Source organism: Centruroides sculpturatus, unplaced genomic scaffold (assembly GCF_000671375.1).
Source record: "Centruroides sculpturatus isolate CEXI.00-Female unplaced genomic scaffold, Cexi_2.0 scaffold575, whole genome shotgun sequence".
Taxonomy (NCBI): Eukaryota; Metazoa; Arthropoda; class Arachnida; order Scorpiones; family Buthidae; genus Centruroides; species Centruroides sculpturatus.
In genome coordinates, this window is record NW_019384861.1 from 226,963 (window position 1) to 291,623 (window position 64,661).

Below are 64,661 nucleotides of genomic sequence, written 5' to 3' on the forward strand. Positions count from 1 at the left end.
TATTAATAATAATGTGATCAGTTGCAAGAAATAATAATAGATCCTTTATTTTAATCATACATATTCATTTTGCGACATAATCACCATTTAGAATGACATGTTTTCTGAGATTTTTAATCCATTTATGCATTAAAAAAACATTCTAGACTTTCCTTGATCCATTCCCAGATAGCAGTTTGGACTTAAGCATCCAATGACAAGCATTGACTTTATAATGCTTTTTCTTTAAATTTTTGGAACAATCAGAAGTTCAGTGATGTCAGATCTCAACTGTGAGGAGGATGTGGAATAACCCATAGCTAGGATTTTGAGTATCTTTGTTGTTTGCTGTTTTTGCATTAACACAGTGGTTCTGAACCTTTTTTGTTGATGTATCCCATTAGCCCATTAGTTGTTTCTCAAGTATACCTTATATTTTTGTATGTAAATTTTATAATTACTGCGTTAGATGTATACAGCTTTTATAACTGAGCACCGTAAAAAAGCTCTAATTAACTAACTATAACTAAAAGTGAATTACTTATTTTATGTAAATAGTAGTAAATTTAATCAGGTACAGTACATACCTTTATTATTATTTGATAAGTATATTATATAAAATCACAGAAGTCATTTCAATACATGCATAAATTACACTTCCTAAAAATAAATAATTATAATTAACAATAAAGAAAATTTAAATTATTCTACAATAATTTCTAACAAAATTTAATGGGATATTTGTTGTGATAAATCTTCAGCAATTTTTTAAAAATTTGGTTCCCACGTTGTTAAATAGAGATTATAATTGTGTACTGACCTTGAAAGTAATGGCTGCAAATTTATAATGTGCAATGAATCTTTCAATTTTTGTAACAAATGTAACGTCTAAATTTGCTAAATATCAAGTAATGCGCACATGCAGTGACACGCATTGCATGGTGGGGGTACAATCCAGGCCTCGTTATTCCTAATACCAGTAGTTCGGTAAAAACACAAAAAGCCCCAAATTGAGCAATAATTATAGAATAGAGAAAAAAATTTTTTTCTATTCTAAAATTAATGCTTGGTTAAACCGTAATTTTACTAGAGTACAGGTTCACTCGGCACTAATGGCACAAATAGACAGGCAAATCAAGTGGATAAACAAATTGTTTAGACTGTTAAAAGGGAAATCAGTGTTCACACTGGGATATTTTAAAGCAAGTTTTTGTCATTTCTTGTTTCTTGTGTTAATAATTTACAGCAAATTGATTAATGTGTGCCATTTTATAATGAAAGTTAGATGTACCCCTTCGATTTACGTTCGTACCCCTAGGGGTAAATGTACCCCCAGTTGAGAACCACTGCATTAACATAATGCAAGAAAAAGATGTTCTTTTTTTCTGATCTTTATCTCCAAATAAACCTTTTAAGTTCTCATAACGTTTCATAATACTTTACCAGATTGATTATTTCTTCTTTTGCCAAGCAAAGAATTAAATCACTAGTTGCTGCTTTGTATGAAATATAGTAGGGCAACAAAACAAATTAATGTTGTGCACATAGATTAGACATTCATTGCTACTAAATGTTTGGTGGTTATGTATTTCTACCTATATACTTTATGGAACAATACAATAGTTCTAACATATCATTAAACTCTCAAATTTCACTAATTTTGTAACTTTTTTGTCTATGACTGTGGAATGTTGGGCTTCTAGATGTATCAGCAACTTACAAATAGTAGCTTCAATACGAAACTAGAACTTGGTTGGAAGAGGATTAAATAATTCCTGAAAGAAAGCTTCGCTGCAATTTTCTAACCATTTAATTGCATTTTTTTTTAACTCTCTCTCTCTTCTCTGTGGGCACTACAGGATTTTTTAACAAGCCCATTATAGGTTTGGTTAGGCCCGCAACAGGGTAGCCAGGTGGTGAGAGCTATAGTCCGATATAGCCAGATAAACCCCTCAAAATTCCTAGGGATCTATCCTCAAAATCTATCTGGATTTGATTCCAGGTTCCCAGAGATGCCACCCTAACTGCTCAGCCTATCATTTAGATATATTAACACACAACATATCTAAACTTTTTTAAGAATCTTTATATATTTTCACCTGTCAAATTATTCACACATTCACAGCTATCCACATATTATTATTATTCAATGGTTAGTAACTTAATTATGACATTCTAATTTATCTATCAATTTTTATCATAGGTTGTTTAACATAATAAAAAAATATTATTATTATAATAACCAGGATAAGAATCCTGGTTATTATAATAATAATATGTTTTTTAAAATCTTTATGCTACTTTTAAAATAAAAGATAATACCAGAAGTTTTTTAAAAGTTAAGAGACATTTTATTGATGTTTAATTTCAATTAACTGTTTTAAATTTAGTTAAGAAATTTTATTTGGTACATAAAATATCTTTTCTATATAATAGATGATAATTAAGATTCAAATATGAAATAAATTGTGTCTTATACATAAAAATCACTAGTTTTTAATGAATAAGTTGCTTCGTTAATGGCTTATGGACACATTATTCATATGTGCAAACAAGCTATTTAGAAGTTACAGAATTAAAACAGAACATAAATACATAAATTAACATAAGAATCATACAATTTGTAGTTTTGTTTGGCCCATTTTGAATGTTTAATACATCTAGCATTGTTACTTCAAAGATATTTTATACAATGTTAAACAAGATTATATTTGAATATTGAAAAGGATTATATTTAATATGGTTTGTTATTTTTAGTTTTTAAACTATAAGCAGTTAATAGTTTATACACAAATGTGATAAATATAAAATCTGCCTGCATTATTTGGATATTAAATGTTATGTTTGTGTATTAAACCTTTATTTTAAATACATATTTTTTAACTCTGCTCTTTGGATACCAAGAGGACTTTTTTCAGGCCCATATTGAGTGAGGCAAAGCACATAATGGGGCAACCAGGTGACGAAGGACAGGGCCCAAAAAAATCCTGGGATTTTTCAACTGCCTAGATTTGAACCTTCAAATTTTGATTAAATGTTGTAGAAAATAACATAAAAGTAAATATTGGATTTAGTAGGGGAGGAAATTGAAAAGTGAAATTCTATTAACTGAAGAGCAGGAATTCTGTTTTAGAGAGCAATTGTCAATTTATATAGAATGGCAGCTATTTATTTTTAATGTTTTTATTTTGTTTAAATGCTAACCTGGTTTCATTTTTTGCCTAAAATCTCATCATTAATATTGGAAAATTTGGAGAAGAGGAAAATTAAAATGTATTTTCTAAAGTCTCTGATGTTTGAAATGAAATTTAGTTGTTAAAAAAATGCAATAATAAATTGATGACTGGAAATAATTAGTGTAAGATTTCACACTATATTAAATTCTTTATTAGCAGTAATTAAGTTTTAAAAATTAATAATTGTTAAATCTTCTGTTCTTAAATAATAGATTTTAATTATCAGTTTTAAAGTAATTAATTCTAATTAAGATAATTACATGTTAAATGCTATATGTATAAGGTCTTATACTTATAAAATGAATGCTACCTATTTAAATTATTGTGATTATGTTGTTATCTGAGAAGTACGTGATGTACAGTATGCCAATCAATAGAGTAACCGTTTGAGTTTCATCTCCCATCTGTGCTCAAATATCTTGTAGTCTACTGTCTCTAGAAAGCATGATAAACAAAAATGTGACTCCACAACAAGAAGGTGGTTTGTACAGAGTATTCTGCAGTTTGGAAAGCCAGAATCACTCATCATTGTGCAATATGACTAATCTGTAGGAGCTATGGGAGGAGTGACAATGGATATGCTATAACAAATACAGTAATACCCCGAACTTACGCGATAGGTGGGACCGAGCGATAACCGCGTAAGTCGGGGTATAATTTTGAAATTTACTTAAAATTCAAGTCAGTTGTATATAAGCTAATAAATGTTCTCGTTAATCTTATCTTGTCTTTAGATTCGTTCACGGTTACAAGAAATTACCACATAGAGTCTCTTGAGTCTCCGTAGATATAACAAACACAGAAATAAATAACACAAAATAAATTGTAGCTATGTGTCAATTCCACATGGCACGTCCGAACATGTAAGCTGAATAATAGTGTGGGGGGAGTGAGTAATCAAGAGTTGCGTGGCGCTCAAACAAAAGACGAATCAACGAGATTTGAAAATCGCATAACTCCGGGTTCGCATAAGTTGGGGTAGTGTAAGTCGAGGTATTACTGTATAGGAAGAATTTCAGTATTTGTTGGATGTGTTCCATGTAATGTGAGGTTCACCCATTGTGAAATTGTAATGGGCAATTGTGAAACTTGGGACAGTTTTCCAATATTTTAATGTATATTGTGATGTTCTTAGATAATAATTTAAAATGGTAATATTCTCTTTGGAAGACCCAATATGTAATGATGATGATAATAGAATGAAGTGGGACAATTTTTTTGATTTGAAAAATTTATAAAGAATGGATGAAAGTATCATATTAATTTTATTTAATTTTTTTTTAATTGCAGTGATTTTCAAGAAGTAGCAATTATACAAGAAATATATGAAGGAGAAAATTCTCATGAAGCTTTTGAGAATGAATTAGAGAGAGCATTAGAAGCCGGTTGTGCCACCATCATTATCGAGCCTTCACGATTGGGAGAAGAGACAGCACGGTGGATATCCATAGGCAACTGTCTCCACAAAACTGCTGTTTTGATGGGATTCGGATCCATTGCTTCTACGTATCTGTGGCCTGATAAACTTTACATCTGCTGTCCAATGGGTTGTGTTAGTTTCTTCTGTTCAGGATTATATGGTGTATCCTGGCAATTTGATCCCTGTTGCAAATATCAAGTGGAATATAACTCTAAAAAATTAGCAAGACTACCTTTACATACGCTAAATTCTACATCTCCCGTAGTATTGGTGAGACGCGACGACTCAAGACGGAAATTACTGCACACGACGATTAGTTTAATAGCAGTCGCACACTGCGCATGGTTGATATACAAATTGTATAAATAGTAAAAGCTTGTTGTTATATATGACTGTCAAATTATTAAAACAAGGATGTGTTTTTAAATGAGGTCATTGCAACAAATTTGTTATTGTACACTATTTCAAGTATCCAAATAATTTTTGTTTTTTTTTTTTTGTTTGTTTTTTAAATTTTCTTTTGAACTTGATATTACTTTAGAAACATGTCCTCTTATTTGTAATTTAAAGCTTTTAAATCTTTTAATTTCTTGACAGACAAGTAAATCAGTTCTGACTCATTACTTTTCTCTTCCGGAAATGATTTTGTCGACTCATATTTGAACTCTAGAACCTATTAAAATGAAACTATTTTTGTAACTCTGAAAAAAAATTTAGAAATTTGTGATCAAAATGCTTTATTCGGTAATGTTCAGATAGGCTGGAATATCTGCTAGATTCATTCTAGTTAATTAAAAAAGCGTCGTTGGTTCCAAATTCAAAACACAGCCTATATATTAAAAAAAATAATAATAATAAAATATTGTACAGTAAAAGTTTTGATGACTAACTATAATATATGGTTGCAGTGCAGAAATTTCTATTTTTTAAATTATTTTCTTGTTTCCTTTTGGAGAATTTAACTTCATCATTTTTCACTTGATCCAGCAATACGGGAATGGTATAGATATTGCATTAATATATATATACAATTAGAGTTTTTATTAAGATTAAATTCAATAAAATTTTAAAAGATTTTATATGAAAACATGTTTTGTAACAGTTAAAATAAAATGAAAATTGATCAGATAAATTTTCCAAACTAGCAAATATTGTTTTAACGTCTTTCAAATGTTCAAAAAGTTTTCTTAGTGATGAAATAAAATGATTTCAGCTAATTAAATGGTTGGTTTATTTTAACTAGTTTGGAGAATTTAAAAAAAGTAATTTTTAGTTTATTTATAAATTTGAAACAAACTCGCTTTGTTTTTACAGAAGTATCAGTATTATTCACACACAACAACATTGTTTTGGTCTTAATTAAATAATTTCCAAACAGAATCAAACAATAAAAGATCAATGTACTGAAGAATTAGTTCATTTACAGGAAATTAAATACCTAATCTGAACTAATACTAGAAATTATCTTTATTCAGGAATATGCCCAAACATCATTTATGCTAAATTAATTTGCAGGAAATGATAAATATGTAAGCAATGTTAATAAAATGATTATTTTAATGAAAGCATTTCGGAACTTCAATAAAATATGCATGCTGTTAAATATAACAACAAATTTAAGTTTGGAGTTTACCCTAATAAGTGTTTACCTTAAGCACTTTTAGTACCAAACCCAAAATGGGCTTTGAGCCCAAAAGTGCTCGAGATAAACAGTTTGTAAGGCTCTTGTGTGTATGTCTTTATTTGCATAAGAGATTTGCACAGATAAATGGTGTACAGGTACAAGTCTCGTATGTGCCCTTTGGGCTTTGATGCCTGAAACTACTTATATTTAAAAAAAAAAACTTGCAAGTTGATTTTCGTTACACATCTTGTCTTCATCTTTTGTTATTAAACTAAACTGTGTCAGCTGTATTTACAACTGGCACAGTTTAGTTTAAAGGCTCTTCTTCCAAAAAATGATAAACTATAATACACATTTAAGGATTAAGACTAATTTTTGTGAAATTTATTATTGACGACAAATTTTTTATTAATTAACACTAATTAACGATCTATCCTTTGCTTATTTAGTAAGGCTTGTTGATTAATAAAGTAAAATACGATGATAGAGGAAGGTAATTTAGGTTTTTAAAACGACTAAAAAGTTTCCATTTTGTAGTTGTATTTATATATAGAACTGTTATGACGTTTCTATGACAACTCGAATACTCCGAACTATTTACAGTCCTTGAAATTGTAACCTTGGTTACTTAAGTAGTAAAACGTAAAATCCTGTGTAAATTCGATAAATGGAGTATCCCGATTGTTACTTATGCCTACTCCAGGAAACATTTAGGTTTTTGCAATACGTTGGATTATCTGGGATAATCCCTAATAGAAGTTGCAGGCACGCCAAATCGAAAAGTTTCCACGAGAGGAGAATTTGGCAGTTTTTTATTACCGTCTTCCACATAATAATAACTGTTCACATGTTAACATTGATTATCTTGTATTATGGATTTAAAATTAACGTACCCCATATGCAATTCATTAAAAAAGCGCACGGTCAACCCGGTGAAATCTTTTCTTTAACATTATCCGCGTGTTGCTGCTACAATGCTTCTCTCCTCACCATGTTCAACTTCTGGAAGGATCGAAAAAAGGCCACCGAAACCATCTCGGAAATGTGGAATGAAAATTCGACACGATCGAATAAAGAATTCAAGAAAATCTTCCTCGTCCAGAAGATTATCTATCGAGTAATTACTCCATCTTTGCAGATTTTTTGCATATTTTGCATGATATTTCTCATTTATCGATGCTATCACATAGCTATCGGCTATCTTGGTTTGTACGTCACAGGATTCTACATAATAATAATTTTTTTGGCTTGCACACAAGGGTTAAATCTCTTTATCGGTCAAGTTACTTATTTCTTCGTTACCACTGAAATTATCAGGAAGAAATTCTCAAGAATCGTACACGAGCTGCGGGATCTTCTGAATAGAAAATATGATTACGAAGATTTCAAGAGTATTCAAGCCGAGCACAATGTAATATGCAAAATGGTCATAGTTTTAGATGGTTTCTTCAACAAATATATCTTTCTGGCTTATTGTCTCTTTCTTCCCGCCATTTGCTTCAATACTCATTTTCTTATCTTCTCCAATAGTCTTGGAGAATTAGCATTGTCCATGGGCTATTCAAATTGCTTGTTGGTTACAACTGTACTCATCATCACTCTTACTTGCGAAGCTCTTACTAACGAGGTAACCACGTTTGAAATGTTACTTTAACTCTGACGTAATGAGAAATTTTTAATGTAAATCTAATTTTTGCAATGTTATTCTTAGAGTATACGACCTCGAGATGTTTTACACGAGTTGGCTTTGTTCGAACTGCATTCAAAGATTCGACTTCAGGTAAAAATTTAGGAATTTTTATGTAAATTGCTTAGGTGATAATCATGTGTCGCAAGTTTATATACTATAAACAATTGGCATGTTTGTTAACAATTGAAACAGGTCGTAAACACTAAGATTTTAGGGATCATCTGTTAGGTGTGCACACTACTGGGAATCTCAGAGTTCTGTACATTGTACACGAGTATTAGTGGCTTACAAAATTGTTCTTGTTTGTATATGCTTAGCTTATTCAAATAATTAATAATTATCAGAAAATATTTACATAACTTTTTCAAGTCATTTCTTCATCCACCAATGGCCAAGTGGATAAAACCATCGAACATTGTCGTAAGTTCGCGCCAATCCAAAGACTGGCCGCGTGCAGTTTTCCAGATATTTTTCACTTTTTAACACCTAAATTGGGGCCAGTTTCCTACAGAAAGTCGTCCTAGGAGACATTTTTCCTTGGCAGGTCGCTCGCTAGATGCGTTGCCATATAGGCTACAAACAAGAAGTAATTTATTCAATATCAAGGGGTCCTTGAGTTATTTGTACACGTAATTAATAGGAAGAAGGTTTTCCGAAAGTATATCACTACATATCAGAGAGGGGGTCAAATATAGATGAGAAACTAATTAATCTAAGTTTTATACATATTTAATGGCGTCGAAAATACGTAAAACAAATTTTCAAATAATTTTTTATTTAATAACTCGTATATTTTAAATAATATTAATTACTTTTTAAATATTTTTAATAATACAATTCTATTTTATTGTTTCTATATTTTATGTAGTTAAATTTATTTATGGAAAGAATCAATGGATTTAAAGTTGGATTTACATGCTTGGAATATTTCGTCGTCACTGGAAACACATTGAGCAACGTAAGTGAATAATTGCAATCAAGTACTCAGGTTCTACTAAATAATACATTTTTACATTCTTTTTTTCAGATTATTAGCTTTTTGGCAACGTATCTGTTAATGTATGTACAGTTTATGAAAGATTAAGGGATGATTACATACAGAACTTGCACAGAAATAAAACGGATTTTTTACAAAATAGACTTTTCAAATCGCTCGGGTAATCTGAAAAACTGATAAAATGAATAACAATGAAAGAGCTTTAAAAAATACTCAAAGTCATTGAAGTCATACGGGAAACTTATTTCGTTTTGAAGTGTGATGAAGAGCTAGTAATGGGGCAGAAAGTTTCTTAATATCCCTCCATACGTGAATTAAGATTCCTCATTCGTTTCCAAAATCAAGTTATGTATAGTGTTCTTTTGTAGAAGCAGCGCCATATATTCACCATCTTCAGTTTGACAGACTGACAACTTAGTCTGCTGGAGTCTTTCTTTCTTTTCATACACCTTCACTTACAGAGTAGTGTCCTCACTGAAGTACAGTACATCAAAATCAATACAGAAACATACAAACAGGTTTATCCAGCTATTTCAAAGATAGGTCTTTTCCAAATTTTAACTTCCATTTTTGCTGTTTCTGTTCATCCCACGAATTCAAAATCATTTTCTTACCAAAAAAAAAACAAAAAAAGAGATCAATGATTATAAAAAAAATGTGTGAGGTAAGCCTCCCATTACTTCTGGATACGAAAACTAGTATTACTGAAAATGTTTAAGACTAGTTTTCTGATGAGATCAGAATTATACATAGGTGTCCTATTCTCGATATTTTGGCTATTTCTAATCATTTAACCACCCCTTACTTTCATTGAGAACCAGACAGAACCTATGAAGGGTTTGAAAAAATAGCTGTTGTAGCTTCCCCGTGGAAGAAAGGGTAAAATATATGTGTATAACAAACCAAGTACACAACAAGTATAATTACACTACCATACTTAAGAAATTAGAACGTACAAATTGAAATTTTTCTAGTTTTCAATTGCCGTTAATTTTTCTCCGTGTAACTTTATTGCGCCAAGTCCACAAAGACCAGGCAGGAAATAAAGCATAATGCAACATAAGCTTGCCACAAGTACAACTTACTAGTGAAACCACTTACAATCACTAGGATCCAGGATATGGCAACAGGGTGATTGCCCTATTGAGATTTTTTTCGTTGTTAACACCAAATTTACTATTTCTATAAAATAATAAAATACATTGTTACTACTATTCAATTTTGTAGAAAGTTTATGTAGTATATTTTAATATTAAAGCAATAAAACTTTTGTATGTTATTTATTTTATTACACGAATTAACACGAATAATCTCCTCCCCAAGATTAGCTTCTTGATCCATCCGCTCCGCTGCCCTGGGATTCCTGTTAAATGTATTATGTACACTTATTAAAATAAATTACTAATACATTCCTGCTCAGTGGTGCGTTATGCTATGGGCAAAGAGGGCAATTGCCTTGGGCCCTCACCAACATGGTGCCCCAACCAGGCTTACTATAGGGCACGGGTCCTCAAGAAAGGCCGGACGGCCCTAGTGGTCAAGGTGGCAGCTTACCACTCTGGGGGGCCCTGGTTCAAATCCGGATGGGTCGATAAATCTGAAAAAATTTTCTGGGGTGGTCCGTCCGGATATGTCGGGCCCCGTCCCTCACCACCTGGGAATATTTCGAACCCGGGCCCCCAGAGCAGTAGGCTGCCACCTTGATCGCTCGGCCATCCGGCCTCCTTTCCGAGTAAGTATCAATTAGAACTGACTTTATAGGATTATCAATTTACTCCTGGAAATGACAAGTAATTTTCAATAACGTATTATTTTTATCATAAATATAATTATTTAAAATTAATGTACTTACATTACATAATAGTTTATATTGTTTTTCTTGCTATTGTTTAGTTTTAGTTAAGGAAACTTTTCTCGCCAGATGGAGACTCGATCTATGTAAAGGCAACGTCATATGTCCGCCATATTTCTTCCATTTCGGATTTCTGTGAACAACATTCAAATGGAAAGTTTTCGATTTTAAAAGTCAAAAATCGAATTCTTATATTTATTAAGGATTCGATTTTTAAAAGCTAATGAATATTTACAATGTGAGAAACTAGAGCATTCAGATATTTTTCATTTAAGCTATGAATTTCTTAAATTTAATTAAATTATAAAATTTGATACGAGATGGCGCCTAACGCCTCTCCTAGGACAAATTAATTAGTAATTAAAATTATAATCGCCAGAAAATAGCCCGATCTTATACGGCAGTTGATTTAGTTTTGATTATAAAACAAAGATTTTTAAAGTGTGACGTCATTACTGTTTAGCGAAAACGAAATCCCTGTGCATTTAACTCTTGTATGTAGTTTTAAGAAAAATTTATATAAATTATTGAAGATAGAATTAATCTGAACTGACATTAACATTGAAAGGAAAATTTTGCCTACCAGCGGTTTGGTGAGGTCGCGGATTCGTTTCACACCAAGGTGCTGGCCGCGTGCACTTGTCCGGATTTTCTCACGTGTCGACACCTAAATAACGGCCAGTTTCTCAGTAGAAAGTCCTCTCGAGAGGCATATGCTTCTTGGCAACGCAACTATGAGTATATGGCAACGCAGCACATGAGCGATCGCTCATGTGCTGCGTTGCCATATACCATCAAACCAACCCTCAGAAATTTTTCGGGATTATCTGTACCGGATGCGTTGAGGTCCGTTTCTCATCACCTGATTGGCCAGTTGTGGGCCTAGCCGAACCCACGATCAGCATGGAAAAATTAGTTCTCTTGATAAACACAAAGCGAATAGAGCCAAAAAATGAAAAATAAGTATTACAGTATTAAAAATTTCACTTTTCAGTGATAATATTGATAAAAATAAGGCAATCAACACTTGTGCGTATGACCAAACGGTTCCTCCTTACAGGAAACAGACCTCTATTTATGTGTTGGACATATGAAGAAAACCTCAAAAAATTACACGCGGCCAGCCTGTTAGTATGGATCGCACCCGCAACCTCACCCACTACTTGTAAACAAAATTTCCTTATGAGTGATTGTTAAATTTAATTCTATCTTTAATAATTTATAGACGTTTTCTTAAAATCGTTTTAGTTCTATAATTTATTATTCTTTAACAGTTTTTTAAATATTTTAAAAGTACGTTTTGCAGGCACTAAGCATTAAAAAGTGTACTGTATTTTGTATATTTATTATGAGTACAGCCAGATCCATAATGAGATGAGGTAGATGACGAGTGAAGGAACCAATATATTTGGGTATGAAATTTCTGAAAATCCACTTTGGATTTGTGGTCGAAGGGATATAACCATTTAACACTGGTAGTTGTTTGCGGGGTTGCTTCTGACCAATGGGCAGGCAGCGTGCAGTTTTCTTAATTTTCTTTACCTATATAAAACTAAATAGGGATCATTTGCTATTGAAAGTCCAAGCAGAAAACACTCCTACTTCGTATTATACGAAGTAGGAGTGTTTTCTGCTTGCCTCATCCCATTACTCCAATCCAATTTTATCCACTGTAAGTTAGTCATTCAATAGTATTCGTATTTAAAGAATAATAACTTTTATTGTTACAATAAAAGTTATTATTTATTTAGTTTGTTTAAAATTGTTAATGATTTCTTAATTACTTCAGAGAATTGTGGGAAATTAGCATATACCATGAGTTAAAATTTTGGGCTCAGTATCGGGATGCTTTTACGTAGAGTCTCCATCTGGTGAGAAAATTTTCCTTAACACCTAAATAGGGGCCAGTTTTCCCCCTCAAATCGGAACTTTAAATTTTAAAATTATCATTAGAATATGCTTGTTTAAATACAACTTATATTGGCTTGAATCTAGAACACTTAAATTTGAATTTACAGTAGTTAATTTTCAAATTTTTTACACATACATCTGAAAATCCTGAGAAATTAAAAATTCGGAAGGATTCCGGGTCGAATTAGTCTGAATTTTGATTATTTAATGTACTAAATAATTTGTTATTTTTTAAAATAAGTTAATATAAAAGCAAGGCCATCCAGCGATTGTATGGGGAACCTATTCCATTTTATTTTCTTTCATTGAAGAAATGAAATGGAGTCAGTCAAGTCCGTGAAAACTTTAAAAATTCATAAACACACGAAAAAAAATCATCGCGAGACTACTTATAATGAAACATAGCTTGCATTATAAGTATTCTCAGGATGGGGATATTTTCTGACAAGAACAAGTTATAGTTTGTAAAGTTGCCGATAGATGGCGCTGACACTAAAACATCTGGCGGAAACGGAAACGATATTATGTTGAGGCCAGTTTTTTTTATTGAAAGTCTTTCCGAGAGGCAGCGATCTTTGGCAAATGACCCACATGTTGCCTTGCTTTTCTCCATGAAACCAAACTAAACACTCATTCACTATCTTCAATCTTTATCCAGACAAATTGCAATCACTGTACCCGCTTTTATTCACAGAGGAAGACATTTACTACGTGAGGTTTATTAAACATCGCACAGGAACTACAATGGTGTGTACTGTGTTTTGGACGGATGAGGCCATGTTTTCATTGCATGGACGAGTGAACGTGATCAACAGTTACATATGGACAACTGTTATTCCACATGTGTTTACAGTGCACTCACTTCACCACGAGTGACAATTTGATGTGGCTCACTGCCTGCTACATCGTGGGACATTTTTTTCTCTGAAGATCTTCAAAGAAAAAAATGTTCTCTTGAGTACTATAGCAGTTTTGCAGCTAGCTCTTTGATCTTCACAGAAGATCTCTGAATATCCAAGAGCTAGCTGAAATACTATTACAGTAAATGTGTGTAGCATTATTTGACATTTTGCACTAGCAATTCGTGTCCTTTTTGCGAGAAAGAAAAGCGCTGCTTACATTTATGTGGTATAAGGAATCATCTAACATTACTTTAGAAATTTTTGATCAAAACATAAAACATTTAGTGAATAAACTTATCAATAAGCATTATAAGATCTCATTACTTCTTTGATCTCCATATTTAATACCAGTTTATCTACGTTTGCGAGGGTATTTAAAGTCTAGACTCTAGAGTGTATCTATTAGATCCTTCCACATTTTCCTGAAACAATGCCATACGGCTTGAAGTTCTGCACTTTACAGTCACTAGCCCCAATAGTGTCATATCTTATAGTAAAGGGTATATGAAACATTTTCCGTCAGTTTCTGTTGCAATAAACAATTCGAACGGACAGTAGTCATTTTCATTGCTATTTTTAATAGCCATTTTTAATAGATTTTTAAAGGTTTCATTCATAGACACTTGGCTAAACCTGTAACCTTTGTAACCCTGTAAATAATCTTAAAGAATCTTTATTCTTCAGTGATAAATACTGTATATGTTATTAAGGTGGTAATATTCAGTTAGAAATTATTTTACGTTCTTTTTAAATTTAGATATTATAGTTAATTTACATAATGTTAAACAGGATTTAGTGTTTATTGATAAAAATTTTAATTTTTTTTGTAACCTTCTATGTTAAGAATTTTTACTGTCGTTATGTATTAAATGTAAAGTAATAACTATAAATTAAATATTTCTGGAATAAAATTAATTAAAGAGGAACGGAAATGATGATAATAATAAAACTAAACAGTAATTATAAGCATTAAAATTCCTCCAGATGTTTATCGAAATTTTACGACCTTACTCTAATCTTTTAAATAATAAAACAATTAAATAAACAATAAGCAATTTTCATTGTTCTTTTCGGCTTAACACAGTATTTTTTATATACTTTGCATGAATATATTAAAATATTACAGTACAAAATTTCGTGAAAATTAATAATGAGTCCTTTATAAGATTTAGGCTACTCTAAAGGTAAATAATCAGTTAAATTTAACCACTAAACACTGGTCCAGTGTTCGCGCTTCACCTAAGGATTGGTCTTGTGAAGTTTTCCAGGTTTCCTTCACGTGTTGAAAACCTAAATACAAACCATAGAAAGTCTTCCCAGGAGGAATCCCAAGTAAATTTATTATGAAATTTAATTTGTCTTTTCGTATTCCTTTTTCGTGGTTCCATATTTTACCATAGAGGATTACATCTTGCAACCAACCCTTCCGCAGTGGAACAAAAAGGATTTTACTCAGTATTTAATACTGCGAAACAATAACCGAAAAATGTCGCTCATTCCACAAAGGTTACAAGTCAGATTGCTGAAGAATTATTGTCAACAAGAAAGAACATTGCCTGAATATAGGCAGTGAAGATGAGCCAAATTTTACTTCACCGATGAAATATTCAAAGATGGACATTCTGGAAACAACGGTATTAAATGGTTTTGATTGTTATGTAATTAGAAGAACAATCCCAGTTTCTACACAGAAGGGAAGAATTCTGATTTATATATATTTTATGGCCGGTTTTCCATATTCAGATTTATAATAAAGTAATTACAGTAATTTATATTCTAAATACCTTGAACAAAAAAAAAATATTAATTGTTCCTATAGGCCTATAAAATATATTTACGGAGAATTATTTTAATTAGTGAGACAGAAGTTATGATTCGTTTTATGTATACATATATAATTCTGATTATTTTAATTACAACTAAATATTTATTAGATAACGTAAATTTTATGAAAGTTTCCATTGGTTGATATACTCATTCTATTCTTGGAGATGACTTTAAATACGTGCTTTATGCATAGCATTTCTATTTAACGTTATTAAATTGAAATATAATCATATTAATTTTATAACACAACGTGAGTATAACTGTTTTGATTTGTACAAATTTTTTTTTTTTAAATTAAATAAATTAGAATATATTTGAAAGATCAATCCTATGTAGAAAATCAACAAAATTATTGTGACAGGCTGAAATTTTTAAAAATTGCAGCCCAATAAAAATACAATTTTCGTTTTTCTATGTTGCGATTTTATAAATAATTTCTTATATTTTATTTCTTTTAACAGATATTATAAAATAAGACAGATGAATTTGTGGAATTTCATCGTCACTGCTTCAGTTCTAATAGGAATTTCTCAAGAAAGAACAATTTCATACCAAGAAATAATTTCTTTGAATGCTCAATGCGGCCCTATTGATACTTGCAACACTACTAATGAAAACCTTGAAGTACCAGCAAGAAGTTGTCAATGCGACGATTCTTGTGCATTTTATGGAGATTGTTGCATAGATGCTCCAAATCGACAAGCTATGGAAAGAACGGAGACTAGAAATATTTGCTTGAAGAAAAATAACTTTCAAGGTTATTTTGCAGTTTCTAACTGTAAAAAAAATTGGAGAGATTTGGAAACAAAAAGAAAATGTGAAAATCTAAATGATGAAGATCCTTACACATTGATACCAGTTGCGAGTAAACGAAGTAAAATAACATACAGAAACCGTTACTGCGCTAACTGCAATGAAGATAAACGAGATTTAGAATTTTGGAAAATTGGTGTAACGTGCCAGCAATTGGGTGCAAACTTAAGTTACGATTTTCCGAATTATCTCGTGTACAATTCTTATTTGAAAACGTGGGGTGTGCTCTTGCCGAATCAAACATTTTTAAGATGTAAATTGGTACCCGTTCCTCCCGAAAACACCGAGAACTTAAGATCTTGTTACTCGGATACGATATCGACTTGTTCTACTAATTGGAAAGACGATTCTATTAAAGAAAAGTGTGAGTCCTATACGGCCATTATTTTGGCACGCCACAGAATTAAGTACAGAAATGTACATTGCGCGGTTTGCAATGGAGTCAACGTCACGGATTTGAATTGTCCATATCTTTCTAGTAGAGAATTATACCGTACCTTTGTTGAAATTGCAGGAACACCAAATATCGTTTGCCTTTTTAGTGTGGGTAATTGCATTTGTGAAAATAAAGTTTACGATGCAGCTTTCAGAAAATGTCGTGAGCTCACATGTGGTTTGCCTTTTCTTGAACTTAAAAATGGTAAGTGTGTTCACAAATCATAAAAAATATCATATCAGTGCTAATGAAATGTATTTTAAATTGTAATATTTTCATTTTAATAAAATGAATTTTAAGGCTATTGTAACCTCTGGTTATGCACGAGATCTCCAACAGATGGCGTTAAAAATATATTCCTGGCTGTTACGTGTATATAACAAGGGAAAGTATTGGATTCGAGTCAAAATTGACCCTCCAAGTTTCTGCAAATCTGAAACCTCTCGAACCCAAAATAAACGCAAAAGAATGTATAAAATTTCGTGGATGAGTATGTGTGTGCGTGCATGTGTCTATTGTGTTTAATGTCTCGAGGTGGGATAATGATTAAGAAACGAAATTTGGCTCGGTAGTTCGAGTATGAGCATTGATATCGTTAAAAGTTGGTGGTAAAGATTGAGAGGGTGGAAAGATACGGTGTAGCCACATGTTATATCGAGAGGAGGGTCGGACTTAATGATGATTTTACTTGTCGTTAGCATTTACAATTTTTTTTTAATATAAAACTTATATCTACCCTCAAAATTAAGCCCATTTCTATTTTTTTTATAATTAATAATATAAAAATAATTTTATAACAAAATCTCAAAAAATTGCGCCACATAGAACTTGATTTATTATGGTTAATAATATATAAGTTATTTTTTAAATAAAATTTCATAACGGCTGGGGAAGTTACACTAAGCTACTGGTGGGCCCGGTAGGCTAAATACAAACTCGAACGCCCTTCTTGCAAATCTTTAGTGAGTTAGGTTCGCGCTTCGTCAACGTGTTGGCCACGTGGAGTTTTCCGGAGACATCGCCCACGTGTCAAACAAACAAACCAAAAGTAACCTACAGGTAGAATAGAGCAAGCCTCTTTCCAATTTTTATTTTTGAACAAATGAAATACCTAGAATGTTTCTTTATTCATAAAATGATACCTTAAATAACTTTATTTTTTAGTAAAAATAACACTAATTTTATAGGTATAAGAAGCTCTTTAGGGCCCTAGGTTTTCTCCGGATTCTGTACGAATTTCGTTTATGGGGAAAATCATCAATTAAATTTGCTATAATTTTGTTCTTGAAAGTAAACTTGGCACACTCACGTGGCAGAAAAGTACCGCATACAACACTGCAACACGTATACAAATACTCAATAATTTAAAACTTAACATAACTAGGAAGGTGCACAGGCACAGGGTCGGGATGAAGGGACGTGGAAACGAACTGACAAAAGTTTTCAAATATACTGTATTAATATTTTCGTTTATAAATACACTTGTATATTTTTCGTGTACATAAAAATTATTTATATTTTTTCCCCTCAAAAAATTGGATAGCCCTGAAATAAAACCTTGAACAGTGCTATGAAGAAAAGTCATAACATAGTGTTCTGTGATCAATAAAAAGTATATAATATTTTGTTATTGTATCATATTATGCTTACAAATTGTCGAGAAATTAAACAATTGTAGATTTAAACAATATCTAAACAATATTAGCATCATTCAATAATGATAAGTATTGAGAATAATGGTTTCTTTGTTAAGAGGAGCAAATACAGGGACTTAAAATTTCATTAAAAGAATGCGGCCTTCTGGCCTGATGACGTAACTACGGGGGAGTTCATCAAGCCAGAAAGTACCTTAGTAACTGGTGATGATGGCGATGGGATCAAAAAGAGACAGATTTTGCTGACGTTATACTTAAACAGCCCCTTTCCAGTGTTATCTAATCACACCTTTAGAAGATTGAATATAAAAAAATTATGTTAATAGTTAAAAACTTTTATAAACAAACAAAAGGTGTTGTTTGTAAGTAATTAGTAATAATGTCATTTGATTAACCTCATAATTAGACGTTCAATACAGAAATCCAACTCAATGGGGATTAACTGTTATCGCATTCAGAAATCTTTAGTATTGGTTTAACAAGAATAGAAATTTCTGAATATAATACGACAGAGTAATATTGATTTCGCCACAAACTTATTTTTGGAACAGATTAAACAAGCACGATATAATAAACATAAAGTACAAATTGCGGGGATTAAATCGATATTATTGTATTTTGCTTCGTTTAATTATCCAAAGATGGCGCTACATATTTATGAAATAGATAAGTAACGGCTTGGAACTCAAATAAAAATGAAAACTTCTTACTTTTCAAATTAAATTACATTTTATGTCATTAGTTTCCAAGTAAAATCATTTGTTTATGGTACGTATTTTGCAACTGAAGTCTCTTGTTACACGAAAAACATCACTCCAAGATCAACAAACTCTTGCTGAACTGTTGTTTGTTTACTGGACCTTAATAGCTGTCTGTGACTCTAGAGAGTAACAGTTAAGTTTGTTTACGCTGAAAGTTTTGCAGTTTGTTAGTATTATCTCTGAATTTTCATGTAAAAAATATTAAAAAAATAAAAATAAATAAATAAGTCACTCACTTCATGAAACATTTTAATTCTCAATTGAATGTATTATACATAAAAAGAAAGTTGCAATACTTAAACATGTCTAAGTATCCATATTCTTTTTATTGCTTGTTTTTCTTCATAATTCAAAAAGAAAAATCTACATTTCATAAACTATTTTATGAAATTTTATACCAATTTTTTCCCCCTCCGTTCAGTAAAAATATAACTGAATGGCATAACTGATATTGCTGAAAATTTTATATAATCAGCCGCCATAATGGCTGTTTAAAACTTGTTTTTATATATATTTGTTTTTATTTTTTCTTAAAATTCAGTCAAATCTGTAAACTAAACTCGTTCTGCATTAAATTTCCTATAATTCTTCGAGCGAAAATTTGAANTTCCTTATGAGTGATTGTTAAATTTAATTCTATCTTTAATAATTTATAGACGTTTTCTTAAAATCGTTTTAGTTCTATAATTTATTATTCTTTAACAGTTTTTTAAATATTTTAAAAATAATTTATTGTAGCAATACGCAATTTCCTGTGATAATTTCATGACTATGTTTCTTCCTCCTTGAAAACTCTTCGGAATTTTCGGAGGAAAACATTTGATATGTGTATTTGATATATTCTTTTTTTTTACCGTGTCGTTTAACAATAGTAATTATAGAAGTGTGCAAAAATTCAATAAATATTTTGTATGTAAAGTGCATAGATATAAGAGTGTACAAGAGGTGAGTACAAGAAAGTGTTGTACAAAATATCTAACAAACTTCACTTTTGTGCTTAGTTACAAATAGCCAGTGTCGATATGAATTGTGTGTTACACAAAAAAGAAAAAAAAAACTCGTGTTAACTTATGTAATTATCTACGTCAGGCTGAAAATATTTATGTATAACAGTTCTTTGGGCTATATCAGTTTGTTCTTCTTTGTGTGGATACACAATAGAGTTTAATATAGTTCAGATATATTCTTTTTGCTCTATGGAGCAAGGCAAAAAGTTAGGTGTTTTTTTTTAGGAAGTTTTTAGATAAATGTTTGATTTTTTTTCGTTACCAGAATTTTGAACACTGGTAGAGGCCACAGTTTTCTTTGGGAAGTTAGAAAACCCAGGAAAAATTCCTGTAAAATAGAAAAATTAACAAAAATCAATCAAATATTTGTATTTAATTAAATACTTCCTTGCTTTATTCGGGTCTTAATAATATTATGAGGGCTTTTTTGGAATAAATAGAAAAGAAATACAATGAAAAAGTTCGCATGGTCGATTTTCTGAAAACGAAGATTGATTAGACAGTAAGGAAATTTAATAAGAAGATTACTTTTATGAGTATACTTACAGTACATTATAGTATATCTATAAATCATATAACTTAATACATCATATTTCAGTACAGTATTATAAATTAGTTTTTAGTGCCCCATACAGGCTCTCGACGAACCGAGTATTAATTATCAATTTTAATTCAATGTCATCATTATGACAGTGAATTAAAATTGTACAGACAAGTCATAAATGTGGCTCCTAGTTCTCTATAAGCCATGGTGATACAGCGGATCTTCGTGAATAGGGGGCTACGTGAATAACTAAAATCAAGCCCGTTTTGCTTACTGAAGTACAACAGTGAGGGCATACATTCTATGATCTTAAGGCAGTATAAAAGAAATGATGGTCGATTCGATTGGCATAAGGAGTCCATGAAGAAGGCAGTTTTTTCCAGTATTTGCAATGTCATTCACAAGTTTGTAACCCCCAATATCTAAACAGGAAAAGAACACGAGTAAAATATTCCTATGATAACTCATTTATGTCGATTTTTCTCCATTTAATTTATATCGCTTTCATGCAATGGCGCGTTATCCTATTGAAAAAAAGGGTAATTGCCCGGGTCAGCAGGGAGCCTCAAACCAATCTTTTACAAGAAAGTATTACCCCAAAAAGTTCCCCCGAAAAAAATGTCTGAAGTCAACATGTACAGTACATGGGGCCCCTAATTCAAATTCGTATGGGTCTCACGAAGCTATAACGCAGTTTTCATGTTCCAGTTTTTAATGTAAAATACCAAACCTTGAGATTTTCTTTAAAATCGTATAAATTAAAAAATTTTCAAACTATTTTAACCGTTTCCAAAATTTATTTTTGACTTCTTCATTGTGTTTTATATTTAAAAAATTTAATTGAATTTTTCTTTATTTTAGATATTAAAATGGAGAAAACAATAAAACTGGATCATAAACAAAAACTGTCCAAACTTAAATAATTGGGAAATTTTATTTAAATTATAAAAGAATTAAATTACAGCTGTTAATTACGGTAATTGCTATAATTACCACACTCGATGTACGGTATGAAAACGTGTCGACCCTCTCTTCTCTTTCTCAGACTACTGTCTAGAAAATAGGACTAGTATTATCGTGTAGAGACTATAGACTATCGATATCACAGAACTACATGTGACCCATACTCATCCCATTACGAATAAATTGGGTAAATTTATATCTGGGAAACGTGTTTCTTACTTATTCGTCCATTTCTCTCTATTGTAGAGTTCAAAGAACAGTAAATGATGGGTAGTTTCTATTATATTTCACTGTAGTATTTTGGGATTATTTCAAAATTATTATATATATTTAGCTAAAAATGAAAATTAATAAATTGTTAATCTCATCTGGAAGTCTAGTCTACAAGTCGACCCTCCTATAACACTGTTGATTATTCCGTTTTATATGAATTCCATGTTGTACGAGTCACTTAGATTTTACAAATATGTGAGCCATTCATAGCCGTGCACTCGTATTTGTAAAATCTAAGTGACTCGTACAACATGGAATTCATATAAAACGGAATAATCAACAGTGTTATAGGGGGGGCGACTGTAGTTGTGTGTGAATATCACGTGGTACCAACTCGTCCAGTGACACCATTCACTACTTTTACACACGTGACTCGAGACTGGGAATTTATAAGTCTAAAATTTTTTCAAATTGCAGCCCAATAAAGGAGAAACAACAACAAACCTACGCCACTTGTATGTAATTTATATAATATTACTTAATTAAAAGTAAGAGCTGCACGCAGGAAATGAATTTCGTTCCAGAAATATTTAGACTTTGACTTATATTGGATTTATTTTTAAAAGATAAAACATCTTTTCAATTAATTAGAAATTATTTTTAATATAGTACTCAGCAGCTTTTTTCAATATCAATTAAGTTAAAAAAAAAAGACGGATTTTCGAATTTTTTCCCTGTGTTAAGCTTAAATTAAATTACGATTATTGATTTACTGTATAAAGGATCTTAATAGAAATTATTAATGTGTCCTGTCAGCTATTTGACAAATGCTTCAAGATTTTCAGTTGTAACTGCCAAAGGATGCTTTTTTTAATGTCCTTTCTTAATTATCAGACAGTTAAATCTTCGTTTCTATTCTTTAGATTAATATAATTTAATTAATCAAAGAAAATATCAAAGGAACGAATGAAAAAACAAAATAAGATTTTAATTAAAATAAAAATTTGTCAAATTTTAATGTGGATTTTATTAAAGTCACTAAAATAAGTGTGAGAATGTGAGAGTGTGAGTGAGCGAGCGAGCGTGTGAGTTAGTTTGTATGGGTCAGGACCCCAACAATATTTTTTTACAGTGTTGTAGAATATCGTTGAATGGAATAGAACACTTTACCTAACAAACATACTTAATAAGTTAAGAGGAGTGGGCTTTAGGGATGGTTAGGGAAGAAGCGAGGACCTCACAGTACTTTTTACTAAGGTGTCGTAGAATATTCATATCAAATTTGATGCATTTACGTTGAATAGTGTAGAACCCTTTACCTAACAAACATACAAATTTGACTTTTATATACTCGTATATATAAAAACTAACAATATAAATTCGATAGGACTGTAGGAAATATTATGCTTTAAAAATGAATTACGATAACTTAATGCATCCAATAGTTAATATAAACGTACTGTACTATATTGTACATCATGTTAAATAAGGCTCTTGTTACAAGCTTTAGTTAAGTCGTAAAATATAAGAAATGGAAATAAATTTAATACGGTAACGAACTTTCAGCAATCGTTAATTCGATTTATGTAAAATTTTTTGAATTAAATATCAAGTTCTACAGAAAGACTACAAGCTTCCTTAATGGGTCTTTTAAGCAGCTGTTGAAAACTAGACGTCGATCTGTCCTTATTGAGTCGTTCACCTGTTTATAAATAATTCATTCAACCAGAAATTGATACTAAATAATCAAATTAATTAATTCCTAATCTATAAATAACCCGAAAGAAACGATGACGTTTCATTATTTAATAATTCATTTTGAAAAATGATTGCTAACATTCTAAAGTATTTTTATTACCGAAATTAAAATATTGTACTGTATTGCACACGAATATTTACCATTAATCTTGCTCCTGTGTCAGAATATAATTGTTATTTTATGTGTTCTTTTTTAATATTGTGACAGATATTTTTCAAAAGAAAATGAAATTAATCACCGAAATTCTAAATGCAAGTAAATTTCAAACTGAAAAATCAGTGTAACATTCATTGTACATAAAACAATGTCTTATATATTCAAATGACTAAGTTAAAATAGCTAATATTCATCAATACAGGACTTTCATTTGAATCTTCTAGGTATAGAGAAATAATAAGAAATAGGCTTGCAAAGGTAGTTCGTATATAGTTAATCATGGAGTCTCCTGCCCATTTCATATCTGGTCTCATCTTTCATCTAACTCCATTCTCTAGATTAAGGAAAGACAGACAGGTAGTCGGACAGACGGACGACATTACTACTTGCTCACAGATGTTCTGGTTTATGGGACTATCCATTGCATTGATAATTTGCATAATTTTATGATAGCTCTCCGGACCTCATTCCCCGAATTACAGGTTCTCTGGGGGACATTTCCGGACTTTGCTGTAGGAGAAACTGCAATTTTCTATGCAAAATATCACTTTTGTTGAATGAAAAGTATGATGTGTAGGGGCAAGACACAATTGATTTGAAGTGGAGAGCATATATTTTAAAGTAAATAAATTAAAAATGTGATTAAAAATTGAAGTCCGGCATTTTGACAATGTTAAGATTTCAACTTACATTTTTCTAAATTTATACAGAATGAAGAAATTAAGTTTGATTATAAATTTTATTGTAAAAAAGATAATTTATCGATGTAGTTATACCTAAAATTGTTCTGTTGAACTTTTGTATTCAAAGTTATTATTGTTATGATTTAACAGTATGACTTTCATTTAGTCATACGAACTTTTACATTTCCCCTACTTAAAATTTATTTTCAGATATAAAGCAAAGAAGAATATATTCCTTGAATTTTATACATTTTTAAAAACTATCTTACAAAAAAATACCAGACTGTTTATATATAGGGGAGATCGGGGCAACTTCGGCATGCGGGGCAAGTTTGTCAAGCGCTTTTTTTTAAAAACAAATTAAAAGGAGACTTTGGTTATAGGTTAGGCAGTTGAGTTTTATTGGTGGCTTGTTAAGTGTAGTGTTTTTATTGTTCTCCAACAAGCGTAGTTGAATTATCAAGCAAATTTTCATTTTCGTTCAATTCCATATAATATTTTTTTTCCATTTATATTGAATTGGCAGGTTTTGTTATAATTCCATGATAACGAAAGTTACTTTTCCTGTTAGAAGGATGTAACTTCAACTTATTCACGTGGCCAGATCGTGGCTTGGCATTCTGTTCTCAGGGTTGTACTTAATGTTTCGAAATCATGACTAGCGGGGTAAGATCGGCAACATAAAGCCACATTAGAAGCAAAGGATAAAAATCAAACAGATGATAAATGAAAACATGTTTGCATTTGTTATTCATGTATATATGTCTTTGAACTTGCATTTCGTTGTAATAATATTAAATGGGTGTTGGATTTGTATTTCTTTGTTTTAATAGTGAATTCCAACTTATACATTGTTAATAACATAATTTTATATACGTGCCTATCTTGCCCCATTACTGTTGCCCCTATACCAGGGGCAACTTTAATAAAAATAATTAAAATAATTACAACTTTACAAAAAGAGAGAAGTTGCCGATCTTGCCCCTATACCCGGGGCAACTTCGTCAATTTCTCTCTTCTTGTAAAGTTGTAATTATTTTAATTATTTTTATTTCCAAACTGATTTTAACCAGTTCTATAGTAAAGTAACATTCCAATAGACAATATGCAAAGTTTTTTTTTCAGTTTACAGCAGTATTTATTACACAAAATTTAAGTAAAGCTTAACATGCCGATCTTGCCCCGATCTCCCCTATATAAATTTCAATTTAAAATTAATAACAATAAATAAGTGTATATGATATTAAAGTATAGTAATTTAATTTATAAAGTATGTAAAATCCTTCAACTAACTTACCATTTTGCTACCTTTTGTTCATGGTTAATCTTAAACAATCTTGCTGGAAGATTTCTAGAAAAATCTGAACTTCATCTAATGAATATTCCTCAATCATGTCGTGTATGTTCCTTCCTAGTGCATCCTCTTTTTCCAAACTTGCTCCCCATCTGAGTAATGTGCGACAACAATCGACGTAACTGCTGCGTTGAAAGAGTTCATTATTTTAATATATATATATATATATATTTCTGAAAATAAATCAATAACACTTACTTCATTGTAGCTAAATGAAGAGGCGTGAAGCCGTCTGTTGTTAACGTATCCACATCCACACCCATTCTTAACAATACCTAGGAATATTTGACACGTTAAAGTTAGATTTCACACACACACACATATATATACAGTATGTATATATAACAGCTCTGGAATAGACTATACAACATTCTTTATTTAATAATCTCTTACATTTTCCATCTATCTAAACGTTTCGCTCATCAGTTGCCACTAAAATGACGTACAAGATCACTAAAGAAGTACAAAATAGGAAGCGGTGTCCTGGAACGTTCAAATTGTTATAAAAGTTTATATTATTGGACTGCAATTTTCAAATTTCAAACATATAAGATACATTCCCACTGTCGTCCGTCAGTCTGTCTTTCGTTAATCTGAAGAACAAATTAGATAGATTAAAATCGAGACCATATAAGGAAGGCTTAGAAACTGGAGATCCCGATTAAGAGCAGACATACAGAGGGAATTTATAGGTCTGAAAGTTTAAAAATTGTAGACCAGTAACAAATGATCGTTCCGGGCCACCGCTTCTGTTTTATGATTGTCCTTATGTTTGTATTAGGAGAACTTTTACGTCACTTTACAATGTCAACTAATGAGAAGCAAGACGTGCTTGAAACGCTTTCTAGCAAGTTACGAGAATATTGAATAAAGGATTTTGTAAAGTCAAGTGTTTTCTGAGTACATTAAAAATACTGCTATTACTTAAAGGTATAATTAACTCACTTCTATGCAATCATGGTGACCATTCATCGCAGCTATGTGAATAGCATTATACCCACTTGGATCCAAAGCTGCTAAATGTGCACCCTCCAATGCTAGAAACTATACAAAATACGTTTTAATCGTCAAATTAAGTTAAAATTAAACAAATTGTGTATTAAATTTACCTTTACGACATCTGAATGACCATTGGCGGAAGCTAAATGAATTGGTGTCCACCCTCTTTCATCTACGGTCCTATAAATATAAATTAAAAATGTACAATTACGATAACAAAATATTAAGTTTTATTATCTTTACTTACTCCATACGTTTAGAATCTCTTTTTAATAAAAGTTTCACGACGTGTAAATCTCCGTTACGAGCAGCCTCGTGAATGTTGAGAGTGGCAACAAATTCCTCTTCTGACAATCTTCTGCATCCTCCTGTATCCGAACCTTCTTCAAGATCATCAGGAATTGGCTTTAAATATTTTAAAATACAGTATTATATTCAAGAATAACTAATTTCGTTGTATGAAAACTATACCCACCTTTCCTGTATGCATAATGTCTCCAATCATATTTATAGTCATGGGTGGCTTCAGATACACAGGAGACGAAGGTTCGACTTTCCTATGCTCATTTTCTGGCACAACATTGTGTTCTTCCTGTTGCTCTTCTGTTTCTTCGTTAATTACCACTACTTCGGGGGACAGAGCTCTTTCATCAACGGCTAATTCTTGAAGACACTGAGGGCATTCTTCTTCAGTTTCACCATTACTGCTATCTTCGCATGGACAAGATGAACTTTCATCAGATGGTGAAGACGATTCTGAGTCATTCGAACTACTTTCTATTGTGGATGAACCTTCTTCGGAACACTTTATATTTTCTAATTCGTATTCTTCAGGAGGAGACGGGGGTCTTCTCGGTCGACTATTCTCGTTAGTGTTCAAAGTGTTCTGTTGCTTAACAGATGATTGCCCTTCGCATATATTGCCGTTTACACTTTCCAGCGCTTCATTTGTGTATAAAACTTTTTGATTTTCTTGCCTCTGTAGCTTGTTACGGTTTTTTTTCTTTGCTAATAACGGTTGTTTAGGATTCTCCCATGTTTCTTCGTCGTCGGTTACGAAATCCGAATCGGATTCAATGTCTGCCGAGAAACAACTTCCTCCGTCACCACTAGAATCTACACTTTCTACTAAAGATGTTTCACTAAATGCTGTGTCTGTTGAAAGACGTGGACGATTGACAGCTAGAGAGTGGCTCCTTCGACATCTAGGTTTTGGACTTGCGACTTCAATCCCTGATATCTCTGGATGAATCACTGTACCAATTAAAATACTATAAATTATACAAATTAAGGGAAATTATAAACGTGTTTAACATCTCTTACCTTTCGGTATAGCTTGGCGATTTGGGCTATTTTCTTCTTTCCACCCTTTGCTACTAGTAACCTGACTCCTTGTATCTCGCTGATTTAAATACCATAGACCTGTTTAAGTAGTCTATATAATTTTTCATATATCCTTTTTTTATATATTTATAAATGTATATTTTATATATTTCTTATAAAAAAGCTTCACCTGTTTCTTTTTCGATAAAATAAAAGAAGAATTTAAATGAGCACGAGCAAAAATTATCGTGACATCATCGCAATGCCGGGTTGCAAGTTTTAATAATATTTTTTTTTATTAATTTAATTTAAAATATATACTTTCGGTCTCAAATTAGTAGTGTCATACCCCTGTATATCATACTTTTCCTGAAAACAATAGTCATGCTATCATCTACCTACCTCTCTAACAATTACCATTATCCAAACTTTTAGACCTATAAATTTCTACTGTCCTGTCGTCTGTCTGTCTTTCCTTAATCTCAAGAAGAAAATGAGATAGATAAAAATCGAGACCAGATATGGAAGACCACGTTATTTCAATTCAAAAATTTTCTCCTGAACGGCACGTCTCTATTCTTAACAGGAAAAGTATGATGTGCAGGGGCAGGACACTACTAAATTCGGGAGCACTGTGACGACGTCACAATAAATAATAGCTCATTTTATATAAGTAAACACCAAAAACAATTTTTTCTATGTAGAGTGCGTTTGAAAATTACCTGTAACACCTTTACCGATATCGAAGACATCAAGTTCTGTTTGGCATGAAGTATCCCTTACTCTTGTTCTTCCCGTTGTTGTGCTCTGCAAACCACAAACGAAATCAATACAATTTTGATAAATTGAAAATGAAACCTTCTATACGTCACAACAATCACTTACGTGTCTTCGAATCAATGGTGCCCTGACTGGTGTCTCGCGCTGTGGCACAGTATTAGTCCTCATAAGATGGGAGGGTGATTGACGTTCCGGTGTCGGGCATACTTTCGGTTGCACCCTTAAAAATTAAATTATAAATGAATAATTTTTCTTGTCTACTTACATATAATGCAAATGTATTTACTTTGAGCGATTCCAGAATCCGGTATCTCTAGTATATGACGTATATTCTGGAGATGCCCCTTCTCTTCCTAGGCTCTTCAAAACGAAAATTATTATTTAAATATTTTTATGGAGCAGCAGCAGCAGCAGCGTTCTTTATGCAGAATTTAGAATATAATAAAGAATATACATTTAAGATTTAATTATTATAAAATTAATTACTTGGAACATTTTTCTTTTCTGTTTCTTTTCTGTTATTTCCGTGAAACTAGAAGTTCTCTGCAATATTTAAAAGCAAAATTCTCGTTGTTTTTAAAAATTTCATTACTCATTTCCATTTATATTTATTCAAAATTATTATTATTATTGTTTTTTTTAGTTTTGTTTCTTGTCTGATCTAAAATTAATTAAATTTACCTGTAATCTTCTTCCACCCGAAGCCATCAGACACCCCTTAAAAAGAAAGTTGTCGAGTTAAAATTTATATTAAAAATATTATAATTAAGGTAGAGAAGAAAATAGAATTTTGCATTTATATACATTAGACAAGCGCAGCTCCGTTGCCATAGCAGTAAATAGTTTCTTTCCTTTGACAGGATCATTTCATATAAACCGTAAAGTTTTCTACGTTGACAGATCTAGAAGTAAATAAATAAAATAGTAAAATCGGATAGAACGTTTTAATATATCAATATATACGAGAATAATACAAAACTCTTCTTCTATAAAGGGCTGTCGTTAATTACGTAACGCAATTTTGGGTGAGTGAGTATGCGGGCAATCGTCACATACGCGTTACAAGGGGGTTAGGCTGTTTGTAAAAACGTTACGTAATACTAGAGTAAAAGAACAATTCGTTTTTGTTCGTGAAGTGCTGTTTATGTCATTTCTTTGTACGTTATACACGTAACTAATAAAGTAATGTAACGTTTTTACCCCCTTTCTGTGTATTATTTCGAGAGTTAAAGAAAATATACGTTACGTCATTTTGGAGGGTGGGTGCGTGCAATAGTGTTACATATAGTTGAAGATTATAAAAATAGCGCTACGTAATTTATGAACGATCCCTAAGCATAAATCGACGCCAGAATATCTCTTCTGAAAAACAATTAAATAATTATTAATTTTAAAAACGGGTATAATATATTAAAATAAAATTTCACATTTAATTAGTTAACTAGAGGTTTTTATATCATGTATTATAATTCAATACGAAGAAGGACAAATGGAATATCAATTAAATATTATAATCAAGTAAGTATAAAAATTGTAGAGGACATACAAAGGAATATAAGAGTGAAAATAAAGATATAAGACAAGCCACATATTGCTTAAAAAATATATATCTGAAGGGAAGAAAATGATAAAGTGCTAAAAGAAATGATTAGAATATCATTTTACATCTTCTCGAGGAATAGAATAATAATAAAAAATACGAAAGAAAAAAAAATTATTTTACAGTAAAAATATTGAAGATTTATGATTGATATCCCTTTAAATAAATCGTGTTCGGAAAGCGGAAACATTTCAAATAAAGCAAAAAGTATTACATTGAAAATAATATATTTTATATACGAATTGTAAAAATCTCTTAAATTTCCAGTAATTTAATGCCAAAAAGATATATAAAATTATGAGAAAATGTTGACGCTGAAGAGTAGAAAATTGCTTACAATTTTTTTTTTTTTTTTTTAATAATGGAAATTTTAACTCAGCAGAAATCTGTAGAAATGAGTGGAAGTGTTCTGCAACTAGGACGTCCAGCAATAAAAATAAAAAATGATGATTTTTGCATATTGTACAGGTATGTAAATCGCATTAGAATAGAAAGTTTTTCGTATCTAAAAATACACTTGTAATAACAATAAATAAATTATTCAAACAGAGTATTTATCCGAACGTGAAGGAAATTATTTGTAAAAATTTCGTTTTTAATCATTCAGTAGAAAAAAAAAGTTTATTATTATTATGATGATGATGATTCATGAATATTATGAATAATTATCATTACCTTTATGGTTTGTAAATGAATGTAACGTTAAAGACGAATATACTTTAATGGCTTTTTTTTCTAATTCTGTAGACTAATCTAGGATTAGATATTAAAGGGAATTTAAGTAATTTTTATAGCTCTTTTTTTGAGATAAATAAAATGATCTCAATTTAAATTAATTATAGAATAAATTAAAGTACTTGCTCGTTAATTTTTATATGTAAAAAATAATATTAATTAAGGAACAGTTGAATAGTTTCGTAACCTTTTATGTTATGTCTGTTGCATTCAGAATAGAAGCCATCGGTATTAATGTGAAATTTTTTAATTGTAATTACTATTATCATCAATATTTTTAACAACAATAATGAGCGTAAGTGTAATTATATAAAATAAATTTTTAGATTAAATTAAGGAAAAACTAATTTATGGTTAACTGATTATGTTTTATGTTCATTTAATATGTAGAAAGCTGGTTTCCTGATGACTTCTGTGAAAAAATTCTAAATAATTTACTAAGGATTTTGTCTTTTTGAAACGTTTTACTAGAAATAATTAAATTTCCTCAATAACTTAAATAATTAAACTAGAATGAAAACAAAATTAAATCTATCGCATTCACACAAATCATTCGAAAAGTATAAAGACTTTATCAAACTGTTACCATACATGTCGGCATATAAGACTCACACCATCTTCCAAAGGCATTTTTGAAAAAAATAGTGCCGTTATAGTCTAATTTATCGAAAAATAAAGTACTGTAACAAAGAATATTCAAGTATAAACAACAGTAACATTGCAACAACCATATATTTCCTAAATAAAAATACATTATGATCCAACATCCGCATCACCCACGTAAGTATATCACAGCACGTTTAATTTCTTCGCATTTATTTTCTAGATTCCGAAAATTGATTGTTTGAATAATTGGGCTGCAATTTTCAAATTACACGCGTAAAATTCCCACTGGCGTGTCTATTTGTCTGTCCTTCCTTAATCTCGAGAACGGAGTTAGATTACCGGCATGACTCCGTTGTTATCAGGAAAAGTATGATGTACAGGGGCAAGCCAATACTAATTTGAGTTGGAGAGCATATATTATAGATGAAATAAATTAAAAATATGATTAAATTCTGTCGATTTTTTTCGTATCGTTTACCGAAAAGCGTTACAATAAACTGTACTTAGAAATTATAATAAGTTTCCAAGTATTTAAACTCGTAGGCTTCAGCTTTGTCATTGATATGAAATCGTGATGTGGTGTTCGTGATAAGTATTCTTATTTCTTGCAAACATTCAGATTTTGCATAAGCGAATTGCGTGTATCGCGTGAAGTTTATCAAAATACGATACACTCGGAAGAGACACACCCAATCTGGGTGGAACGTTGATCTCTCTTCAACGTTTTCTATCCACGTTAACGTCTACAATACTGTCAAATTAAACTATGTTTAATTTTATTTCTTAATCTTGTTTGTAGGTATTTCAACAGCAAAATTTATAACCGTTAATATTACTTTAATTAATTTTAATTTAGTTGGTAATTAACGTAATTATGTCGAATTATTCCGAAACTAAGCGGAAATTACTAACCTTTTACTTAAATATTAAAATTATAATATATTGATAATATGCCGGAATGAAATTTTTAATGGTGTTTTTAATTTATTTCATTTAAATTATATGTTTTCCATCACAAATTAGTAGTGGCTTGCCCCTGTAAATCATACTTTTCCTTTAAGAATAGAGTGGTGCTGGTCATCTAGTCAACGCCGTTTGGGGGAAGTTTGAATTGAAATCACGTGACCTCCGGTTTTCTGGGAAGTTTGTATATAGTTAATCGGGGCCTCCCTCCCATAAGGTTCCATATCTTGTCTCGGCTTTCATTTAACTAATTCTGTTATCGAGATTAAGCAAAGACAGGAGGACGGGCAATGGACAGACTGATAACAGTGGGAATTTACGGGTCATTTCTTTCAAATTGCAGCCCAATAATTAAATTTATCGTTTTATCAATTCTAATTAGTAAAATATATAGATAATTGCTTGAAGTTACGTTTTTATCAGTAACAAAAATATTCGAATGGTTGACGCTTAAAATAATTACTTTTTTCTACTTGTATAAGGATAAAAGTGAATAATATTCAAAATAATTTACTCACAAAGTGCTCCAAATAATTTTAAAAAACTGCTAATTTGCTTAAGATAATGATCAAAATACTGCTAATTTGCTCAAGATAATGCTGAAAATGTTTTTTTCTTTGACTATAATTAATTAAATAATAAAGAATAATAAAAACTTAAACGAATCTACGAAAACATTGAAATAAAATTCCTAAATTTTTTTTTCAAAAATATTCTTACCCGCAGTGTTTAAGTGAAAGAACTTTTCTCTCTCCCCCCCCCGTCTCAATTCGACTGCCAGCAGCAATTCGAAAATTTTGACAACAGTTACCTACTATTTTGTGGAGTGCTTGCTCTTCACTCTCAATATCAAGTTGAAGAAAAAAAAGAAAGTATTCTCTCTCTTTGTATCTGAATTCTGACTGTTACAGTTCATAGTCCTTGACAAGAAACGAATGACGAGTTTGTGAAGTATTCTAGAGAAAGTAATTTTCGAAAATCTCTTGTTTAGTTAAGGATTTTTGAACGATTCCGAAAAAAACTTCAATGAAATTGAATAGGAACTCCATTGTGTAAGTCAACAAGTATATTGTATCCGCCATTTTTATGTAATTGAAAAACTGTGGGCTGCACCCATATAAAATATTTATTACCGTTATAATACAGTAAAATCTTTTTAAACTGAATTCGTTGTACTTTGCCGGTTTGGTAGGTTTCCGTTTCGTACAAGTTCTTTTCTATAATAGATAATTGATGCTTTCTTTTTCCGGTTTAGGCAGGTTTCCGTTTTGGACAGGTTTTACTGTATTTATGTTAATTCTATAATAATTTTTGTATTTTTTCGTCGATATAAAATCGAAATTTATTATATTTTAGCATGTATATAGATTACAAAGTCCGTTGTAGCCAGCTTATTACGAGCGCTTGAATATTTTAAATAATTAATAAATTATTTATACTTCGTTTATTAGAAACAAAATTCTAAACTTTTATTTAAATTTTTAAACATAAAACTTATATTTTTATTGAAAACATAGCAATCTATAATCTCTTTTTGTAGCGAATTTCAGATAAACCTGTTTAAAACGGAAACCTGCCAAAACGGGAAAAAATATTCGGTACTGTAAAAGCCGGTATACACAAGTATAACTATATTTTATATGTAGTAAACCTGTACAAAACGAAACCTGCCTAAACGGGAAAAATTCTTTGATATCGAGCGATTTTCATTATGCTTAAAGAAACACCTGTCCTAAGTGAAAACCTACCATCGCGCGACCGTTTTACACAGGTTTTACTGTACAATTTTACCGAAATCTCGAATTTCTTATACTCATAATCATCTACTTTTGATAAAAAAATTAATTTAAAAAGGCTGTTGATTAATATATTTGGGTATGATATCATCATATTGCTTCAATTTAAGAGGCACTCCACTTTTAAAAATGTCATTTTCAAAAATTAATTAATTTCAGAAGATAATTAAAGTTTTAAAAAATTTATTAAATAATATAAAATAACGGGAAGTGCCATTAAATTTTCGTTGCATGCGGACTTTTTAGAATGGTAAAGAATACCCCGATTTAACACTCATTCCTACTGTTTAATGGCGTACGCTCCCCCGGGGAATACTGGATGATAATTAGAGGGAAATGTAATTTAAATGCATTTATTAAAAATAGAAAAACTAATATTTAAAATTTTGTTTCTGTTCTTATTCTATGTCGTTTCTGTGTCCACTACACAGGAAAAATGAACAAAGAATTTCTGTATGGCCAATAACAGAAATTAAAAAAAAATGAATGGTAATGCTGCTCATCTTATTTATAAGAAGTTTGACATTTATGACGTCAAAGTCAATAAATCTAGCAATGCGTTGCGTAACTTTCCCAGCAAAACAGTTAAAATTGTGCGTGGCGCCATCTATTATGAGATTTTATTTTAAGAACTTTTTAAATTATTAATTATGTCAAAAATTAATTAATGGCAAAAAAACTTAATTTTCAGAATAGAGATGAGTTTTACAAAAATTGTAACTGCTAATAACAAGTAAAATGGTCATTAAGTCCGACCTTACTCGAGATACGACAGGTGACCTATCTATCTCCTCACCTCCTCGACCTTTAACCTTTAACCACCAAACTTTAACATCATTAATGACCCTGATACATAAACCTCTTTGCAATATTTCAGGAATTTTTGGCAAAAGGCATAGGAGTTACTAAGCTTCAGAAAGGGTGAACAAAATCGAACCCCCACACACTAACATCCCTACGTACAGAAAAACCACCATTTCTCGACGTTTCATGGTCTCCTGAGTTCAAAAATGTAAAAGTCTTGATAGGGGGTAATTTTTGACTGATCGCCATATTTTCCTCTGTTATTTATAACAACCGGTAAAGTAAAATCAGTCGTAAACGAATTTTTTATCCTCTCCATCCACCATTTAATTTGGAAACTTCTAGCCATCGAAGTGTTGCCAGAAATTAGAAAAATTACGTCACCAAAATCTCAATTTTTTATTGGTGTATTTCAAAAAGAAAAATGTATAAAGACTAACAGAAAAATAGAAACGTTTTCAGCCATCTTTTCCGTTCTGGAACCGTTCAATACGAGATTTCTGAACAAGAAGTGACATCACGTTTCTAGAATATTTTCTGGTAAAGTGGAAACCAAGCGCAACGATAATACTTTGAAGACCGCTTGTTAATTATTCATAAATATGGCATATAAGTTTATATAATGAATTTTAATTCAGGAAATTTATTTGTTTATAATCAAGGTGAAACTTTCTTAAATTACCATTATTTTTTTTTTTTTCAGGTTAAGTGAATGTAATATTTTAAAAGCAACATGTAAATTTAATATGGTAAATTATTATGTTACAAGATGGCGAGGCAATTTTATATTTTTCATAAGTTTTTAAAACATTTATTATTTAATATCTGTAAAGTAAGTTAATTTAATTTGAATTTTTTTTTTCGTGAATATAATAAAGCAACTAATATATTATTTAATATTTGTTACAAGAAAATTTCTTATTTGGTATTAAAAATATATAAATACAGTATATACCAATAAGTTTATACTGGAAGGTAAAGTACTGTACATTAGCAATTTTTATAAAATATACATAATGGAGAAAATATTTAACAAGGTTACTTTTTATAATATACTGTATATATAATGCCTTTAAACTCAATTTTATTTATATTTTATAGGCAAAAAATCAAATTTTATATTTTAGTCACGTAATCGATCGTTAATTTTTCTATTGTTGCATTCATAATTGAGTCTTACAGGGCAGGAGGAATAGATTTAAAAATACAGCAAGAGTTAACTAACTTTCTGGACAATAAAGTTAGAATTGTATGTGGTGCCATCTGTTACGAAGATTTATTAAAATATCATTTCTATATTATTAATTATTATAAAATAGCGATTATCTTAATTTTCGGGGCAGAGATGAGTTATATAAAAAGAGAAAAAAAAATTGTAAATGCTAATAACGAGTAAAATCTAAAGTTCAATCTCACTCGAGATATGACACATAACCTCTTCTCTACTTCCCATCTTCTGACACACTAAAATTTCTGACACGACTCTAATACCATCAATGTCCCTACAGAATTTCAGAAATTTTCGACAAAAGGCATAGGAGTTATTTATTTCCAAAATGGAGAACAAAATTGTGCCCCCATATACACAAACACTAACATCCATACACGTAGAAGAGAACCCCTAACTTTTCTTGCATTTTTGGATGTTTCAAGGTCTCCTGAATTCAAAAGATGCAAAACTCTATGGTGGGATTATTTTTTGACCGATCGCCATAATCACTTCTGTTACTTCTGTTATATATAACAGCCATAAAGTAAAAATAAGAAGACAAAAAAAAACTGATCTCTCCATGAATACAAACAGCAGCCATTAAGTGAAATTACAACTAAGTTTAATCTGCAAATTGGTACGAAGCAAGTGGCACATTGCAAAAATCTCAATATTCTATATTTATATTACGAAAACCTTGGCCTACATAACACTCGCTCCCGTTAATAGTATTAGTTGTAATGACGTCAAAAACAGAAATTATTTGTAATATAAGTTATTAAACACAGAAATAGGCCAACGTCTAACTTGACCGATGCTCTTGGTGTCAGATATGGGTGAAGGAATATTTTCTGCAGGTCATACGAGAGGCACGTGGTTAGATTCACCGAAAAAAAAAAAACCCTCATTTATTGCATATTTATTAATGGTCTAAATACAATTATAGTTCTATCAATGTGGGTAAAATTAGCCCACATCGATCACTTACATCTGTCGTTTGTGGTAACTGGTAATTACGTTTCCGCTACTAGGAAAATTAGTTTTAGAAAAATTCTCTGTGCTTATCCATTACAGCCAAACACGTCTTGACTACTTTAAAATGAAATACCAACGCATTTAAACAATTAAAAGAGATTCGTATGGGCTATTTTTAAACGGGATGGAATCTTATTAAATTTTTTAACATCGATTTAAACGGGAAAATAATAGAAAAGGGAAGAAACCAATTAAATGTTTGAGTAAAAAAAGGAAAAAAAATCCCTGTAATATATTCTATACTTTGTTGTTGTTTAATCAAAAACTTTTTCTGGAAGTAATCAAAGTGAAAATCAACTGGAAATCCCTTTCCAACTGATTCAATCACATTTATTTTTCCTTTCTTTTTTTTCCTATAGATTAAGTTTTCATTTTATTTTCATTGAAGGACAAATCTTAAGATACATGTTGCTTTTCTTTACGTCAATATTTGCCATTGTACACAAGTGTTGTATATTTATAGCCAGAAAAGGTTAAATATTATTGTTATTACTATTATTCTTAATGCCTCTTTCAATTATTATTTTATTTATGACTTTCATAAATAAATTAATTAATTAAAATAAAGTTGGCAAGGGCTCTTGCTCGACTTTCTCGAAATATTTATAGCGCCTAAATGGGACATTAAGGCCCTATAAATATTTAACTAAGATATAATAAAAAGTTTAAGCAATAACAGAAGCTTAAAGGAAATAGTTTTGAATTCTGAAAAAATAACTTTTATATTATTAATTGTAAAAAGGCAAAAAGATTTAATTTTGAGAGTATGGATGAGTTCTTAGAAATATTGTAAATGTCAATAAACTAGTGAAAATATTATTAACACTCTATTTTCCCATCCCCGAGTTTCGTGCTCCAATATTTAAGCATCATTGTCCCTTACATAAAGGTTACCGAGCCAAATTTTGTTTCATAGTTGATACCCCATCCTGACATAGTGAACGAAATAGATGCCAAGACACACACACAAATACACATATACACATACAGGGAATTTCCTCTCCTTTTTCGATTTTTTTGAATTTAGGGGATTTCAAAACGTCCAGAATTGCAGAAAAACCCCTAGGGTCAATCAAACACGATTATAATACTTTCTCGTGTTATGTTATAACAGCTGTGAAATAAAACTGAAATTGTATATCTCTATAGTTTAAAGTAATAATGTTATATACACTTAAAATAATCTGGCTCAATTTGAAAAAATTGTACATCTATAAATTCACACTGTCGTCCGTCCGTCCGTCCGTCCGTCTTTCCTTAATCTTGAGAACGGAGATCATAAACGAAAGAAAAGATCCAATCTGGAAACCTTAGTGGCAGGAGGCCCCGATTAACTATATACGAATTTCTGAAATCACGTGATTTTAATTCAGAACTTCCCCTGAAAGGTATTAGATGGAAGACCGACACGACTCTAGTGTTAAAGGGAAAGTATGATGTACAGGAACAAGCCACTACTAATTTGAGGTGGATAGCATATATTTTAAATTAAATAAATTAAAATTATTAAAAATTGCAGATGATGTTAGAAGAAATAATTGATTTTAAAAAAAGTATAATACTTCACACTCCGCTACTTAATCACGAAATCATGTAAACATGGCAAATGGGGAAGGAACTATTTTAAAATTTTTAATGGTAAACAACTAAAAAATATTCTAAAAATACATAAAATAGAGCATTACAAGCAATTCGGTCATGATTTATACGAATATACAGATTTATTACTTTATCAGATTCAGCCTTACACGCTTGGCGTAACCAATGAATGCATTGGATACGATCGACTTCCGGGCTTTTATCATGAAAATATTCTTCATAACAATAGAAATATCCATCAGACCATTACAATAGCAATTCGTGTAGGCCTAGATATATTCTATTCATAGGCCAATATTAAAAATTGAGCACAATTTATATAAGCCGAAAGTATAATGCTCCTAAACAGTCACTCGAATTTCTATAATTGGGCTTCAATTTTCAAAAAATTGTTCAATATAAATTCCCCACTGGTGTCTGTCTGGCTGTCCTTCCTTAATCTCTAGAACAGAGTTAGACAGGTGAAACTCGCGACCAGATGTGGAAAGATTAGGAGTATGAGGCTCGGCTTAACTGTANCGTCCGTCCGTCCGTCCGTCTTTCCTTAATCTTGAGAACGGAGATCATAAACGAAAGAAAAGATCCAATCTGGAAACCTTAGTGGCAGGAGGCCCCGATTAACTATATACGAATTTCTGAAATCACGTGATTTTAATTCAGAACTTCCCCTGAAAGGTATTAGATGGAAGACCGACACGACTCTAGTGTTAAAGGGAAAGTATGATGTACAGGAACAAGCCACTACTAATTTGAGGTGGATAGCATATATTTTAAATTAAATAAATTAAAATTATTAAAAATTGCAGATGATGTTAGAAGAAATAATTGATTTTAAAAAAAGTATAATACTTCACACTCCGCTACTTAATCACGAAATCATGTAAACATGGCAAATGGGGAAGGAACTATTTTAAAATTTTTAATGGTAAACAACTAAAAAATATTCTAAAAATACATAAAATAGAGCATTACAAGCAATTCGGTCATGATTTATACGAATATACAGATTTATTACTTTATCAGATTCAGCCTTACACGCTTGGCGTAACCAATGAATGCATTGGATACGATCGACTTCCGGGCTTTTATCATGAAAATATTCTTCATAACAATAGAAATATCCATCAGACCATTACAATAGCAATTCGTGTAGGCCTAGATATATTCTATTCATAGGCCAATATTAAAAATTGAGCACAATTTATATAAGCCGAAAGTATAATGCTCCTAAACAGTCACTCGAATTTCTATAATTGGGCTTCAATTTTCAAAAAATTGTTCAATATAAATTCCCCACTGGTGTCTGTCTGGCTGTCCTTCCTTAATCTCTAGAACAGAGTTAGACAGGTGAAACTCGAGACCAGATGTGGAAAGATTAGGAGTATGAGGCTCGGCTTAACTGTACATGAACTTCCGGTTTGCAGAGGAAGTCACGTTATTTCAATTTAAATATTTTCCCCCGAAAGGAGTTAGATTTTATAACCGGCACGACTCTATCGCTAGCAGGAAAAGTATGATTTACAGGGGCACGTTACACGTTACAGGGGCCGACAGTACACATTTGAAGAGGAGAGCATATAATTTAAATTAGAAAAATTTTAAATATGATTAAAAATTGTAGTCTGGCATTAAATAATTGCTCGTTACACATTTAAAATCGAATTATTTTACACCAACAATTTCCGAAATTTTGATTTCATGACGTATAAATCTATATTAGTATTGACTTAATACACAAGTCATAAAAAGAAACGAAATAAAAGTAAATTTGTCTTACTTTTTCTTCATTTCTTTTATTAAATTTCTTCTTTTATATTGTTTAAATCGTAATTTCCTCAAAGAAATTCTATAGTAATTCAGTAACCATCGTTTATTCTTTAATTCTCTTCACAATCAAGTGTTATGATATCACAAGATTGATAAATTTATCTTTTATTTTGTTACTGCCTTTTTTTCTTTATCTGTAATTTTTATTACTGCCAATAGAAATAAAATTATTACAGACAAATTTACTTTTACTATTTATAGACACTCTCTTCTTGGTCTAATCGTCATGAAAATCAAAATTTATTATGTTATAATAATAATAATATTATTATTATTATTTAAATTTGCTACAACCGGTTACTGTGTTTACGTGACGCTGTTATATCATGCACTGTCAATAATTCATTCAAATAACACTACGTGAATAGGTTCAACAAACTTTACTTTACAGCTTAGTTTTCGAGAGATTAAAAACTTTGTGAATAAATATTTGTCATTCTTGATTTAGTGTTTCTTTTATATTAATTACTACCTCGATATAACGAATTTATAGCGTAAAATCCAACGATTAGCCTCTTTTATTACTGTAAATTACTGTATTACTTTATATATAACGGGTCGGTCAAAAATTGACCTCTCCCAGGTTTTTTTTATCATTTTTTAGACGCGGGAGACCTTGAAACGTCGAGAAATACAGAAAAATTTGGGTTATTTTCCGTATGTTTGGACGTTAGTGTGGGGGCACGATTTTATTCACCCTCTTTGAAGCTTAATAACTTCTGTGCTTTTTGTAGAAAATTTCTGAAATTTTGCAGGAAGGTTTGTATATTAGGGGGATTGATGATATTAAATTTTGGTAGTTAAAGGTCGATGGGGTGGGAGGTTATATGTCATGTCTTGAGTAAGGTCGGACTTAATCACGATTTTACTCGTTATTATCATTTATAACTTTTTATAAAACTCATCCCTACCTTTACAGGTAAGCTTTTTGCCATTTGATAATAATTAAAAATATAAAAGTTTTTAAAATAAGATAGCATAACAGATGGTGCCACTAAATGTTGCCGCGAAAGTTAAGCAACTCGTTGCTGGATTTTTTAATCCTACTATCATTCTAAGATGTACAGTACTTACAGGGTTTATATGATTGTTGGATCCCCAGAACAAAATGTAAACAAAAAAAAAAAATGTATTAAAAAATAAATTGCTTATAAATAAACGGTACACTTAATTTTTCTTCACTCTCATTGTACGTTTTATATCATCCCTCCAGAATACCCCAGAGCAAAATCTTAGTTACACCATTGCTTACACCTGTTTATTTTATTCGAATAGGAAAACAGCAATCAACTTGTCATTCTAATTCATTATTCTCACAATAATAAAAATAATAATTATTATATTTTAGAATGACTTCTCGCTGTCTTTTTTTTTCATAAAACGGATTTACTTTTTATTGAATACAATCAAGAAAAAGATATCGCAAAGATTAAAAACACGAGTAGATCCTACTTCATTATCAAACATCTGCTATATTCTCAGATACGTCCAGCTGTTTCTAAATGATAAAAACATCAAGAAAAAATTTACGATTAAAAAAAAAAATCTCGCATGTCTAACATTGATAATCAATATTTATACATTCTGTCGACATCAGATGGCATTTAAAAATGGAAGTTCGAATTTACTTCCTATCCTTTGCAAATTTCTAAATTGAATGTGGGCATAAATAAGAAAAAAAAAATTCTTTATATAAAACAATATTGAAGAATAAAAAGAATTTGTTTTATTGTCTTTCGAAAAATTCATCTGCTTCATCCTATATACGTCAATTCCTTCACTTTCTCTGATAAAATGGATCAGTTTAAATCCCTTACATGCCAATTTTTCAGCTCGCTTTCACCTATTTCATAAGCTCGTCTTACATTAAATTCAATTTCCGAGTCAGAATATATTTATTTAATAACCTTTAACGTTATACTTCTTGTTGTACCTCCCTGGTTAATCTGTTGTAACATTCAATTCTTTTTTTTTTCCTACGCTGAAAGGTACAGTTGTATATATATATTTTATGAACGATTTCTATCTATCAAATGATAAATCCTATATCAGCCAGTTGTAACAGAAGAAGATAGGACACTTCTTACTACACATTCCATAGAAGATGTCGTATGGTATCACGCGTATATACTATCTTCACTTATATTGGAAATAATATTTTATGTTAGAAGATATTTTATTAATACTTTCTGTCTCCACCGAGATGAAAAATGATTCGAAATATTTTCGATTTCAATAATACTGATATAATAAATAGAAATTTTTGTGGGGAAATTTCCTGTCCACTAGTTTTATAATCATTTTGAAACTACTAATTACTTTTATTTTCCTGGGTATTGTGTATAATAGAGGGAAAGTATGGCGATCGGTCAAACAATCATCCCCCGAAAATTTTTATATTTTAGAGCTCGGGAGAAATTGAAACGTCGAAAATTACCAAATAAATTGGGGTTTTATCCGTATGTATGGATGTTAGTGTTTGGAGGTACCCAATTTGAAACTTAATAACTCCCGTGCATTTTGTCAAAAATTTCTGAAATTTTGCAGAGAAATTTTTGCCTTAGGGGATAATGTTTCTTGAAGTTTTCACGATAATCGAACTATTAGTTCGGGAGATATGGCACCACCCCTTTAATATCCCCGGAAGCAATCTAAACACTTGTAAAGGTTAGGTAGCGATTACTAGGGTGAAAACTATATATATATATATATATATAGCCTTTATGTACAGAGTATATGTAATCAAATTTTAAATTCTTTAATTTTATATCATTGTATTCACGTTTATTACTTTCTGAGTGTTAAGTAACAGAGGTAAAGTATGGCAATCGGTCAGAAAATGACCCCTTCCCAAAATGTTTACATTTTTGGATTCGGAACCTTGTAAAGTAGGGAAATAATTAAAAATTGGGGTATAAAATTAGGAAATAAAAGAAGTTGGGGTTTTTTCTGTATGTATGGATATTAATGTGTGGTGGAAGCAAGATTTTATTCACCAAATTTGAAGTTTAATAACTTCTATACATTTTGCCAAAGAGATTTGACTATTAAGGGAAAATGTTTAGATGTACAGAAATTTTCATAAAAATCGAATCATTGGTTCTGTAGATATGGCTCCACCCTCCTAATATCTTTAGAACCAATCTGAAGACTTGTAAAAGGTAGCAATTATTAGGGATAAAAACAAAGAATGTCGGGAAAGCAAACAATATGTTGCCAGTTTTTTTATTTATTTGAAGAAGAGAAATGTCTTCTAATTATTTTTTAAAATGAAATTTTATATTCAGAATTTTCACACACTGAAATTTCGAATTTCCTTCACCTTTATTTAAGAAAGAACCGCGTAGGAAAAGCTGCAAATATGCCATACATTTTACATAAACCTTTAATTATCGCGAGTTTCAGCCTAATAATTGGCAAAAATAAAAGTAAAACGTTGAAAACATTCGGCTGAACTTGTTGTTGCTTACACCACGACAATCATTAAGAGAAATAAATTAATATTGATTTGTAAATCCAACATCAAAACCAATTCTCATTAACGTGTATCTGGAATACGAAAATACCTTCACTACCACGTAAATATAAAATGATATTTAACACTGAAAACGGAATTTATAGAACTTTCTGATGGGATTAAAGGTTTAATATCCCGAAGAAGTCTGCTTTAACGATTATTTTTAGCCTTTGAAGTGCCTGTTATTAGTTTAATAAAGCTTTGATGACAGGAACTAACTACAACATATTTCTGTTCATTTCTGAGGAAACTAATGGATAAAAGTACAGAAAACATAAAATATATCGATACTTACTTTACGAATAAAAGCAGAAGTTATATATATATTATTCGAGAAAGATTCTCTTAAAATACACTGAATTTATTTATAAGAAGATTTATTTGTTTACAACAATATACCGAATGAAATGCAGTGGGGTATTATACCTAGAACCAACGAAATCGGTTCTAGAATCTCTTTTGGTCTAGAGTACCCCACTGCAGTGGGGGAAACGAAGCACTTTCCCTCCCCTGGGATGGATTAAAAATTTCAATAAATTATAATCGTGGTGATTATATCGTTACACACTCGACCATGGGGACTTTGATGCAATACTGTATATGATAATCTACTGTAAAAAAAACCCCAAAACATGGGGGGGTTAAATTTATTGATGTAATTACTTGTGTCCAAGTTTTGCCCTCTCTCATGAAAAATTTTCTGCCAACGCTCGTGCTATGGGTTAAAATCTTTATCAATAATCAATTTATACTTAGAAAATATATAAATAAGCATTTATCACAATAAAATAATCCGTATCGGGTGTATAATATTCAAAAATCTACGACGTTATTCAATTTATACACACATACAATATTCACTCGAAGTATTACGTAAACGAAATTATATATTTAACACGGTTTTAAATTATTTAAAAAAGAATATAAACTTATCTTAACATTATATATTATTTAAAAAGACAAAGTAAACAATTAAAATTCACGTGGAATTTTTTTTTTTTTTTAAATTCAAAAACGGCACGTGCTAACATGATCGATGACGTATAACTACTGTAAGCGCTCGTTCTCCGGTTGTGACGTCACGCACACCGTGTGTAGACACGCCTCCTGCTAAAAATAAAACGTGGGGACAGATTTAAATAAAATATATTAAATTATCCCCTACAAAAATATTTTCCTCACTTTCTTATACTCAATTAATTTTAAAAAATTAATCGCTATTATCTAGGTTTTATTTGTTTATTTACTCATTTCGGGTGTGTTTATTTGAATCTTGGCCACTGACTATAAACCATTCTGTTGCCATAGTAACAGATTTTGGCCATTATCCTGTCTTCGATTGCACACACGTTTTTTCAAATGAATTATTTAAATATTCATCACTTCGTCGACTAGAACACTGGAAATTTATCGGCTTGTGTTGTTGTCTCTTTTATTTTACGGTATTTATATTTAAATTAGCTTAACACGTGATCATTTATATTATCGTTTTTATTATCTATTATAGTAACCAATTGTAATGATATAAAAATGTCATCGGAAGCGTGACAATGCTGTAGTTTTCAATAAAGGAAAGTATAAAATATATAATAGTTGGATATTTTACCTCTGTGTGCTCATTACTTTGGTGTTGTATATATAACAGAGAGAAAGCATGGCGACAGATTAAAAGAAAATGACCTCTCATCGAAAATTTTTACATTTTTGGAGTCGGAGGACCTTGTAACGTCCAGAAATGCAAAACTAGTTAAGGGGTTTTTCTGTATATGTGTATTTTAGTGTGTGTTTAGTGGAACTTGATTCGTTTTCAATCAATTTCAACCTGTTCCTTTTGTCGAAAATTTCTGAAATTTTGCAAGGACGTTTGTGTATTAGGGCCATTTATGTTGTTAAATTTTGGTGTTTAAAGGTCGAGTGGATGAGAAGATAGAGAAGGGTCGTGTCTTATCTAGAATGGAGGTCGGACTTAACGACAATTTTGTATGAAAAAACTACCTTCAAAATCAATCTTTCTTACCATTTTATAATAATTAATAACATAACATTGGCGCCACACACAATTTTAAATTTTTACCGGGAAAGTTACGCAACTCGCTGCTGGATTTTTTTTGGAATTTCCTTCCTGTTGTTGCGACTCTCTACTCGTAAATAATACTATTCACTGCTTCGGAATTCTATAAATAACAAGAAAAAAAATACAGAAGAAAGAATTAATTAGAAGAGAAATCTTTATAATTTATTATTCCTGTCTCCTTTATTGTTCTTTCTTGGATTATATATTGATAACTTGTAAATAACTAGTCGTGTTACAGTTCAATAATTCAAACCGGTAAAAGTGAATTACTTGAACGATGGGATCCTAATTGTTGTCAAGTCATCGCCAATGGGATTTACGTTTAATCCCACAAATAATGCTGGACTCATTAAGATGATTTTTTTATGCAGAAGGAAATTATAATTAGGGAATACCGGTAAATTACGTAACGCAGGTAATCGTTACGATGCGTTACAAGGGAGATGCTAAAGTAACAGAACGATTTTGGATGATCCTCATCTATAAATTTATGGATGAGGGATTACTCTATTAAAAAATTAATTTTTCTTTCATACACAAATTAACTTGTCGGTCCTTAAAATCAATTCAGCTTGTATTTTAAGCCCCCCCCTTTTTTAAGACCGTACGTAATACAGATGTAATTTAATTGCCACTTCTCGAGTGTTGCGTGTAATTTGTATCGATTTCCCATTTTAGCTGATGAGATATATATATATATATCAATAACTGATAGATTCTAACGTCTAGAGGAAAGTATCATTCGAGTTGTTTACGTAGTTTTGAAATCTGGAATTTCTGCCTCACTGTTAAATGATTATTTATCGTCGAATTTCACATTAAAGGTGATGTGATTGATAGATCCCTGCTGATATCATTTTCTCCCTCAGATATTATTTATATGGTATTTTATCAATGATCAAACACGAGTAATGCTTCTCCTGGAGTTGTCTCGTATATTAAGTCACTCGTTTGGAATAAAATATGATAGGTGAGCTCGAAACGCACTTCATCTTTTACTTGTTTTCTGCTGTGATCAATTCAGAAAATATGCATTACCCCCAGTGGCGCGTTATCCTATGGGCAAAAAAGAGCAATTACCTGGAAGGCCCCACAAATCTTTTATAAGAAATGTCTGAAGTTAACACTATACGTGGGGCCCCCTAATTCAAATTTTCCTGGGTTCCATGAATCTATTTAACAGCCATTGTTACCCCCCTTCGTTTTTTTACTGTTTACTATACTTCTTCCATCCTTAATTTAATTGTTTGACTCCAAATGTCTTCCAGTGATATATAGAGAAATTCATTAAAATCTTAAAATTAAATATTTAACATTGAATACAAATGAGATGCCAGTTTATAAATATTAATTGTGTTAAATTATGCTAAATATTAACATAAATATAGGACTAATAAATTGTCCTGGCTAAGAATTCGTGAAGAATGATGATGTCCTGTACTAAAATGATGATAAATTTGATAAACTGAATGTACTTTCTCATCATTTTCTAATTATATTTAAAGCTCGTACGTATGGCATATACCTTTGGAACTCTTGGGAATTTTACAGATAATAGGTAATTCAGTATGGTCCGAAATTTTGAATAAAACCAGAACTGGAGTCGATATGACAATCTCTTATCTAATAATAATTACTTTAATTATATCCGAGCGACATTTTGCGATTTTAAAACCAATAAAGCAAAGAGTTATATATATAATTAGTGAAACCATTAGCATAATAAATATAATTTTCGTGAGAGTTATGATTTATTGCCCTCATTTTTATCTATTTTCTCAATTCTGTTTATTACTTTGTTCCTTTAAATGAAACACAAGACTTGTAGTGGCAACACTGACGATATCGAGGGCGAATAAGGCGCCACTGTATTGCTGGAGGGGGCTATTTTTAGATTCTTCTGGTCCTGAGGCGAGGTGTATTAATATATATATATATATATTCTGTAGTGTAGTAGTTTCTAACTTCCACTTGAACGAGAGTTTATGAATTGTCATTCTCATTCTATGGCCGTACCAATTACAGTGAATGGACTAGATAACTGCTGAATAATACATATATTATTGTACTTGATACAGTGGATATATATACATCAGTACATAGTTTAATTATTTTTTTATTGCTACATTTATGGCTAATAGTCATGCTTTCGTTGAACGTTTGGGTGGATTCGATTTTCTGTTTAAATGCGTTCCTATGAGGCCAGGAAACATAAAAGAGAATTCCGCCAAATAAAGCTATTATATTCTGTTTTGTTACATTAAAATTACAAATAAGTTTGCAGCGCTTTTTTCTCCCCTGTTAACTCTAAGAATTTCAAATATATTAACGGGGTGGGGCTGTATCACCAATCGTCCGATTTTCCTAAAAATTTCTAGAAACATTTCCCTCTAATACACAAATTTCCCTGCAAAATTTCAGAAATGTTCGAAAGGAGCAGGTTTGGGTTTGGTTTTATTCGTATACGACAGAGAGACACGTGGGCGATGATCTGCCGAGGAGGGATGTCTCTCGCGAGGTCTTTTATGGGAAACTGGCCCTTATTTAGGTGTTACTATCGCGAAGAAAACCCTGAAAACTGCGTATGGCCAGCCAGTTGTTGAGGTCCGAACCCACGACCAGTGTTTAGTGATTTTATCCACTCGGCCACTGGTGGGCCGAAAGGCACGGAAGTTATTAAGAGTGGGTGAACAAATTCATGCCCCCCACACACTAACATCCATAATCACAGAAAAAACCCCAAATTTTTTGCATTTCTCGACGTTTAAATGTCCTTCGAGTGCAAAAAAACGTAAATTCTGGGGGGCATTTTTGATCGATTGCTGTGCTTTCCCCCGGGATAAATAACCATTTCGTGCTGAAAAATGTATTTTAATCTAATTTTTTGTATGTTAAACTGCTACACACTTATAACAAAACGCTTTAATAATAAATAAATTACCAAAGAATAGAAGAAATAATAAATTTTAAAATTTTGTTTACTGCCGCATCCCTCCGTAAAGAGTATGTTGAAGTATTGCTTTATAAATGTTTTTCCAATGCCTTTATTCGGAATCATTGGAGCGTACAATGGTGACAGCTGCAAATGAAAAACCTTCTTACATGCTACACCTTGCATATAAATTAATTTTCCTTTATACGCTCCACGAATAGAAATCTTGCATAAAGCTATTTAATAAACGTCATGCTTCAGTCACGTGATAAAATTCATCCTGTTTCTATCAGAACAATAGCCCTGTATCGAGCGCTCTTCTGTCACAATATATCTGTGATTCGTTTATCCGTGTTATCTGACAAAACCGCAGTTATTAGATACGATTCATCCATCACTTTTTCGGTTTTCGATGAGTTAAACACTCTTCTGGTACATTAGTTTTTTCTTTATCACAAAAACACTTCAATTGTTACCATCATTGGTGATGCGGGGTCTAGGCAAATTTGAATTAGGAGGCCCTAAAAAATTTCCCCTTCGAAGAGGAAATTTTTGTTCTTGTTTTTTTTTAACACTGCGATCTAGAGTCTATCATATTTCCATGTTCTTACTACAATAATGTGTTTATATGAGATTGGTTTGGAGGCCTTTACGAGTGGGCCTCTGTTAGTGGGGTTATCCCTTTTTTCCATATAATAACCCACTGCTTATCATTAAAGTAGATGTTTATTAATTTAAGTGCCTCGAGTTCTGCGCCGAAGAACTCGAGACCCGGGTATTGTTAAGAAGTGTCAACACCTGTTTAGTGTCTAAACAGAAAAAAAAAAAAGAATCGATTTCTGGTAAACCAGAGGAACTACAGTTTTCCATTTCGCTTTTTTTAGATACATTCATCCCTCTTATTTTAACGCATTACCTTTTAACTTCTTATTTTTAATGTGCCCAATACCTAAACGATAATGTTTGGCTTTACAGAATGTCTTTTTTTCCCCCCCTCGTGAGATCGCATCGACTTTTTCATGTCTTTATCTTGCACTAAGATGAAAACGCAGTATTGATGTTTTAAATGCGCTTTAGGCTATAACTCGCTACTTAAATACTCTTACAAACGTCATTTTCCGTAAAGCCATTGGCCTACCCTCTTTTATAGGGGGGGGGGGACTCTCGAAGTAGATGTTCTATCTATAAACAAATAAACGTTGAAGTTGGACATTTCTCGACTGTTTAATAGACATTTTTATCCCCCCACCAACTCAGCTGCTTCTGGCATTATTGCGTTTACCAGAAAAACAGTCGTTTCTTGAAAAATACTAACTTGTAAGACGGGAAATATATATAGAAGAATACATCTCTGTGGTAGTCAATAATTCGAAAAAAGGTGTGTCGAACGTGACAACCTGTCATATTTGGCACACCTTTCCAGTTTCCACTTCAGAAGATAGTGTTTTGTATCCGAAAAAGAAATTACTTTTTAAAATACGCATTAGAATATAGAAAAAAGTATCAATAACAAATATGGTATGGCCAAAAGAGCAAATGTTACATGCTTAAATGGCGCATTCGACGTACTAAATTACCATATTTATGTAATCATTCTTATGTAAATAAGTAAATTTGAAAAAAGTCTAATCAGAATTGTCTAAAATAATTTCCAACAAAAGAAAATTATGTAATTTCTAAGAGCTAATTACTTCTCATTAAATCTGAAAAATAATTCGGAATTCCCATAAACAAATTGCCTTAAATATAAACAAGAAAACATTTAATGAAATTCTATTAATTGTAATTATATTAAATTAATCGGTAGTATCACATACATAATAATTATAAGTAATTGCTTACAATAAGTAAAGTAATCTAAACTCAGAATTGCATAAGCATTAAAGTAAATGAATAGCATAGTAAATTGGATGGTACTGTATACAAACAAAACAATTGATGTCCGAGCAATAAACGAATTTTATTACTGAGGTCATTGTCCTTAATTTAAATTAAGTTATTAAATGAAAAATCTGCAGGTTAATGATATTTTATAATATTATTGCGAAGCCATTTACTAACTTCATTAACTAAACAAACAAACAGCTGCATTATAATCAATGTCGACTATAGTAATGACTTCTTTCAATTAAACTAGAAAAGTTTTATCTGTATTGTAAAAGTTTATGTATAATTTTATATAATTTATTTTAAAAAATGTTGATTAATATTCATAGATGTGTAGAGTGAATTTGAAATTAACGGGAGTAATGTAAACTTTATAGTAATTGCACATATCGGAATTACGATAAAGATGAATAAAACAGCCATCTTTTAATTAATATTATTTTTTTTTTTTCAATATTAATATTAGCATAACATTTAACTTTTTGTTGACAATTCTGTTTGTTCAAATTCTTCCTTCCTTTCTTATTTAGAGCCTGGAGGCACGTGCCCCTCCAACCCTCTATCGCTCACCCACCAGTTGACGAGTGGATAAAACCACACTACACTAGTTTTCTTCAGCGTGTTTTCTTCACGTGTTTAACTCATTTAATTGGGAGTCAGTTTCTCATACGTCCAACAGCCTATTCACGTGAAGTTTACCAGTTTTCTTCACGTGTCTAACACCTAAATAGGAACCACTTTCCCGTAGAAAGTCCCCACCTAAAAGATCTCTCAATTGTTTCGTTGCACTCTTCCATCAATTTAATTCCCCATACTCTCTGATATTCAGTTATATACTGCACGTGTCAAAACTAACACGTATAGTTATTTAATTATTCATATTAAAAAAAAAATGTACTCATGTTTAATCAGTTTTTTAATGTTATAATCTTACTTTATCCACCAGATTATATTTAAACAATCGAGTTAATCTTATTATCACAATATAACTTGTTTTCTTGCGATTCAACGGTATAATCCCGTTACTATTCAACAAATATGAATTGCAGTGTTCTGTAAGCTGTAAATTAATGCCAATTACTTTAAAATTGAACAAGTTTATCTACTTTAAAATTTCGATTTTAATATACAGATTAATTTCACTATAAACTGGCCAACTCGAAGGGTCGTTTAGAAAGTTAGTTAGTTAGCGTTATAACGATGTTACAAATGAAGTGAATTTTCCTATTTGGGTTACAACGAAGAAAAGAGATGATGAATTATGCGTTACAACGAATCATTTGCTTGATTTTACGTCGAGCAGAACGAATTCATAATAATCAACTTTATCGAATTTGCAATTTCCACGAAGGTAGAGAGAGTAATTATCTATAAAGAATGATCGATATTTTTTTAACTTAAATAATTTTTTTTTAAATAAGAGTGTTAGATTTCTCTCTTACGAGAGGAAAGTAAAAAATTCGAAGAAAAATAATCTGATATTTAAATCCGATATTAGATTATTTTCGAAGTTTTCCCTCATCGATTTCGTTTTAAATCATATGCATTTGTGTTAGGGTTTCTTGGAAATTTATTATTGACCAAAAATTATTTTTCTGGGAATTTTCTCATTCAAAACTGATTTTATTTAGTTTAATATCAGATTGAGACTTTTATTTTATTTTATTCTTTTTTTTTTAACTTTCTTTCTTTCAGAGGAATAATTTAATTACGAAAATTTATATTTGTTTCCGAAAAGAAAAATAAAATAAAATTAATAAAGAAGTTGTAAAATTTTAAATAACAGCCTACAAATTTAAATTTGATAAGTTACATTACATCTTTTTTATTTTTTTATTTTCGTGTTGTTGGACATTATTTTTTTTTAAGTTACCTTCCTTTTAAATTAAGGAAACGTAGGTAAAAATTATGAAATTCGTTTTAATTTAATAACTTTTTTACTTTAATTTTAATTAATTAATATACGAAAAAATTTAATTAAATTTTAAATATATAATTACAGCAAAACCTACTCAAAACGGAACCTGCATAAAACGGAAACCTGCCTAAACGTGATAAATTCTTCGAACTGGGGCGATTTTCTGTTTAAAAAAGAAAAGGAAACCTAAACGGGGGGGAATTCTTTAGAATGCAGCAATATCTTGTTTAAAAAAAACAGAACCTGTCTAAACAGGACAAACTCGTCGGAATGGAGCAATTTCCTATATTTAAAAAACCAGAACCTGTCTAAACAGGACAAACTCGTCGGAATGGAGCAATTTCCTATGTTTAAAAACCAGAACCTGTCTAAGCAGGACAAATTCATCTGAATAGAGCAATTTCCTATGTTAAAAATAGGAGAAAACTCGCCAAATCGGAATAGTATTCGGTACCGTGCTATTCCGTTTTACGCAGGTTACATTGATTTTCCACAATAGAAATTTAATTCTTAAAAAAAAAGAAGAAAAAAAAAGAAAATAAGAAGTAATTTCGCAATAAACAATTTAATAATTTAAGCCAGAAAAAAAATCAAAGCAGCGATCACTTATTATGAATTATCGATTTGCTTTAACATTATATCCGTGTACACGCGACATGACGTAGGAAATGAAACGTAATCATACGTCATGAGTGTTCCAAAAATGTTAAAATATAAGCTACTAACGGAGAACGAATTAGTGTAGAATGATTGCCCACCGATATCAGGAAAACTAATTTTCTAAATATAGGAAATTTATTTATTTCATTGGAAAACTTGGGAATAAATAATAAGTGGGGGGTGGTTATCAGAGTTAAAAGTATATAATCGACTTGTATTATAGAAACGCACGTAATTTTTGATTTATGGTGGTCCTACTCTCAATAAATTCAAAATTTTATAAAGGTTTTTAGTAGCTTACAGGGGTTAATTATGAACCAAACTCGTGTGAGTAGTGTAGGGATTTAACAACTATCTACTGTATATAAGAATTACTAAACTTTATCGGTTATCCCTGAAAATGATTTTAATTAATTAATTTCATAGAGTAATTCCAATTCAAACCACAGACTTGGCCCTTGTGTAAAAGTAAGGCCAAGTCAAGAAAATCTGGAAAAACTCCACGTGACGGCTCGTTGGTGTGGAGCGAACACACAATATCCACTGATGGGCTTAAAGGGGGTTTGTCTATAGAAGTTTCAAAATTAGGTGATTAAATTATTAATTTTAAAGATCCCCTACCAAATGAATATAAAACAACGAAAATATTCCAAAACAAAACGCCCAATTTGCAATAAAATGAGGTTAACCATCTGCCATTTTTGTGTGATTAGTGAGAGGATTTAACACTAACCTCTCCTAGCATGTATCTAATAATTAATAATCTTTATTGGGTTGCAATTTGAGAAAATTATACACTTATAAATTCCCACTGTAGTACGTCTGTCTGTCTGTCCTTCCTTAATCTCGAGAACGGTGTTAGATATATGAAAGATGAGACAAGAAATGGAAAACATCGGGGTAGGAGACCTCGATTGACAATCGAAGTCTCCTACACAGGAACTTCTGACCTAAACTGGAAATAATGTGATTTCAATTCAAACATTTTTCCCATAACAGAGTTACATAGATGACCGGCATGACTCTGTTGTTATCAGGAAAAGTATGATGTACCGTACAGGGGAAAGACGTTACTAATTATAGATCGAGAGCATATATTTTAAATAAAATAAACTGCAGCCTGGCATTGTGACAAGGAATCACAATAATTTCTGCTTGTAATTAAGTATAAAAATAATTTTATAAACGGAACGAGCAATTATTTATTGTGACATCGTCACAATGCCGGGCAGCATTTTTTTTATCATATTTTTAATTTATTTAATTTAAAATATATGCTCTCCACCTCAAATTAGTATTGGTTTGCCCCTGTACATTATACTTTTCCATTAACAATAGAGTTGTGCCAGTCATTTATCTAACACCTTTCAGAGGAAAAATTTTGAATTAAAATCACGTGATTTCCGGTTTATACCGGGCATATGTATACGGTTAATCGGAGGCTCCCTCTTGCCGTATAGTTTTCATATCTATTCTCCTTTTTCATCTATCTAACTTCATTCTCGAGATTAAGGAAAGGCAGACGGACGGACGATAGTCCCGACAGGAAACTTATAGACCTACAATATTTTTCAAATTGCAGCCCAATAACATCAATTCGAACCACGGCCATTACTTTTGATATAGGGATAATTCCCAATAAAGATTATCGATATAAACGATATTTTCTATCGATAATATTTATTAGAAAAAGTTGCCAAGTTCCATTAAAATTCACACAGTTTGCTAATTTGAGGGAATTCCATCAGCCCAGTTCAAACATAATAAAAAAAAAATGTATATATATAAATAATGCATAATACAAATGCCCAATTTTCAATATCCCTTTAAAGTTATCGAATATCTTCCATCCTCATCTCAGATCAGTAAATATAATTAAACTCTGGTCTAGACGGCATTAAATTAGATTACTATGGAAGCAGTTCTCAAAATGTGTCCGCTATCCCAAGAGGTTCCCTTATACCTCAGGTAAGAGATCGTAAAAGTATTGTTATATGGACGTTTAAAGGAGGTTTGCATGTCTACAAAATTTTTTAAAACCAGGACTTTAAATTATAAATTTTACAGCCCTACCGAAAAAAATGTATTAAGATTTTAAAATTACACTTACAACAGCTTCTATTTAGAAATTGTTTCATCTTAATTTAAAACGGATCAAAATGACAATTTTATATTATTTTTGGGCTGCAATTTAAAAAAATTGCTGCCCATTAATAAATTCCCACTGGCATCTGTCTGGCTGTCTTTCCTTAATCTCGAAAATGGAGTTAGGTAAATAGTAATCGAGCCCATATATGCAAAGAATATAGCCCGAAGACCCGGATCAACTGTTCAGGAACTTTTGATCTTGACCGGAAGTCACGTGATTTTAGTTGAAATTTTTTATCTAGAACCACAATAGATGACTGGTACTACTCTGTTGTCATCAGAAAAAGTGATTTACAGGGACAAGTTAATACTAATTTGAGGTGGAAAGCATATATTTTAAATTAAATACATTTTAAAAATATGATTAAAAATTGCAGTCTGGCATTGTGATGATGTCACAATAAATAATTGCTCGTTTTCTACTAATTTAATGCTACTAGTAAATGTCTTTTTTAAAAAACAAAATCAATCGAGTTGAATAACTTTTCCGGTAAGAGTTAAAATTGCGTGTGGCGCTATCTGTTACGGGATTTTATTTTAAAAACTTTTTTGTATTGTTAATTATTATAAAATGGCAGAAAGCTTAATTTTGAGGGTAGGGATGAGTTTTATATTTAAAAAAGAAATTGTAAATGTTAATGAGTAAAATCTTCATTAATTCCGACCACACTGAAGAAATGACACGTGTCCCCTCTATATCTCCCTACCCTTTAACTTCTAACCACCAAAATTTAATAGTATCAATGTCCCTAATACACAAACCCCCCTACAAAATTTTAAAAATTTTCGAGGTATTTCAAGTCCAAAAATGTGAAAATTTAGAGAGGTCATTTTGACCGATCGCCATACTTTCCCTCTGTTGTATATAACACGTGGCAAAGTATTAATAAAATATGCAACGTATTAATTTTTAAAAATAATAAAATAAATTACTCTGTGAATATTAAAAAATGTTTTTAGCATCCACATAAAATTTAACAATAAAATTAATAATTATTTATATCGTGCCTTTAAAAAAGCGTGCAGTAATTTTAAAAGTTTTATGTCAGAAAATAAAATATATATATATATAACCAAAATAGTTGTATTATATAAATTTATATACGACGAAAGAATAGTTAATTTGCATTTTTAAACAGGTTCACTGTTTTGAAAATGTCAAATGTATTTTTCCGCTAAGGACAATATTATAAAGTTAATTCTTAAAATACAATAATGCCGTTTCTTAATCAGCTTTAAATTTTAAAAATTAACGTTTAATGTACATTTTCTATTAAGTACATGCATGAAAATTAATAATAATAATCTATATAAAACGAGCAAATATTATTGTGAGGTGTTTTTAATCATATTTTATTAATTTACTTAATTTAAAATATACGCTCTCCATCTCATAGTAGTAGTGTCTTGCCCCTGTACGGTACATCATACTTTTCCTGATAACAATAGAGTCGTGCGGTAACTCTGTTCTTGGGGGAAATGTTTGAATTGAAATCACGTGATTTCTGGTTTATACCGGAAGTCATTATACAGTTAATCGGGGTTTACTCTTCCTACGCTTTCTATATCTAGTCTAAAATTTCATCTAACTAACTCCGTTCTTGAGATTAAGGAAGGACAGACAGACGAACGACAGTAGAAATTTATAGATCTACAATTTATTGCCTTATTCCATTAACTAATAAGTATTTCACTTTATTTTCTCTGCTTTTAAAATAAATTTAAATATTTTTTAAATTAGAATTAATTTTCTTAATAACATGTATCCATAGGGACAATTGTTGTGAAAAATTTTTTAAATATATTTTCAATTGATTTTTAAAAATAATTATTATTATTAACTTTAAAAAAGAAACCTTTTATATTAATTAATAAACATTAAAAGTGATATTCTTACTCGAGAGAATATTAGAACAGAAAATAATTTTTTACATTTATTATTATTAAATTTTTTCTTTTAAAATACATAGTAAATAATGTAATTTTTATGTTATTAAAATAATAAAAAAAATTAGAAATTTATAAAAATTTTTATTTTTACAAACGTTTGTTTAACTTTAACAGCTTTTATGATGGAAATTGCTTTTTCAGATGAAGTTTTTAAGAAGAAAATGAGCTTCGTTTACCATTTTTAGACAGTAAAAAACATTGAAATTTTCAAAAAATTCAAGCAAAAAAAGGGAAAAACGTATGGAGAAAAAGCGTATTGATCGATTTACAGTTTAATATATATATATATATTTTATTAATTATTATTTAAATGATGAGAAAATATAAATTAAAATCATTATCGATAAACAGAGCGAAAGAAAGCAAAAATTTATGACGTAAAGTTTGTTTATCACTTTTTTTTTTCTTTATGTTCATCCGACCAAATTAAACATAAGAGATCAATAGCCTCAATAGCACAAACTTAAACCAGCGTAAAACTCTTAAAACTAACCAAGAGAAACATAATTAATTGCTTTTTTATAGCATGTGAAGAAATATAATAGAAACGTCATGTTAAAGCGATGTATTTTTTTGTACATTTTTTTTCTTTTCAAATAATATAATCGAAGATATTATTAATACATTTTCACGTATATACCATGTACTGTACGTATAGTTTTAATAGTACATGGTATATACATTTTCACGTATATACCATGTACTGTACGTATAGTTTTAATTAATAATATTTTACACGGAAGATTTGGACATTCATCTACATAATTTCACAACAATAAACTAATAAATGTAGCTATAAATTTATAAATTATAATATACAATTGCAAATTTAATACAGTTTTATTTTTCTTTCCAATTTCGGGACGGTATCCATTTTCCATACGCTCCTAGTGGGTCTGGAGATCGGGAGCTTCTAGGCATGTGTCTCGCGTGCCTAGTGGGTCTCCGAGATCAGAGACCTCTAAGCGCATACCTATTGTGTCCCAGAGGATTCTAGAGGCGCGTGCCTAGTGGGTCTCAGAGATCAGAGACCTCTAGGCGCATACCTATTGTGTCCCAGAGGATTCTACGGGCGCGTGCCTAGTGGGTCTCCGAGATCAGAGACCTCTAGGCGCATACCTATTGTGTCCCAGAGGATTCTAGGGACGCGTGCCTATTGCGTTCCAAAGATCAAGAACCTACAAGCGTGTTCCTCGCATTGCCTATTGGGTCTCAGAGATCAGAGGTTTCTAGGGGAGTGCCTCACGTGCCTAGTGAGAAATCCAGCACTTGGTTACAGTACGTTCAGATATGTGATAAAGCAGGCTACTATGCCAAAAATTGATTAAAACCTGTTGCCAGTAATTTCCAGGCAAAAATTTCTCCATTAGCTACTACTTACAGGCCACAAATAAAATCGATAGGCATTTAAACGTATAGTTTCATAAGATACTTTCTACCATATTTAGTAATTCTTCTTCCTACACTTTCACTTCTACAACTTTCAGGAAAAAAAAATATATTGAAAAAACAAAAGAATTAACCGCTACTTATCTAAATTACACGCTACAGACGAAAATTATTCTCTGTAAGAGATTGGTAACGAAATTATTTCAAGTGAAACTCATTTATACTTGTTTCTTACCTGAAAGGTCACCACACTGCTAGGCCTAACTACAGCAAGGTGCGGTACGGACGACACTATCGCCTCAATCGACTCAACACGATCACGTACCAAACGCAGGTAAGTGTAGACATGCGCAGTCCAACAAACTCACGTAAGATTGCGAGTTGCTATAGTAACCATCACGCGTTAGAGAATGGGTTATCTTCTGCTACTTTTCTATTTTATTTTTTTTTTCTAATTCCGATTTCTAAGTAAATAATATAAAATTAATTTAAGTAATGACTTTTTACATTTTAAAAAAATTATTTAAAAAATTTTTATTCGATTTACATATATTAATTATATTTAGCAATTTTCCAAAAAAGTAAAAAAAAAAAAATCATAACAATTCCGCCATCTGTCGGAAAGTTTGGTAATTCGTAAATGATTTTGGCGTTTTAAAGTTTAATTTTTTTGATTTGTGCCCGTTAGATTTTGATGAATTATTTCCTGTCGAGTACTTAAATGAGATAATATTTAAAAAAGTAATTAAATAGAAGTTCATTCGAGAAAATTCCAGCGCCATTATGGAAAATACATAACGAAATTTACTACTAGATACAACTTAATTATATCAAATATTATTATTTAAAAATAGGCATTAAAATATAAAGAAATAATTAGGAAATTGCATAATTGCGTTCTCTAGTTAAACGTTTTCTTTGTTGTAGGGAAGTTTAAAGAGGAGGTTAAAAAAAAAAAAAGTATTTTTAAAGTCTTTTGCGGTATTTTAATATATTAATGACATCACAAATATAGAATACTAACAACGAAGTATAAAAAAAAGGGGAAGAAAATAACCAAAAGCACCATTAAACTTTTATTAGTCAACGCAATAGTTTGGAACACGCCACATAATAAGAGATTTTGTGCCAAGAATAGAAAAATTTTGGCAAAAGACCAGACAGAAATATTAACGTAACTTTTTTATATATAATATTAGGCAAATCTTATATACAAAATTCAAATATTTATTGAAAAGTAAATATTTGAAATTTTGGTGATAAATTCTAAGATTTTTGTAATGATTTAATTGTGTTTATTGATATAATGCAATGTCGCTATAGCTGATCCATAAATCTTTCAGGGAAAAATCAGGATTAATAAATAGAAAATTCAAGGAAAAATCAGGAAAATTAGGGAAAACCAAATAAATAAAAAAATCAGGTTTAATCGGGAAAAAATTCGAGGAAATCAGGGAAATTAAAGAAAAGTCAGAGGAAATTTAGGGGAAAAGGGGTGTGTAAAGAGCAGGGCTGTGGAGTCGGAGTCGTGGAGTTTTGGTGTTTTAGCCGGAGTCGGAGTCGGAGTCGGAAGGTAAGGAAAAGTCGGAGTTGGAGTCGGTAGATTTTTACGCGACTCCACAGCCCTGGTAAAGAGAACATTATGCCTTACAAAATTTTATACTACTTGAAGTACGCGAGAAAATCCCCAGAAGAGATGCAGCTATGTCCTATGCACCCCCCTGAATCCACCCCTGTGCAACGAGGAGATTTTTGCCAAGTTCTTTAATAGGAAATTTCACACGATAGAATTTTACTCGATGCATTTTGAAGTGCCCTTTCTGGTCAGGAAATTGCTGTTTTGATATCACTATTCTATCCCTCGATATTTCCGTTTTAAAGTAGAAAATTGTCGAAAAAGTTTCAGTCAAAACATAATTAAACGTAACTAGCACGACATAATCTATCTCATTGCCTGACACAGTAATAAACTTTGAAAACTTGCTAAAATTGTTTCGGTAATTTCTCGTACTTACATTTATATAAAATAATGATAAAGACGAGGAATGGCAGAATATAAATGCAGTAGCGTAACAAGAGCCGATATTAAGGGGCGGTTTGAATTAGGAACGTTCAAACCTTCAGTACTTGCGTGGGATGCAGCCACTACGTTAGTGCTGCGGATTATACATCAGATTTTGTATTCAATTTTTCTCCTCTACTTATTTGATATTTTATTTATTTATTTACAAACGGTAAGGGAAGGCCTAGGCCCTCAATCCCTGGTTATTTTACTATATATATATAACATCATATGATTAAAAGGACGACTTACCTTTTGATATAATCAGACAGCGTAAACACCAACTGATTAATGTGGAAATGTCCTATTAAGCATTTCACGCTAAAGTGAGAAACTATGTCATGAAAATGTCATCCCCTACTTTGATTCTATCACGTGACTCTCATCCTAAGTATATTAAAATGAAGAAAAATATACAAATATTAATTGTCGTTTCATTTACTCCACGTCATTGAAAAGCCATTTTTTATTAAATGAAGATAAATAACCGACGTCATTTATGCTGTTGTATAGAAGAAAATGTCTGTCTGTCTGTCTGTCTGTCTGTCTGTATGTCCTTCTTTAATCTTCAGGATGGAGTTAGATAGAAGAAAATCGAGACCAGATATGGAAAGACACAATAAATAATTTCTTATTAAATCTTACGTTTTTTTTATTATTATTATTTAAATATGTTTAATATTTTTATAGTTTATTGTATACGTTTAATGGTATCGTATGAGAACATTATAATACAACTAAACGCATTATCTTGATAGTAAACATCAACTTCATGAGAAATTCTTAAACATATCCAATTTTTATTTACTCCTATTCATTTCTTTAAAGAATGTTTACTCTGTACTTCTATTAAGCAAGCTAAAAGTAAATTTCATTCACAAATGGGTGTAATTCTACTTGAAAAATACGATTTTATCTTTCGTTATACTCCAGAATTTTTTTTTGCATTTTAATAAATTTTCATAGATACATTTAAAAGGATAGTCAGTTAAGTTTTAAAAAAATTACGTAATTTCCGGCTCAGACCGGAACCTCGTATATAGTTAATCGGGGTCTCTGACCCCTAAGTTTTCCATATCTGGTTTGGATTTTAGTGTCGTCTCGCCCCTGTAAATCATACTTCTCCTGATAACAATCGAGTCATGCTAGTCATCTATCTAGCTTAGTTCTGGAGTCAATTTTTAAATTGAAATCACGTGACTTCCGGATTAGACCGGAAGCTTGTGTATAGTTAATCGTGATATTCGACCTTTAACCTTTCTATATCTGCTCTCGATATCTAACTACATTGTCTAGATTGATGAAGAACAGACAACCAATGAGAATGAACACACACATACTACACGAACATACTCTAGACTAATTATATGTTCTCATTTAAAACAATGGAGACCAAGCCGTACTTAGGATAGTAGACATACGTTTAAAGCCGTGTTTAAACATAAAACCTCCTGAACAGTGGCGTAACTAAAAGCACAGGGGGGGGGGTTGGGCCTTCTTACATTTATGTATAAATGAATAATTAAGTACAGGAAACGGATTTGAATGAGACAAAATTCACTTATACAGAAGTATTGTATTGTACTGTATACATTTGTACAGGAGTTTAATATTTATCAGCAGCGCTTGTGGCTCATGCACAATGGTACAGGGTGAATTTAGGTTTGTACGTTCTTGCTCGTCCCCCTGATAAAATAGTGTTACTGCTTCTAAGCATAAGTGGCGACATATTTAGAAGAGTAAACAAGTGTTTAGAGCCATGTTTACAACGTAAGAACGTGTTTAGCCCACACTAAACACGTTCTTACTTTAAAAATTGGATTTTACATTAAGACAAACTCGAAATTTGATGAGAAAACAAAGGATTTCCTTATTGTTTTATCAAACTTTGCTCTTCTCTCCCGAAATTTTGAGATATTATACTAAAAAACAGGTCTATAATAATAATTTTTTATACGAAATTAAATCAAATAATGATTTTTTTCCCTCCTTTTTGTGTGTTTTCAATTATTTAAAATTCAACTTTCTATAGAAGTAATTTCCCCCTTCTTCCTATAATAAGTATTCCTTTTGTGCAATGGGCGTTGCCATTTTTGATCTCCGCTGTGCGAAGATGTCGAATCACGTGAATCGTAACCATAGTAACTACTTTTGTATCTCCGGAAGCCAACTTGAGTAATGAATGGCAGAGAATTCTATCCAAATTGTTGTACTAAACGTTTAATTAATTTTTAAAAATATATACTTATTTTTTAGTAAAATAATCTTATTTATTAAGATATATTCTCGTTTGTAATCATCTAAATGCATTTTTTATGAATAATGGAGTATGGACAGACATACAGACGAACGTTACGTATTTTTATGAATTTTTAAGGTTAAAAACTCGTTTTCTCTTTCAAATCAAATGTTGGTAACTTTAATAAGAATTTTTTTTAAATAATTTTCGTAGAAAATTAAAGAAATTCTTCATAAGTTTTAAAAACTTTTCTATTAATACTTTTCTTCACATTTACAAGACTTACTAAACTAAGATGAAATAAAGACTGATCTTCATAAACTTCTTTACTTTCCTTGGTTTAGTAAGCCTTATTTTAGCTTGGTTTGGTTAAGCTCTAGGTTTATTAAGCCTTAGTTTAGCTTGATTTGGCGACGATCTTGGTTTAGTAATTCTTGGTTGAGCTTAATTTGATGAAGCTCTTAGTTTGGTAAGCCTTGGAAAGTTTTAAAAAACCTTGACTTCAGTAGAAAAATAGTGGTTGATTTTCATAGAAAACCAGTCATTATGATTAAAGTCTTAATTTCCTAATTAAAAAAAAATTAAAGAAATTTATCGTTTAATTTCCTTGATATTCTTCCTTAAAAATCACCCCCCCTCTTTTTATATACATATTATTTTATATACTTTTCTTTTTTGTATAAAAGTATATACAAAAATTCAAGAAAATAATGAAAATTTCCTCTAATTTCTTCACATATATATCCAAAAGCAGATTTATTTTCAGAAAATTTACGATAAAAAAGTATATATATATATATATATTTTACCAACTGATTAATGTGGA

At 30.9% G+C, this 64,661-nt stretch overlaps 4 protein-coding genes across 4 annotated transcripts in view; 3 read left to right on the forward strand and 1 right to left on the reverse strand.

The window, feature by feature from the left end:
* LOC111630683 (transmembrane protein 11, mitochondrial-like) overlaps positions 1–5,066 on the forward strand; it is a 42,257-nt gene extending 37,191 nt beyond the window's left edge. The window contains exon 2 of the mRNA XM_023374822.1: positions 4,506–5,066. Coding sequence (XP_023230590.1) covers positions 4,506–5,004 — 499 coding nt within the window. The 3' untranslated portion in view covers positions 5,005–5,066. The remainder of the gene's footprint in view (positions 1–4,505) is intronic.
* Positions 5,067–5,634: 568 nt separating this feature from the next.
* LOC111630681 lies at positions 5,635–9,105 on the forward strand. Its single transcript, XM_023374819.1, has 4 exons — positions 5,635–7,886; positions 7,971–8,039; positions 8,818–8,907; positions 8,977–9,105. Exons 1-4 carry the CDS (start codon positions 6,927–6,929, stop codon positions 9,031–9,033), a joined length of 1,176 nt encoding a protein of 391 aa, XP_023230587.1. The 5' UTR covers positions 5,635–6,926; the 3' UTR covers positions 9,034–9,105.
* A 6,812-nt stretch (positions 9,106–15,917) lies between these two features.
* Positions 15,918–16,979, forward strand: LOC111630685. The gene has a single exon (XM_023374824.1). It carries the CDS (start codon positions 15,919–15,921, stop codon positions 16,912–16,914), a length of 996 nt encoding a protein of 331 aa, XP_023230592.1. The 5' UTR covers position 15,918; the 3' UTR covers positions 16,915–16,979.
* A 2,964-nt stretch (positions 16,980–19,943) lies between these two features.
* LOC111630672 (apoptosis-stimulating of p53 protein 1-like) lies at positions 19,944–59,883 on the reverse strand. Its single transcript, XM_023374810.1, has 15 exons — positions 59,770–59,883; positions 29,689–29,786; positions 29,566–29,601; positions 29,371–29,427; positions 29,171–29,244; positions 28,990–29,104; positions 28,827–28,911; positions 28,105–28,203; positions 27,257–28,035; positions 27,029–27,186; positions 26,892–26,961; positions 26,728–26,826; positions 25,981–26,057; positions 25,726–25,907; positions 19,944–20,438 (listed from the first exon to the last, which is right to left on the reverse strand). Exons 2-14 carry the CDS (start codon positions 29,713–29,715, stop codon positions 25,733–25,735), a joined length of 1,851 nt encoding a protein of 616 aa, XP_023230578.1. The 5' UTR covers positions 29,716–29,786; positions 59,770–59,883; the 3' UTR covers positions 19,944–20,438; positions 25,726–25,732.
* Between the last annotated feature and the right edge of the window lie 4,778 nt (positions 59,884–64,661).

Bases quoted from the DNA above. Each gene is read 5' to 3' on its own strand.
- LOC111630681 (XM_023374819.1), top strand. From the start codon at position 6,927: ATGGAGTATCCCGATTGTTACTTATGCCTACTCCAGGAAACATTTAGG. The intron at 8,040-8,817 runs GTAAAAATTTAG...TATTTTATGTAG, and splicing joins ATTCAAAGATTCGACTTCAG to TTAAATTTATTTATGGAAAG. The intron at 8,908-8,976 runs GTAAGTGAATAA...TCTTTTTTTCAG, and splicing joins CTGGAAACACATTGAGCAAC to ATTATTAGCTTTTTGGCAAC.
- LOC111630685 (XM_023374824.1), top strand. From the start codon at position 15,919: ATGAATTTGTGGAATTTCATCGTCACTGCTTCAGTTCTAATAGGAATT.
- LOC111630672 (XM_023374810.1), bottom strand. From the start codon at position 29,715: ATGGCAACGGAGCTGCGCTTGTCTAAT. The intron at 28,204-28,826 runs GTAATTTTCAAA...CTACTTAAACAG, and splicing joins TATCGGTAAAGGTGTTACAG to GTCTATGGTATTTAAATCAG. The intron at 25,908-25,980 runs GTAAGTGTTATT...CTTTCAACGCAG, and splicing joins CTTCATTTAGCTACAATGAA to CAGTTACGTCGATTGTTGTC.